Consider the following 72,089-nt stretch of genomic DNA (forward strand, 5'->3'; position numbering starts at 1 on the left):
TGTACTCCTTATTCACACACGACTCCAACACCATCATTAAGTTTGCTGATGACACAACGCTGGTAGGCCTGATCACCTACAACGATGAGACAGCTTATAGGGAGGAGGTTAGTGACCTGGCAGTGTGGTGCGAGGACAACAACCTCTCCATCAACGTTAGAAAGACTAAGGAGATGCTCTTGGACTACAGGAAAAGGAGGGCCGAACACGCCATTCAAATCGACGAGGCTGTAGTTGAGCGAGTCGAGAGTTTCTAGTTCCTTGGTGACCACATCACCAACAAACTATCATGGTCCAAACACACCATGAAAGTCGTGAAGAGGACACCACAATACCTTTTCCCCAGATCCTCAAAAAGTTGGGGGGGTAGCGCCTTACTGAGGCCAAGCTTCCTGCCATCCAGGACCTACAGTTGAAGTCGGAAGTCTGCATACACCTTACCAAATACATTTAAACTCAGTTTTTCACAATTCCTGACATTTAATCCTGGTAAAACAAATCCCTGTCTTAGGTCAGTTAGGATCACCACCTAATTTTAAGAATGTGAAATGTCAGAATAATAGTAGAGAGAATGATTTATTTCAGCTTTTATTCCTTTCATCACATTCCCAGTGGGTCAGAAGTTTACATACACTCAATTAGTATTTGGTAGCATTGCCTTTAAATTGTTTAACTTGGGTCAAACATTTCGGGTAGTCTTCCATTCCTCCTGACAGAGCTGGTGTAACAGAGTCAGGTTTGTAGGCCTCCTTGCTCGCACACACTTTTTCAGTTCTGTCCACGAATGTTCTATAGGGTTGAGGTCAGGGCTTTGTGATGGCTACTCCAATACCTTGACTTTGTTGTCCTTAAGCCATTTGCCACAATTTTGGAAGTATGCTTGGGGTCATTGTCCATTTTGAAGACCCATTTGGGACCAAGATTTAACTTCCTGACTTAAAATCTTAAGATTTTGCTTCAATATAGCACAACATTTTCCTTTCTCAAGATGCCATCTATTTTGAGAAGTGCATCAGTCCCTCCTGCAGCAAAGCACCCCCACAACATGATGCTGTCACCCCTGTGCTTCAAGGTTGGGATGGTATTCTTCAGCTTGCAAGCCTCCCCATTTTTCCTCCAAACATAACGATGGTCATTATGGCCAAACAGTTCTATTTTTGTTTCATCAGACCAGAGGCCATTTCTCGAAAAAGGACGATCTTTGTCCCCATGTGCAGTTGCAAACCGTAGTCTGGCTTTTTCATGGTGGTTGTGGAGCAGTGGCTTCTTCCTTGCCTAACGGCCTTTCCGGTTATGTCGATATAGAACTCGTTTTACTGTGGAAATCGATACTTTTGTTCTGGTTTCCTCCAGCATCTTCACAAGGTCCTTTGCTGTTGTTCTGGGATTGATTTGAACTTTTTGCACCAAAGTACGTTAATCTCTAGGAGAGAGAACGCATCTCCTTCCTGAGCGGTATGATGGCTGAATGGTCCCATGGTGTTTATACTTGTGTACTATTGTTTGTACAGATGAACGTGGTACCTTCAGGCATTTGGAAATTTCTCCCAAGGATGAACCAGACTTGTGGAGGTCTACTGCTTTTGATTTCTCTCATGATTTCAAGCAAAGAGGCACTGAGTTTGAAGTTAGGCCTTGAAAGACATCCACAGGTACACCTCCAATTGACTCAAATGGAATTGAATTGTGATACAGTGAAATATAAGTGAAATAATCTGTCTGTAAACAATTGTTGGAAAATTACTTGTGTCATGCACATAGTAGATGTCCTAACTCACTTGCCAAAACTATAATTTGTTAATAAGAAATTGGTGGAGTGGTTGAAAAACTAGTTTTAATGACTCCAACCTACATGTATGCAAACCTCCGACTTCTTCTCCCCCCAAAATTGTCAAAGACTCCAGTCACCCAAGTCATAGACTGTTTTCTCTGCTACCGCACGGCAAGCGGTACCGGTCTTGGTCCAAAAGGCTCCTTATTAGCTTTTATCCCCAAGCCTGAACAATTAACCAAATGGCCACCGGGTTGGCAACCCTCCACCCCCTTGTTTTTACAATGCTGCTACTTGCTGTTTATTATCTATGCATAGTCACTTCACCCCCACCTACATGTACAAATTACCTCGACTAACCTGTACCTGCACACATTGACTCGGTACCTCCTGTATATAGCCTCAGTATTGTTATTTTATTATGTTACTTTTTAATTTTTTTAAAACTTTTTTTATTTTGTAAATATTTTCTTATCTCTATTTTCTTAAAACTACATTGTTGGTTAAGGGCTTGTAAGTAAGCATTTCACAGTGAGTTCTACACCTGTTGTATTCGGCACATTTGACAAATCTATTTTATTTTATTTTGAATGGTAAGTATGTGAAGTGATATGATTCAAATATATGTAAAGCTGTGTTGATGATGACAAGTCAAATAACAACCCATTGCGGTATGATTTATATACAGTGCTTCATATATTATTAATTACACACACACCACACGTTCATGTATTAAGAGGGGGATAACATTCATTATTTAACATTATGTCCACATAAAGCAGTGGTGGTTGTGGGCCTGAATTAATAATGTATAAAATCAAGAATGAAGACTCCTCAAAGACTATTTGAAGTATCATGGATTCCCCAGTATCACAGAAGATGCATACGGTGCATTCGGAAAGTATTCAGACCCCTTCCCTTTTTCCACATTTTGTTACATTACAGCCTTAGTCTAAAATGGATTATTTATTTGTTTTCCCCTCATCAATCTACACACATATCTCATAATGACAAACCAAAAACAGGTTTTTAGAAATGTTTGCAAATGTATTACAAATAAAAATGGAAATATCACATTTAGATAAGTATTCAGACCCTTTGCTCGAAATTGAGTTCAGGTGTATCGTTTCCATTGATCATCCTTGAGATGTTTCTACAACTTTATTGGAGTCCACCTGTGGTAAATACAATTGACTGGACATGATTTGGAAAGGCACACACCAGTCCATATAAAGTCCCACAGTTGGCAGTGCATGTCAGAGCAAAAACCAAGCCATGTGGTCGAAGCAATTGTCCGTAGAGCTCCGAGACATGATTGTGTCGAGGCACAGATCTGGGGAGCTCTGACAGAACTCCAGAGTTCCTCTGTGGAGATGGGAGAACATTCCAGAAGGACAACCATCTCTGCAGAACTCCACCAATAAGGCCTTTATGGTAGAGTGGCCAGACGGGAGCCACTCCTCAGTAAAAGGCACATGACATCCCGCTTGGAATTTGCCAAAAGGCACCTAAAGGACTCTCAGACCATGAGATACAAGATTCTCTGGTCTAATGAAACGAATATTGAACTCTTTGGCCTGAATGCCAAGCGTCACGTGACACGTCTGGATGAAACCTGGCACCACCCCTACGGTGAAGCGTGGTGGCAGCATCATGCTGTGGGGATGTTTTTCAGCAGCAGGGATCGGGAGACTGGACAGGATCGAGGGAAAGATGACCAGAATGTAGTACAGAGAGATCCGTGACGAAAACCTGCTCCAGAGCGCTCAGGACCTCAGAATTTGGCCAAGGTTTACATTCCAAAAGGACAATGACCCTAAGCACACAGCCAAGACAATGTAGGAGTGGCTTCGACACAAGTCTCTGAATGTCCTTGAGTGGCCCAGCCAGAGCCCGGACTTGAACCAGATCGAACATCTCTGGACAGACCTGAAAATAGCTGTGCAGCGACGCTCCCCATCCAACCTGACAGAGCTTGAGAGGATCTGCAGATAAGAATGGGTGAAACTCCCCAAATACAGGTGTGCCAAGCTTGTAGCGTCATACCCAAGAAGACTCAAGGCTGTAATCGCTGCCAAAGGTGCTTCAACAAAATACTGAGTAAAGGTTATTTCAGGTTTTTATTTTTAATAGATTTGTAAAAATGTCTAAAAAAATGTTTTTGCTTTGTCCTTCTGGGTTATATTGTGGAGATTAATGAGGGAAAAAATCTAATTAATCAATTTTAGAATAAGGCTGTAACATAACAAAGTGCGGAAAAGGTCAAGGGGTCTGAATACTTCCCGAATGCACTGTACATGTAGATACACTAAGAGCCCTTAGTGGTGGTCAAGAAATATCTAACTGAATATTCCTAGATAACCTCTACTTAGATGGTGATGGTTATTATCCCTCGCTTTGCCTTTTTTTCTAGAATGGCTATAAAATTCCAACTACAAATGTGCAATAGAATGCGATTCTATGAGGCTTCCCGAGTGGCGCAGCGGTCTAAAGCCCTTCATTGAAGTGCTTGAAACGTCACTGCAGACCTGGGTGTGATCCCAGGTTCTGTCACAATCGGCTGTGACTGGGAGTCCCATCGGGCGGAGCACAATTGGCCCAGCGTCGTCCGGTTTAGGGGAGGGTTTGGCTGGGGGGACTTGGTTCACCGCTCTCTAGTGACTCCTTGTGGCGGGTCAGGCGCCTGCAGGCTGACTCTGGTTGTCAGTTGAACAGTGTTAATTAAGGAGCGTGGTTTGGCAGATCATGTTTCGGAGGATGCATGACTCAACCTTCACCTCTCCCAAGCTCATTGGGGAGATGCAGCAAAATAATTCATTCTCATTCCTTATACCATGGCATTGTTGAATACTCATTTCTGATTGGATTGAAGGGCATTCTAGAGTGTGCATTATTTCCCTATAAAGCATTGGTATATTTGCACGGTATAATTCAATGGCTATAGTTCATTTTTACAGGTTTTGTTTGAGCTGCTTTAAAAAGCAAAATATGAATTGAAACCTGGACTGGAGTATGGACCTCAGTTCATCTTTCAATCACCCATGTGGGTATATGCTCCTAAAAAACACTGAGGAAATGGCATGTGGGTATTTGCTCCTAAAAACCAATGAGGAGATGGGAGAGGCGGGACTTGCAGCGTCAGGCACCACATAGAACCAAGTTGTAACATGCTGACCACATCACTCGCTTCGAGTTGCGGAATAAATGAACACATATATTATTCAATCATTGCACCCACACTGAGCGTGCGCGTCAATGCGGTTCTATTAGTGTTACTCGTGAATCTTGATGTGCTGCAAGTCCCACCGTTCCCATCTCATTCGTTTTTAGGTGCATATGCCAATGTGTGTGATGAACTGAGGTTCACACTCCAGTACAGTTGGTGGTGGTAATGCACCTTAAAGTTGGTTGCCAACCACCATATAAAGTCCAAAGAAGAAGAAGAAGCCTGAAGGAGGAGAGATTACTAGAAATTAACTCGGTTTACCCTTTTATCTGTGGATTAATTGTCTGAGTAGAGGACCTTGTGCATTTCAGGTAAAATAAAAACCCAATGTTTATATCCCAGGACAAATGAGCTAGTAACAGCAAGCTAGCTAGCTAAATTGCCATTACATGTTTAATGCTTTTTGACGTATCCCCAAATTAATTTAGTTGGTTTAGAGTTAATTTTGATATTTCAACCTTCGTGTCTTGATCGCGTCTGTTGTAGGTGGACAAAATCAACATGTGTGCGATGGCGCACGTGGATGAGCTGTCTGGTCAGCATGTAAGGAAGAATTTAACATCCTTCTCCAACTGTTTTATAGAAATTGGGAAGGGTGAGCAGTACAGCATAAGTAGCTACCTGGCACTCCGGAGTGGGCTGAACCAGTTTCTAACTGACCCACCCATCAGTCACAGCTGGTGCCTTATGAAGGACACTGAATTTACCACCTCAAATCATGTATTTCTGGGCAAAATCAAACAGCTAAGAAGGCAAGGAAAATATGTCACAAACAGCCACCCTCCCATCACCGATAAGGACATGGCCCAGCTCCAAAACTCCCAGGCTCTGAATCCCGCAACACCAAGGGGTCTGGCCCAGAAAGTGTGGTTAGACCTCCAGTTACATCTGGGTCAAAGAGGGTAACAGACAACTAAAGCCCAACTCATTCCTCGTAAAAACAGATGAGAACGGTCTAAGGTATGTTGTTTATAGCCTGTTTGTGTAAGTTACACTCATAATTAGGCTACTAGTAAACTATATTATAACAACGCATGCGCTCTCAGATACACCACTTTTCCATATAACAAGGCCACAACGAATCATCTGGACCCAAGGGGAGAGGGCGCAGGGAGTCCAAGAGGGGATTCATGTTTGAGCAGCCAGGGAACCCATTATGCCCGGTTGCATCACTGGGGAAATATCTATCGAAATGACCGGGAGAACGCCCTTGCATTTTATCTCCACCCAAGGAGAGGAGATCGGGGCTCAATCTGGTACACGTCAGATGTGCGTGAACTATCAGGCAGCACTTTTACCCAAGATCTGCAGGGCAGCGGGAACAACTACATACACAAATCACAGCATCAGGACCATGACAGTCCAGAAACTGGCCAATGTTGGTTTAGAAGGGAGGGAGATTATGTCAGTGAGTGAGCATCGGTCCATAGCCACTGGCGTCCCTCAGTAATAGACAGAAAATGCTGGAGCAACATCCTGGCCGAAAACAGAGAATACTGCAGCACCATCAACACCCAAAAGGCTGAAATCAAATGAAATTGTATTTGTCACATACATGTGGTAAGCAGATGTTAATGTGAATGTAGCAAAATGCTTGTGCTTCTAGTTCCGACCATGCAGTAATATCTAACAAGTAATCTAACAATTTCACAACAACTGCCTTATACACACAAGTGTAAAGGAATGAATAAGAATATGTACATATAAATATATGGATGAGCAATGGCCGAATGGCATAGCAAGATGGTATAGAGTACAGTATATACTGTATGAGATGAGGAATGTAGGGTATGTAAACATTATATAAAGTGGCATTGTTTCAAGTGGCTAGTGATACATTTATTACATCCACTTTTTAATTATTAAAGTGGCTAGAGAGTTGGCAGCAGCCACTCAATGTTAGTGATGGCTGTTTAACAGTCTGATGGCTTTGAGATAGAAGCTGTTTTTCAGTCTCTCGGTCCCCGCGTTGATGCATCTGTACTGACCTCGCCTTCTGGATGATAGCGTGGTGAACAGGCAGTGGCTCGGGTGGTTGTTGTCCTTGAGGATCTTTTGGCCTTCCTGTGACTTTGGGTGGTGTAGGTGTCCTGGAGGACAGGTAGTTTCCCCCTGGATTGTCTTTATTTTGTCTGAACAGTGTCTGGACAAGAGAGCACATTTTCTCTGCATGGCAAAATCACTCATCATAAGCTCATTGATATAAATGTATCCACATAAATGTAACTAGGAAATAGCTACTTTGCTGTTATTCTGTCTGCACTGTTTGACGTGACTGTAAGTTAGCCATAGTTGCATAGATAGCAAGCAAGGAATAAGGATGTTGTCAGCCAGTATGGCAATGGAATATTTAGAACGAACAACTCGGTCACGTCCATGGATGCAGTATATATGTCATCTATAGAGGAAGAATGATTTATTCAACAATGATGCTTATGTAGCGCCCTGTGGTGTAGTTGATGGATTGGGCCTTGGCACACCTCAGTTATCCTGGACCAAAGTCTAAACAACATTTTCTATCTTTTTTTAATGCATTGGGAGTCCTAACTTAGTCACACGAGTATACATCCTATTTCTTTTTAATGCACCGGGCCGTGATCTCACTCGCAAAAGAACACAGACAATCTTTTTTTTTCATGTAAATGGTTTCACTACACTGAACAAAAATATAAATGCAACATGTAAAGTGCTGGTTGCATGTTTCTTGAGCTGAAATAAAAGATCCCAGAAATGTTCCATATGCACAAAAAGCTTATTTCGCAAAGATGTTATGCACAAATTTGTTACATCCCTGTAAGTGACAATTTTTTCCTTTGTCACGATAATCCATCCACCTGACAGGTGTGGCATATCAAGATGCTGAATAAACAGCATGATCATTACACAAGTGCACCTTGTGCTGGGACAATAAAAGGCCACCCTAAAATGTGCAGTTTTGACACACACCACAATGCCACAGATGTCTCAAGTTTTGAGGGAGCGTGCAATTGACATGCTGACTGCAGGAATGTCCACCAGAGCTGTTGTCAGAGAATTAAATGTTCAATTCTCTACTATTAGCCGCCTCCAACGTCAGAGGATTAGGAGTATTTCTGTCTGTAGTAAAGCACTTTTGTGGGGAAAACAAATTCTGATTGGCTGGACCTGACTCCCCAATGGGTTAGCCTGTCTCCCAAGTGGGTGGGTCTGTGCCCTCCCAGGCCCACCCATGGCTGCCTAATGAATTCATTTAAATCGACTGATTTCCTTACAGGCTGACTACACCGCTCGCATTGCAGAATAAATGCAGAAATCTATATTATTCAATTATTGCACCCACACTGCTCGCGCGCTTCAACGAGCGTCTGGGTTGCCAAGGGCTAAAATAGAAGTCCGTTTTATTTCTGACGCAGATCGCGCTGCAAAAGTCCTGCCTCTCCCATCTCCCCATTGGTTATACCCATGTGGTTGACTGAAAGACGAAATAGGTCGGTGGCGGTAATGCACGTAATTTATGAAAGTTGCAAATCGCATTATAAAGTCAAGAGAAGAAAAATCCTGGAAGGAGGATAGATGACTAGAAATGATTCGGTTGACCGTGTTATGTGTGGATTAATTGGTGGAGTAGAGGACCTTGTGCATTTCAGGTAAAAAACAACTCAATGTTTATATCCCAGGACAAATTAGCTAGCAACAGCAAGTTAGCTAAATGGGACAAATTAGCTAGCAAGTGCAAGCTAGCTAGCTAAATATCCATAAATGTTTAATGCTATTTGACCTGTCCCCAAATTAATATAATTGCTTCAGAGATTGTTTTGATATTTTAACCTGCGTGTCGTGATTGCGTTTGGGGTGGGGGAACAAAATACAATTATGCACGATGGCTCACGCGCGCAGCCGGTTTGGGTTCCGTGTTATATAAACTGTAACCAAGTTGTTGCATGTTGTGTTTATATTTTTGTTCAGTATAAACAATAATTTACTGGTATTTATGTAACTTTTTATCATGTATTATGTCATTCAGAATGATTTGTAAAAGTCCGAAATGGATCATGTATAGTTTATCGATGTACACTACCTGACCAAAAGTATGTGGACACCTTCTCATCCTACAACTCATTCCAAAATCATGTACATTGATATGGATTTGGGCCCCCCTTTGCTGCTGTGACAGCCTCCACTCTTCTGGGAAGGCTTTGGAACTATGCTCCGGGGACTAGCTTACATTCAGCCATGAGCATTAGTGAGGTCGGGCACTGATTTTGGGCAATTACGCCTGGCTCTGAGTCTGCGTTCCCATTCATCCCAAAGGTTTTCAATTGAGTTGAAGTCAGGGCTCTGTGCAGGCCAGTCAAGTTCTTACACATCGATCTCGACAAACCATTTCTGTATGGACCTCGCTTTGTGCATGGGGGCATTGTCATGCTGAAACAGGAAAGGGCATTCCCCAAAATATTGCTACAAAGTTGGAAGCACAGAATCTTCTAGAATGTCATTGTACAGTGCCTTGCAAAAGTATTCATCCCCCTTGGCGTTTTTCCTATTTTGTTGCATTACAACCTGTAATTGAAATGTATTTTTATTTGGATTTCATGTAATGGACATACATAAAATAGTCCAAATTGGCGATGTGAAATTAAAAAACGAACTTGTTTAAAAAAAAAAACTTTAAAAAATGGAAAAGCGGTGCATGCATATGTATTCACTCCTTTTCTAGACAGCGCCTTAATAAGATCTGGTGCAATCAATTACCTTCAGAAGTCACATAATTAGTTAAAGAAAGTCCACCTGTGTGCAATCTAAGTGTCATATGAGCTGTCACAGGAAATCAGTACATACAGCTGAAGTCGGAAGTTTACGTACACTTAGGTTGGAGTCATTAAAACTTGTTTTTCAACCACTCCACATATTTCTTGTTAACAAATTATAGTTTTGGCAAGTTGGTTAGGACATCTACTTTGTGCATGACACAAGTAATTTTTCCAACAATTGTTTACAGACAGATTATTTCACTTATAATTCACTGTATCACAATTCCAGTGGGTCAGAACTTAACGTACACTAAGTTGACTGTGCCTTTAAACAGCTTGGAAAATTCCAGAATATGATGTCATGGCTTTAGAAGCTTCTGATCGGCTAATTGACATCATTTGAGTCAATTGGAGGTGTAGTTGTGGATGTATTTCAAGGCCTTCCTTCAAACTCAGTGCCTCTTTGCTTGACATCATGGGAAAAATCAAAAGAAATCAGCCAAGACCTCAGAAAAAAAATCCTCCACCTCCACAAGTCTGGTTCATCCTTGGAAGCAATTTTCAAATGCCTGAAGGTACTACATTAATCTGTACAAACAATAGTACACAAGTATAAACACTATGGGACCACGCGGCCGTCATTCCGCTCAGGAAGGAGACGCGTTCTGTCTCCTAGAGATGAATGTACTTTGGTGCAAAAGGTTCAAATCAATCCCAGAACAACAGCAAAGGACCTTGTGAAGATGCTGGAGGAAACAGGTACAAAAGTATCTATATGCACAGTAAAATAAATCCTATATCGACATAACCTGAAAGGCCACTCAGCAAGGAAGAAGCCACTGCTCCAAAACCACCATAAAAAAGCCAGACTACGGTTTGCAACGGCACATGCGGACAAAGATCGTCCTTTTTCGAGAAATGTACTCTGGTCTGATGAAACAAAAATAGAACAGTTTGGCCATAATGACCATCGTTATGTTTGAAAGAAAAAGGGGGAGGCTTGCAAGTCGAAGAACACCATCCCAACCGTGAAGCATGGGGGTGGCAGCATCATGTTGTGGGGGTGCTTTGCTGCAGGAGGAACTGGTGCACTTCACAAAATAGATGGCATCATGATGGAGGAAAATTATGTGGATATATTGAAGCAACATTTCAAGACATCAGTCAGGAAGTTAAAGCTTGGTCGCAAATGGGTCTTCCAAATGGACAATGACCCCAAGCATACTTCCAAATTTGAGACAACAGCTTAAGGACAACAAAGTCAAGGTATTGGAGTGGCCATCGCAAAGCCCTGACCTCAATCCTGCAGAACTAAAAAAGTGTGTGCGAGCAAGGAGGCCTACAAACCTAACTCAGTTGCACCAGCTCTGTCAGGACGAATGGGCCAAATTTCACCCAACTTATTGTCGGAGGCTTTTGGGAGGCTACCCGAAACGTTTGACCCAAGTTAAAAAATTTAAAGGCGATGCTACCAAATACTAATTGAGTGTATGTAAACTTCTGACCCACTGGGAATGTGATGAATGAAATAAAAGCTGAAATAAATCACTCTCTGCTATTATTCTGACATTTTTCTTTCTTAAAATAAAGTGGTGATCCTTACGGACCTAAGATAGGGAATTTTCACTGGGATTAAATGTCAGGAATTGTGATAAACTGAGTTTAAATGTATTTGGCTAAGATGTATGTAAACTTCCAACTTCAACTGTATACACTTGTTCTGAAAGGCCCCAGAGTCTGCAACACCACTAAGCAAGTGACACCATAAATACCAAGGAGCTCTCCAAACAGATTGGGGTTGGGCTATAAAAAAATATAGGAAACTTTTAACATTCCACGGAGCACCATTAAATATATTATTTAAAAATGGAAAGAATATGGCACCACAACAAACCCGCCAAGAGAGGGCCGCCCACCAAATCACACAAACTAGGCAAGGAGGGCATTAATCATAGAGTCAACAAAGAGACCAAAGATAACCCTGAAGGTGCTGCAAAGCTCCACGGAGGAGATTGGAGTATCTGATTCTGTATCTGACTCTGGTCAGATGAGACTAATATTGAGCTTTTTGGCCATCAAGGAAAACACTATGTCTGGCGTAAACCCAACACCTTTCATCACCCAGAAAACACCATCTCACCATCCCCACAACATCGTGCTGTGGGGATGTTTTTCATCGGCAGGGACTGGGAGGGATACTTCTTGAGGAAAACCTGTTTCAGTCTTCCAGAGATTTGAAACTGTGACGGAGGTTCACGTTCCAGCAGAACAATGACCCTAAGCATACTGCTAAAGCAACACTCAAGTGGTTTAATGGGAAACATCTAAATGTCTTTGAATGGCCGAGTCACAGCCCAGACCCCAATCCAAATGAGAATCTGTGGTCTGACTTAAAGAATGCTCTACACCGGCGGAACCCATCCAACTTGAAGGAGATGGAGCAGTTTGGTCTTGAAGAATGGGCAAAAATCCCAGCGGCTAGATGTGCCAAGCTTTGACATGGGGGGGGGGGGGGGGTGCAGAGATATGCACGCTTATGTTTTCTGTTTCTTTGTCGTATTTTGTGTTTGTTTCACCCCAAAAACTATTTTGTATCTTCAAAGTGGTAGGCATGTACAACCCCCCCCCAAAATCAATTTTCATTCCAGGTTGTAAGGCAACAGAAAATGAAAAAGGGGGTGAATACTTTCACAAGCCATTGTATGTTATAGTGTTAAGATTTCCCATCACTGTAACTAAGGGGCCTAGCCCGAACCATGAAAAACAGCCCAAGATCTCCTCCACCAAACTTTACAGTTGACACTATGCATTCGGGCAGGGAAACTTTTTCTGGCATCTGCCAAACCCAGATTCGTCCTTCGGACCTGCCAGATGGTGAAGCGTGATTCATCACTTCAGAGAACACATTTCCACTGCTCCATTGTACAATGGCGGTGAGCTTTACATCACTACAGCTGACATTTGCCATTACACATGGTGATTTTAGGCTTGTGTGTGGCTGCTCGGCCATTTCATGAAGCTCCCCGATGAACAGTTCTTGTTGCTTCCAGAGGCAGTTTGGAATTCGGTAGTGAGTGTTGCATCCGAGGACAGACAATTTTTACACGCTACTCACTTCATCACTCGGCGGCTTACCACTTTGCGGCTGAGCTGTTGTTGCTCCTAGATGTTTCCACTTCACGATAACGACACTTACAGTTAACCAGGGCAGCTCTAGCAGGGCAGAAATTTGACTAACTGACTTGTTGGAAAGGTGGCATCCGATGACGATGCCACATTGAATGTCACTGAGATCTTCAGTAAGGCCATTCTACTGCCAATGTTTGTCTCTGGCGATTGCATGGAGGTGTGCTCGATTTTATACACCTGTCAGCAACGTGCGTGGCTGAAATAGCCAAATCCACTCACTTAAAGGCGTGGCCACATTCTTTGTATATATAGTGATATTTTAGTTATAGTGTCATGACAGAAGTCTACATGATATGTATAGTGACATTGAGAGAGTGAGAGGCTAATTACTTAACATAGTGTTTTTAATGTTCCTAGGAGGTTTCTAGGCTTTCTCGGTTTAACATCTCCAGATGTTCTTCACAAATTCCAGAGCTCTGAAATATTCTATTGTATTCTATTCATTTGTACTTTTTCTATTATTTTCTATTCAGATGACATGTGACAGGTACATGTGAGATGTACCCTCCCTACTGTAAGTGACTTGGCTGTATGTGTACTCGTAAATGATCAAATTAAATCAATCAATAAATACAATCAATCGACCACCTCTGTGCTGAGCCAATCCAACCTGGCACAGCTGGCTGTGAAGGACGCTGGGAAATCTCATCAGCAGTCTACGGGAAACAGTGAAGTCACTCAGCTAGTCACATGTAGTATAGATAATGCTATACTCATAGGGGGATGCCTTCCACTCTCTCTCTCTTTCTCTCTATATCTCTATCTCACTCCCTATATATATCTCTCACTCCCTTTCTCTCAATCTGTTTCTCTATCCTTCGCTCTCTCAATCCATTTCTCTATCCTTCCCTCTCTCTCTCTCTCTCTCTCTCTCTCGCTCTCGCTCTCTGTCTCTGTCTCTCTCTCTGTTGTTGTTGTTTTCTATGGTTCCTGTGTCAAGGTAACCTTCAGGGGCTTGTTCCTTGTCTTTGATATTTTAGTGCCTTGGTGTGCATCACAGTGTGTGTGTGTGTGTGTGTGTGTGTGTGTGTGTGTGTGTGTGTGTGTGTGTGTGTGTGTGTGTGTGTGTGTGTGTGTGTGTGTGTGTGTGTGTGTTTTGTCCTGTTGTGAGAGAGCCACTGCCCAAACAGAGACACAGCTCGGCGGACACTATTAACTGCTGTGTAGAATAATATAATAATATCACAATAATATGATAATCAAGTCTTATAGCTGATTGCTAATTTGTTTACATTGCTGTTTCCTCTTTAGTGAGCACAGTGTGTTGTCATACAATACAGCTGCTCTCCTTTCCCTCTCTCTCTCTCTCTCTCTCTCTCTTTTCTCGGCCTCTCTCGTTATTCTCTATCTGTTTGTCTGTCTCTCTCTCTTTTCCCTCTGTCTCTCTGTCTGTCTTTCCACACTATATTTCTCTCTCTCTCTTTCCCCTCTGTCTCTCTATATATAATTGGGTGATAATAGAGAGACAGAAACAAGTGTGCCCATGGATCAATTAAAGGTTTGTGTGTGTGTCCTTCTGCTGCTAATGAAGGTGACTAGGTCACTGTTCACTCTCCTGACACTATCAGTTAGACCGTGTTGTGCTGAACTTGTGTAGCCCACAAATGAGTCACACACACACACACACACACACACACACTCACACACACTCACACACACACACACACACACACACACACACACTTGAAGGCACTCTAACACCAGCAGTCCTTGAGATATAGTCATCCATTCCACATAGTCATCCATAAATGATGTGTTAGTGCAGTATGAAGCTATTACTCATCCACTACGTGCAAAACTATCTCCCTGTGTCCTCCTGTCCCTCCTGTTTTCAACCTCCCTTACTGAGCACCCTATCAGTCCACTGGGCCAGCCATAAACCTGAGCTGCTTCACTGTTTGTGTATGTGTACTGCCTTTTTGGAATGACACCATCACCTAAAAAGGCATACACAAGACCCTTAGATAGAGAACCATTGAGCAACTGCAATATTTCCTTGTATGCCTTGGAACGTTTTATTTTATTTTTATCCCTAATTACTTGTTCCTTCTTGACTTTTCTGGGTCATGGTTATTGACAGTACTTCTTTGTGTCGTGTTGGTGTGTAGACGGTTGTGAGTTGCTGCCCAGATTGGGATGGAAACTCCACTCTCTGACATGTATTTGAGAGGATGAAGTAGTATGACAGGAAGCCTAGTGGTTCGAGCGTTGGCCAGTAACCAGAAGGCTGCTGGATCGAATCCCTGAGCTGACAAGGTCAAAATATGTCCTTCTGCCCCTGAGCAAGGCAGTTACCCCACTGTTCCCTGGGCGCTGTGGATGTCGATGAAGGCAGCCCCCTGCACCTCTCTGATTCAGAGGGGTTGGGTTAAATGTAGAGGACACATTTCAGTTGAATACATTCAGTTGGACAACTGACTATTAATAGCTGAGTGACTGTAGAAACATAGCGTGCTAGCCTAGTGGGTTAATACACACACACAGAGGATGAAAGCTCATAGAAGACATTGTGTTCTGATACCACTTGAACCAGACCTGGTGACTCTTCAGATAGCAGAGACAAAATATGAATTTAGCTAAGCTCTGAGACAATGGAGAAAGATCCTATGTTTCAATATAAAACTGGAGCACAACGGAGACCAAAGTGGGTCTAAAGTGGGTCAAGAAAATGTGTGCAGCAGTATGTGAGATTACCTCTTCAGGAAAAACTTTTCCCTCTGAAAAACAGGTGAAAACTTGGTAAGTCAATGCTTAGTACATTTTTGGTAGAGATCCTAACATTGGACGCTGTTGTCTGTGCCTCCACTATTCAATATACCATAACTACTCCGGAATAGCTCGAAGGAAAAAAAAGATCTTGGACAGTGAAGAGATAATGATTCACATGGTCATGATGACATGAAAAACATCAACAAAGATCTTGAATAGAGAAGAGATCACTAGATAAATGTTTGTGTATCATGTGAGTGAATACAAACAAACCCAGGTCCATTCATCAGTTTCAATAAGCTGTAACTTTTATTGCACATTCCTGTTTGGTCTTGCAACGACCTTTCACCTTTTGAACTTTTGACCTCGGCCTGGACTAGACACTTCAATCGGGAGTAGGGTGAAGTTGCCCCAAGAAACTGATCTAGGGGCAGATGTGCGTATTCCATTGTAATCGTGAAGGTTAGGATTTAGGCAGGGTAAGCTGATCCTAGATCTGTGCCTAAGGGCAACTTCTACCCGAGCAGTACCGAGGTCTGGAACCAGAAAAAGAAGGATGGACATCAGTGATATCACAGAAGAGAGTAGGAAATACACGTGAGAGCAGAGAATTCTGATTGATCCTTCAGTTCCAGTGGGTTCCATAGAGTTCTGCTCCCAGTGAGATTAGTTCCTGGAGAAGGTTGACATCATTGTCTAGTCCTTCTTAATCTGGTTCTTTGAAAGTCCCCTACAAAATATACAACTGAACACCCTCCTTCTGACACAGATAAGCATCATCATTCTTAGTTCGGATTTATTTCTCTTTTTCTGTGACAATACCTGCGACATGCTTCAACATCTTCATTTTGGCAAATCACAAATAAATTAAAACACAAACATTCAAAGAACATAACGTGAAAGTATTTTTTAGGAAGTCGGAACGAAAAATATAAATACTGAAAACGGAAATCAAGAGAACAAGAGAAGAGAAGCATTTTGCTGTTCGTTTTCTTACCCCGTCGTCGTTTTCCCCGTTGTTTTTCTTGAAAAAAAGATAGCTAGCTACCAATCACTTACCACATGCAGATATAATACAACAGAACTGATTCACCCAGTTGTGTCTGCAAACTAACGATCTAAACTATATCACAAAATGATTCTCTTTAAACCAGCAAACACCCAATTTGGAGATATTTTGTCTAATTAATTCTTAATTTTACAGTAGTTTTCTCCTCTCATCGTAAGCACAGAGAAATGCCCACAGCCAACCCTGACTTGACTGTCCCCAACAGAAAAGAGGAAGAAGACCGTCAGCACTGACTTAGGCCTCATCCAATTGGCACCCTATTTCCTACATAGGGCTCTGGTCACAAGTAGTGCACTAGATGGGTAATACAGTAGGGTACCATTTTAAAACGTACCCTTTCTCATGATTAGATACCAGATGGGGATGTCTTTAACTGTGTCCAAGAGACCATCACACACGAGACAACCACTCTCACACACATATCATCCCCCTGATGATGAACATTGTCTATAATGATGTACTGTATAAACATTGCTTTACACACAATGTAAAACAAAAAGTGAGTTTGTCTAGAACCCCCGACCCAGCAGTGCAGGAGGTGTGTGTGTGTGTGTGTGTGTGTGTGTGTGTGTGTGTGTGTGTGTGTGTGTGTGTGTGTGTGTGTGTGTGTGTGTGTGTGTGTGTGTGTGTGTGTGAGCGGAGCAGGAGGTGTGACGTCATCACTCTCACTAGTTATTCATCTGACAACTCTCTGGTCAAATGTCACAGCAATTAGCAACTAGCTCCTTGTGTTGTTCATTCCCAGCCACACATATACTGTACAGCATAACAAGAGGGATGTGGAAGCTACAGTGTGTGTGTGTGTGTGTGTGTGTGTGTGTGTGTGTGTGTGTGTGTGTGTGTGTGTGTGTGTGTGTGTGTGTGTGTGTGTGTGTGTGTGTGTGTGTGTGTGTGTGTGTGTGTGTGTGTGTGTGTGTGTGTGTGTGTGTGTGTGTGTGTGTGTGTGTGTGTTTGTACACACACACACATGCTTTTTCTCAGCCATTCTGGATTCCAGCTGACATTTCGAGGAGCTGGCGGTGAACATCAAAGTTTGCATCCCTCTCTCCTTCCCTCTATTCCTCCCTCTCTATTCCTTCTCTCTTCTTCCCTCTCCCTTCCCCTCTCCCTCCCTCTCTCCTTCCCTATCTCCCTCCCTCCAGACATTAATCAGGAGCTCACTGAGACACAGTCATCTTTCAGAGGACACTTGTTTATTATTCCACCACTCCATCCTCGCCAGAGTTCTGCTCTGTCCATCCTAATTTAGGGGTGTTATCATCACACACAGCCACGCTGGCAGGTGTGTGTGTGTGCACGCGAGCCAACGCTAAATGCTGAGTGTGCATGTGATGTGCCAATGCACACACCTTTCAGGGGCCTGATTATTAGCTTGACCATCTGGTACCTAAATCATGGATTATATGAATTATAGCTGCTGGTCTTCATCTATACATGATAATGTGACCAGAGAGAGAGAGAGAAGAGGGAGGGAGGGAGGGAGGGAGGGAGGGAGAGAGAGAGAGAGAGAGAGAGGAGAAATACAGGGAGAGTTAGAGACAGAGAGAGACAGTGAGAGAGAGAGAGAGATACAGAGAGAGATACAGAGAGAGATACAGAGAGATATACAGAGAGATATACAGAGAAAGAGGAGAAAGACAGCGAGAGAGAGAGAGAGGAGAGAAAGCAAGGGAGAGGGGATAGAGATTGCTGTGGTTGACTGCCATTCTATTAATCGTACAGTCTCTGCATATAAAGCAAGTGATTTTTTTTCTCGTTAGAAATCAATAACCGTCTACGCAACACACTGAGGTCTAAATTTAGCCACAAAGAGAGAGAGAGGAGAATTAACGATAGAAAGCGAGATGGAGAGAGAGCACAGCTCTACATACATTACAATCTTCATGTTGCATTGAACTGTGAAAAACAGCACAGTCAAAAGAGAAGAACAGAGGAGAGAAAAATCTAACGAAAAAGAAGGGGTGAATGCATGAGCTGCCTTCCTGCACTGCCTGTCTATTAAACATCAACAGCCTGGTCAGGATTTAAATGATCAGGCAGACTGGATGGACTTCAGTTCAGTGCAATGTAGTGTCAGCTTAGAGAGAGCGGTGAGGGATAAGAGGAAGGAAGGTGAGATGGGAGGGTGGGACAAAAGAGGAGAGGAAGGAAGGTGAGATGGGAGGGTGGGACAAAAGAGGAGAGGAAGGAAGGTGAGATGGGAGGGTGGGACAAAAGAGGAGAGGAAGGAAGGTGAGATGGGAGGGTGGGACAAAAGAGGAGAGGAAGGAAGGTGAGATGGGAGGGTGGGACAAAAGAGGAGAGGAAGGAAGGTGAGATGGGTGGGTGGGACAAAAGAGGAGAGGAAGGAAGGTGAGATGGGAGGGTGGGACAAAAGAGGAGAGGAAGGAAGGTGAGATGGGAGGGTGGGACAAAAGAGGAGAGGAAGGAAGGTGAGATGGGAGGGTGGGACAAAAGAGGAGAGGAAGGAAGGTGAGATGGGTGGGTGGGACAAAAGAGGAGAGGAAGGAAGGTGAGATGGGAGGGTGGGACAGAAGAGGAGAGGAAGGAAGGTGAGATGGGAGGGTGGGACAAAAAAGGAAAGGGGATACATCTCCCTCTTCTCAGTAGTCTTTCACAGTCTTTCCACAGATCCCCACACAGTCAGTGTGGGTGTGTGGTTGGTGTGTGGTTGGTGTGTGTGTGCGTGTGTCGGAAACCCAATCCATCAACCACTGTGACAAACACTCCGCTGACACACACACACACACTTTCCTGAATAAGTCAGTTCACGCACATCCCGCAGAACCTTCTACTCAGCCGAAGGAGGGATGAACGCAGAGAGAGAGGAGGGAGGAGTGCAGCGCAGGAGGAAGGCTTGATGATGACGAGATTATGACGATTATCGGCAAAGTGAAGACGAAGTAGGCGAGTGTTCCTTTATTTGTTCCTTCTGAAGTCTCAGTGAGCTGATGAAGACAACAACAAGAAAAAACCCAAAGCAACCGAAAACAACTTGAGCGGTGGAGTGGTATGGTCAAGGAGGAGAAGTCGAGTTAGCGCGGTGTGTCATGGTTAGCATGGCTAGCTAGCGTCATGGCCGGCCCGTCACCTCAGCCGTCAGACACTGGGGGGGAGACCCAGCCGTACTTCTCGTGGGTCTTCACCAGACTCTTAAAGGTGGCCTCCGCCTCTTTGCGGCTAAATGCCTTCTTGGACTTCCCTGCTTTTCTGCAGATACGCCCCTACGGAAAGAGAGAGAGAAAGAGAGGGAGGGAGAGAAGGAGAGAGAGATGATTAGTAGGGAATTGACGTCATTGATACATTGAAAACACACCCACACAGAAAGAGAGCGAGAGGGAGTGAGAACAGTATCATCTGCATTCTACACCCCACTGAGTCAATTATTCCTGAGAAAAGAGAGACCCACAACCATCAACCATCCTTCCACAAGCTCTCTTGGTCCAACTCCCCAAGGTGACTACTAAGTCAGCTCTTTACATAAAAAAAACTTCCTTGTCACAGATATTCAACACCCTTATGTCACCAGTACTGCATCAAAAGGATAAATATCCTCATAAGGATGAATGGTCAAATTATTTTACAGGTGAATAATAACATACACTACATGACCAAAAATATGTGGACAGCTGCTCATCGAACATCTCATTCCAAAATCATGGTCATTAATATGGAGTTGGTCCCCCCTTTGCTGCTATAACAGCCTCCACTCTTCTGGGGAGGCTTTCCACTCGATGTTGGAACATTGCTGCGGGGACTTACTTCCATTCAGCCACAAGAGGTCAGGCACTGATGTTGGGTGATTAGGCCTGGCTCACAGTCGGTGTTCCAATTCATCCCAAAGGTGTTCGATGGGGTCGAGGTCATGGCTCTGTGCAGGCCAGTCAAGTTCTTCCACACTGATCTCGACGCTGATCCCCACACTGATCTCAAAGGAATCCCAACTCGGATCTTTTGCCAATTATTTGTCATATTTGATATGTATAAACAGCAACAACAACAAAAAACATCTGATCTTTTGAGTTCTGATTTGTACCACATCTGTATGTGCTTCCCAATGATACATTACGCAACCTCAGTCTGGACACAGATTTTTTCCACATGACTTGCTGTTACCAAAACAACCACCCAAAATATAATGGAACAGTGACAGAAAATGGACTGAAAAAAAGATCAGACATGAAGAACAAAAACTAAATTGGGTTCTTACGGCCCTGCTATATATCAGCCATCAGGGGAATGCGTTTATTTTTTTTAATGGAAGCTACTATGCTGCTCGCATTGCGATGCGACCAAGCTCAAGATTCAGCCAGCTTTAATTCTCAATGCCTGACACGCACTCTCATTCTATCTTGTGAATTGAAATAATGAAAAATAAAGTTGATTTTGGTTGTTTTCTGTGTAGCAGGTAGAATGTCACATTGAGTGACATGTGTAGTGTAGTGTTAGGGTGGATGCGTAAACAACGTCTTTCACTCTCTTGAATGGGGAAAGATATGCTATTATCTAATCAAATGTGATAAAATAAACAAGCCATCCAAGGTTTTTATTAATAAAAAAATATTATTATTTACAAATTATGTATGGATCTTGCTTTGTGAACAGGGGCATTGTCATGCTGAAACAGGAAAGGGTCTTCCCAGACCATTATTCCTCCACCAAACTTTACAGTTGGCACTATGCATTGGGGAAGGTTGCGCTCTCCTGGCATCCGTCAAACACAGATTTGTCCATCGGACCGCCAGATGGTGAAGCGTAATTCATCACTCCAGAAAACGCGTTTCCACTGCTCTAGAGTCCAATGGCGGTGAGCTTTACACCACTTCAGCTGACACTTGGCATTGCGCATGGTGATCTTAGGCTTGTGTGCGGCTGCTCGGCCATGAAAACCCATTTCATGAAGCTCATGAACAGTTCTTGTACTGATGTTGCTTCCAGCAGTTTGGAACTCGGTAGTGAGTGTTGCAACCGAGGACAGATGATTATTATGACCTATGTGCTTCAGCACTCAGTGGTCCCGTTCCGTGAGACTGTGTGGCCTACCACTTTGCGGCTGAGCCGTTGTTGCTCTTAGACATTTCCACTTCACAATAACATTTCTCTAGCAGGGCAGAAATGTGACAAACTGACTAGTTGGAAAGGTGGCATCCGATGGCAGTGCCACGTTGAAATTAACTGAGTGCTTCACTAAGACCATTCTACTGACAATGTTTGTCTATGGAGATTGCAACCTGTCAGCAATGGGTGTGGTTAAAATAGCAGAATAAACTCATTTGAAGGGGAGTCCATACACTTTTGTACATATAGTGTATACATGACCACGGTTTTGGTGGTGAAAGCTCAGGTGCTTTGGATGCTGTTGCAACATTAGATTAATGTTGAAGGAAAGAGAAAGGAGAGAAAAACCCAAGATGTCACTCTCGATTGCCAGAGAGAAGGAGCTACTCTGGAGACTAGATCCTTTTCTCAGATCCAACAATGAAACATTTCAACATCACAAATATGAAAATAAAAAATATGGGAGATAATTTTCTTGCGATGGCTGCAAAAAGCGTCCCACAAACAATTGAGTTAGTCAAAGAAGCAATTCCATCCAAACACAATCTCCCATCTTGGTAAAAAAAAAACAATAACAACTGTATTTCCTACACACACAAAGGCTAATAATATACAGTATGTGGGAGAGGAGGAAAGAAGCGAGTGTAGGCGTTGCATGTGACGCTAAAGCTGGGATGATCTCTTAGCAACAGTGGCTCAGTCTTCTCTAAAGAGGATTGTGTGGGTGGGAGAACAAAATGACAAAACAAAAAAGCCCTGACTTTATCTTCAAAATATTAATATTTAGCCTCAGAGCCACAATAAGAGGCATACTAAAGCTAATATAAGATGCATGGCTGATTCTGCTTTTGGAGGCGTTGTGTGTTGTCTTAAATGACATCATCTAATTTATGATTCACCTCTGGAGCATAACGCTTTGAAGAGTCAACTCACACACACACACACACACACACACACACACACACAGATAAAGTGAGAGAGGGAGGGGGAGGAAGAGAGAGACAGAGCAAGAGAGAGAGAAAGAGAGGGAGAGAGAGTGAAAGAGATAGAGAATGCGAGAGAGAAAAAGCAGGAGAGAGACAGAGAGAGATAAAGAGAGAGAGAGAGAGATAACACAGGCCAGAATGCCTCCTTGCCACCACCGCAGTAAATCAGTTTCCATTGGTCACACTCAAACCACATTAAAGGGTAATGTATGAAACGAGTGGTTAGTGTGTCTGTACGGTCATTTTGTGTCAAAGGGATCAACCAAATCTCAGTAAGGCTCTGGTCAAATGTTGTGCACGATGCTGACGCTATCTGCAAATCGAATCAAATCCAAGTTTATTTGTCAAGTCCAGTGAAATGCTTACTTACGGGCTCTAACAAATAGTGCAAAAAAGGTATTAGGTGAACAATAGGTAGGTAAAGAAATTAAACAGTAAAAACACAGGCTATATACAGTAGCGAGGCTAGATACAGTAGAAAGGCTACATACAGACACTGGTTATTCAGGCTGATTGAGGTACTATGTACATGTAGATATGGTTAAAGTGACTTTGCATATATGATGAACAGAGAGTAGCAAGTAGCGTAAAAGCATCTGAAATAGCACCTTATTCCTTATATTGTGCATTGTCATAGGATGCAATTTCAGAACCATTCTTTGTCTGGTCAAAAGTAGTTCACTACGTGTGGAACAGGGTGTCAATTGTCAGGACCCGGTTACGAACCTGGGTCTCCGGATTGAGAAACAGTCACTTAACCAACTGAGCCACGAATAGTCAGCAGAACCCAGAAGATGAGGCAGACACAGCAGTACTTAAGATGGTGTATTTAATAAAGTAAAAAGGAGAAGTCCTTCAATACAAAATGGCAAATCCAAAAGGTGGTAGGTATAGCACAAAAAAAAGCCTCAAGAGATACTCGAAAACAAAAACAGAATTCCACAAGAGCGTCCACCGGAATCGACAAGAGTACACAGAACACTAGGGCTGTGTGCTAACATACAAACACAGAGCACAGAACTGAGGGAAACAAAGGGTTTAAATACAATCAGGGAAAACGAGGCACAGGTGCAAATAATAATGGGGATCAAGGGAAAAAACATAAGGTCAAAAAGCACAATGGGGGCATCTAGTGACCAAAACCCGGAACAACCCTGGCCAAATCCTGACAGTCAATTGAGACTCTGTTTCAGATTCAGCCATTTTGTGTCAAATGGCAGGCTTGTGTGTCTGGTCGGACATTTTGTGTCTTAAAGATTCTGGGGATGAGTAGGATGGGGTCATAATGCTGAGTGGCCAGGTGATTAGGAACACAGTTTCCATGTCTAAATGTGCTGGTTAATGAGACTCAGTGACTAAGACAGACTAGAACAGGAACATAATAAGAGCAGGAGGATCATCAGCTCAGAAGGTGGGACCTTTCTCCTGTCTCACAGAGGAGACACACAGACATTAAGGCTGTATCTCAATAGTCAGAGTAGTAGTAGGCCTACTCTCTCCTCACCTTCTTCTCAAAACCCATTGGAGGTGAAGGTTAGAGAGAAGGGACCTTTGGCTTTCTCATCCAATGGGTTTGAGAAAGAGGCAAGGAGAGAGGGGACGTGAGGAGTATGCAATTGAGATTCTCCCATAGACTATTGAGATTAGTGATGCACGGATATGACATTTTTGGCCGATACCGATATCCAATATTTTCCTTGACAAAAAACAACAACACCAATAAGCGATATTGACAATTTTTGCAGCCTTTTGAACATTCTAGAACAGTTAAATAGTTAACACACACACACATGAACGCAGCGGTCTAAAACACTGCATCTCAGTGCAAGAGGCGTCACTATAGTCCCTGGTCGAATCCAGGCTGCATCACATCCAGCCGTAATTGGGAGTTCCATTGGGCGGCGCACAGTTGGCCCAGCGTCGTCTGGATTTGGCTGGGTTAGGCCGTCATTGTAAATAAAAATTTGTTATTAACTGATTTGCCTAGTTAAATAAAGGTTACACACACATACAGACTGACCAAAAAGTTATTTTGTTGGCATTTACGTATGTCCCCATTACCAGTAAAACATAATCCAAACCAATTTTTGTTCACTTACTATTTAACACTATTTGATGTGTCAAATAAGTTTGTTTACCAATCAGAACCTGGATATGACTACACGTCACTTAATTATTTAACGCATTCATACATTTTATATGTAGTTATTACACATTGATTACACTATCAATCGTAGTTCATATGTCACAATGACTCATCGATACGTAAGGATTAGCCACAACAGTGGACTTTTCGGTTAGCCTTCAAAATAAAAGTATGGCATAATTCTACTATTTGTGTTCATTTGCATCACTGTCAATGACATACATTTATTTTGAAGGCAAACCTGCAAATTCAAATATTGTGCCTAGTCCTTATTGTGGCTAATTTCACAACACATAACCTTGTCCGGTCAAGTCTCACTCGCCAGATGAAGTTAGTTGGCTGCTTATAACGTTAGCTTTGAGCAACAGGGTCAAGTAGCTGGCTAGCTATTTATTGTCATGAACTGAAGTTCAATTTCAATAGGCGAACAACAAGTGGCAACCTAGCTAATACTTACTTACAAGGATTCCTAAATCATTGCTAATAATAAAGAAAATGACTGCAGTTTCAACTGGTCATTGTTTTCAGGCTGGTAGTATTGGTGCTAGCTAGGTATCAAGCTAAAGTTAGCTACCCCAGTTGTTGCGGTCGAACAAATTATGCTTTATTACCAACGCGGTATTGTAAACATATCGTTCGTGGCTGGTGTTTGCTTGTTTGCAGACTTTTTTGTACATCTTTGACAGTTTCTCCTGTCTCTCCTCTGTGAGACAGGAGAAAGGTCCCACCTTCTGAGCGGATGATCCTGCTGTTCTTATTATGTTCCTGTTCTAGTCTGTTCTAGTTTGACACGCAAAGACCCATACGGCGTTCCATTGTTTGAATGTTGTGACGCTATTACTGTGTAACTCCGGTAGGGCAACATCGGAAAAATAGCGCACTTGGTAGTGTGTACCGGTGCTCGACCAGTCGGCGAAAGCCAACATCCCCCACGTCAGAGAACGGTTGACTGTCAAGGACAATGAATTCCATTATCTTGGCTGTAATGGATTTCGCCTTTGAGTTGTCTCGCTGAAATTTTGTTACTTTTTCAAATGACTTCTTGACTGCTCGACCCACACAGCAGATATATTGTGGGCTAAATTGGGAATGCTGTGTTGCACGTATAGCGCAAAATTTTACGTGGCGTCATTACGTCATGTACCTACGTTATATAGGTATGCACGTCACCTTTGACATCGGTTTTGCACATCAGTGTTAAACTAGACTTCCGATATGTTCACCTATATATCGTGCATCCCTAATTGAGATGCTCAATAAAGACACTGTGTCAGCAGTAATGGCCACCCTTTCTCAAAACCACTAAAATTAGTTAGACACCTTAATGCAGACTTTTAAATGATATATGAGCCAAACATTTTTTTTTTCATTATATAAAATCATTACCCTTAAAGTATAGTTTTTGGAGATTACTATTGTTACTGCCCACACTACAACAAAAAATACTTGAAACATTAAATTGAAATACTATAGAATTCCATTAATTCCTATGGAGGACTGCTCCTACTAGGGAGTGCATATATGGCCGACCAGTGGCTTCAAAGCCTCTCAATAGCTAATGCATAGCATCGAAACGCCAGGGTTTATATACATCATTGGTTACAGCCGACAAGGTTTGTGGCCATCTTTGCCATGGAGAGAGGTTGCCAGGGCGATCGAGAAGAGTCATTACCTTGGTGATTAATACCAGAGGATGACTGGCCAGTGGCCACTGGTTTAACACACAACCATTATTAGAACAATTTCAATACACACACGCATGCACAGCTAAATTCATCAACCTCGTCAATTATGACCAATTAAACAATTAACAAATGACATTCAAAACAATTTCCTGAATTGTCTTGCACTGATTTAATTAAACGGGATATCACAGCCATTTGAGAGCTAAGCCTTATTTCCCCTAATCAACATTGCCTGGAAGAGAGCAATGTAGAGGCTGACTACCTCATTGTTTACATTACATCAATCAACAATATCACTCCACCGGCCAGCACACTCCATTAACGTGTGACGATTACGTCTGTCCCCCTAGCCACTGCACAGCGATTATTTCCTTCCCCTTGGCTGTGTGACGATTATTTCCGTCCCGTCTGCCCTGTGCAATTGGTATTTCCTTCCTTCCTTCCTGTGTGTGTGTGTGTGTGTGTGTGTGTGTGTGTGTGTGTGTGTGTGTGTGTGTGTGTGTGCGTGCGTGTGGATAAAATAGGGACTGAAATAACTCGTTCCAGCCCCAGGCATGTCCGGGCTGACTGACGCTTAACAAGACTGAAATAACAGAGAGCGAGAGAGAGAGACAGAGAGAGAGACAGAGAAAGAGAGGGAGAGAGGGAGAGAGGAAGAGAAAGGAGCAAGAGAGAGATGGGGAAGAGAGGGAGGGAGAGAGAGAGACAGAGAGAGAGAAAGGAGTGTTTGTGTTTGTGTGTGTGTGTGTGTTACATCCAGAGTGTGCTTGAGGCTGTACAATACAGTTGTCTATCATTGTTAATCTAGTTGACTTAAGCCTTCCCTTCCTTGCTTGCTCACATCCACAGGGACACACACTAGTCCGTTGTGTGAAGTGAAGTGGTTGATGGGTAATCTTGTGAATGGAGATCAATGGGCTGGGCGGCGGGCACTCCGATCAGGGCCCCAGTGTATCTTGGTAAGAGGCTTTGGGCTTGGGATTATTGCGTAACGCCTAGCTGCATGTGCCAGAGAATCGGATCAAGCTAGAGAAACATGCTATGGTACTGGAGAGCTGGGGATATTGTCAACACATCACTGAAGACTTGTTGACTGTGGAAATTCATGTGTAATATGCAAATAGTTGTGGGTTTAGTGATGTTGTAGATACAGCACCAGTCAAAAGTTTGGACACACCTACTCATTCAATGGTTTTTCTTTATTTTGACTTATCTACATTGTATAATAATAGTGAAGACATCAAAACTATGAAATAACGCATATGGAATCATGTAGTAACCAAAACAGCATTATCTCAACAAGCTTCACCTGGAATGCTTCTCCAACCGTCTTGGGTTGTGCCATGGCGGAGATCTTTGTGGGCTATACTCAGCTTTGTCTCAGGATGGTAAGTTGGTGGTTGAAGATATCCCTCTTGTGGTGTGGGGGCTGTGCTTTGGCAAAGTGGGTGGGGTTATATCCTTCCTGTTTGGCCCTGTCCGGGGGTGTCCTCGGATGGGGCCACAGTGTCTCCTGACCCCTCCTGTCTCAGCCTCCAGTATTTATGCTGCAGTAGTTTATGTGTCGGGGGGCTGGGGTCAGTTTGTTATATCTGGAGTACTTCTCCTGTCCAATTCGGTGTCCTGTGTGAATCCAAGTGTGCGTTCTCTAATTCTCTCCTTCTCTCTCTCTTTCTCACTCTCGGAGGACCTGAGCCCTAGGACCGTGCCCCAGGACTACCTGACATGATGACTCCTTGCTGTCCCCAGTCCACCTGGCCGTGCTGCTGCTCCAGTTTCAACTGTTCTGCCTTATTATTATTCGACCATGCTGGTCATTTATGAACATTTGAACATCTTGGCCATGTTCTGTTATAATCTCCACCCGGCACAGCCGGAAGAGGACTGGCCACCCCACATATGCTCTCTCTAATTCTCTTTCTTTCTCTCTCTCGGAGGACCTGAGCCCTAGGACCATGCCCCAGGACTACCTGACATGATGACTCCTTGCTGTCCCCAGTCCACCTGGCCGTGCTGCTGCTCCAGTTTCAACTGTTCTGCCTTATTATTATTCGACCATGCTGTTCATTTATGAACATTTGAACATCTTGGCCATGTTCTGTTATAATCTCTACCCGGCACAGCCAGAAGAGGACTGGCCACCCCACGTAGCCTGGTTCCTCTCTAGGTTTCTTCCTAGGTTTTGGCCTTTCTAGGGAGTTTTTCCTAACCACCGTGCTTCTACACCTGCATTGCTTGCTGTTTGGGGTTTTAGGCTGGGTTTCTGTACAGCAATTTGAGATATCAGCTGATGTACGAAGGGCTATATAAATAAATTTGATTTGATTAGATTTTTTGAAGGAGTTCCCACATATGCTGAGCACTTGTTGTCTGCTTTTCCTTCAGTCTGCGGTCCAACTCATCCCAAACCATCTCAATTGGGTTGACGTCGGGGGATTGTGGAGGCCAGGTCATCTGATACAGCACACCATCACTCTCCTTCTTGGTCAAATAGCCCTTACACAGTCTGGAGGTGTGTTTGGTCATTTTCCTGTTGAAAAACAAATGATAGTCCCACTAAGCACAAACCAGATGGGATGGCGTATCGCAGCCAAATGCTGTGGTAGCCATGCTGGTTAAGTGTGCCTTGAATTCTAAATAAATCACAGACAGTGTCAACAACAAAGCACGCCCACACCATCACATCCACCTCCTCCATGCTCCATGCTTCATTGTTTCTTGGCCCAAGAAAGTTTCTTCTTATTATTGGTAACCTTTAGTAGTGGTTTCTTTGCAACAATTCGACCATGAAGGCCTGATCAGCGCGGTCTCCTCTGAACACTTGATGTTGAGATGTGTCTGTTACTTGAACTCTGTGAAACATTTATTTGCGCTGCAATCTGAAGTGCAGTTAAATCTAATTAATGTATCCTCTGCAGCAGAGGTAAGTATGGGTCTTCCTTTCCTGTGGCGGTCCTCATGAGAGACAGTTTCATCATAGCGCTTGATGGTTGTTGCGACTGCACTTGAAATTGACTGACCTTCATGTCTTAAAGTAATGATGGACTGTTGTTTCTCTTTGCTTATTTGAGCCGTTCTTGCCATAATATGGACTTGGTCTTTTACCAAATAGCGCTATATTCTGTATACTACCCTACCTTGTCACAACACAACTGATTGGCTCAAATGCATTAAGAAGGAAAGAAATTCCACAAATTAACTTTTAACAAGGCACACCTGTGAATTTAAAGGTGACTACCTCATGAAGCTTGGTGAGATAATGCCAAGAGTGTGCAAAGCTCTCTTCAGGCAAGGTGGCAACTTTGAATCTAAAATATATTTTGATTTGATTATGTAGAACATGTATATTTAGTCAAAGTTTATGATGTGTATTGCGTTATCTGGCGGAGCTATCTATAATTTCTTCGGACATTTATGAGCATTTTCTGAACATGGCGTCAATGTAAACGGAGATTTATGGATATAAATAGCATATTATTGAAAAAAACATAAATGTACTGTGTAACATGTCCTATTACTGTCATCTGATGAAGATTTTCAAAAGGTTAGTGAATTATTTTTCTTTTAATCCTGCGTTTGTGATTGCATCTTTTGTTTGACAAAATGGCTACATATCATCTGTGTCTTTGTGGTGGTTTGACATACATATGTGCTATGTTTTCGCCGTAAAACATTTTAGAAATCTGAATCGCTGGGTAGATGAACAAGGTGTTTATCTTTCATTTGAGCTATTGGACTTGTTCATGTGTGGAGGTTAAATATTTCTAAGAATATTTTTGCATTCTGTGCGCCACCTTTTGGGTTGAGCGGGGGGGGGTGTGCCCTTGGGGAACGTGTAGCGTGAACACGTTAACACTTTTTTTGGTTACTACGTGATTCCGTATGTGTAATTTAATAGTTTTGATGTCTTGACTACTATTCTACAATGTAGAAAATAGTAAAAAAAAAAAAAAACTTGGAATGAGTGGGTGTCTTCACTGACATTTTCAACCTCTCCCTGTCTGAATCTGTAATAACAACTTGTTTCAAGCAGACCACCATAGTCCCTATGCCCAAGAACACTGAGGTAAACTGCCTAAATGACTACCGACCCGTAGCACTCACGTCTGTAGCCATGAAATGCTTTGAAAGGCTGGTCATGGCTCACATCAACATCATTATCCCAGAAACCCTAGACTCACTCCAATTTGCATACCGCACCAACAGATCTGTATATAACAATGATGTCGCTCTTGCTGCTGCTGATTCTCTGATCCACCTCTATGCACACAACACCATTCTGCATACATCTGGCCCTTCTTTGGACACTGTGCTAACAAACCTCCAAAAGAGCTTCAATGCCATACAACACTCCTTCCAACTGATTTTAAATGCAAGTACAACTAAGTGCATGCTCTTCAACCGATTGCTGCCCACACCTACCCGTCCGTCTAGCATCATTACTCTGGACAGTTCTGACGTAGAATATGTGGACAACTACAAATACCTAGGTGTCTGGTTAGACTGTAAACTCTCCTTCTAGACTCACATTAAGCATCTCCAATCCAAAATTAAATCTAGAATCAGCTTCATATTTCGCAACAAAGCCTTCATCACTCATGCTGCCAAACATACCCTCATAAAACTGACCATCCTAACGATCCTTGACTTCGGTGATGTCATTTACAAAATAGCCTCCAACACTCTACTCAGCAAACTGGATGTAGTCTATCACAGTGTCATCCATTTTGTCACCAAAGCCTCATACACTACCCACCACTGCGACCTGCATGCTCTCGTTGGCTGGCCCTCACTACATATTCCTCGCCAAACCCACTGGCTCCAGGTCATCTATAAGTCTATGCTAAGTAAATCCCCGCCTTATCTCAGCTTACTGGTCACCATAGCAACACCCACCCATACCACAAGCTCCAGCAGGTATATTTCACTGGTCACCCCCAAAGCCAAACACTTCCTTTGGCCGCCTTTCCTTCCAGTTCTCTGCTACCAATGACTGGAATGAATTGCAAAAATCACTGAAGCTGGAGTCATATCTCCCTCTCTAACTTTAAGCTTCAGCTGTCAGAGCAGCTCACAGATCACTGTACCTGTACACAGCCCATCTGTAAATAGCACACCCAACTACCTCATCTTCATATTATTACTAATCCTTTTGCTCTTTTGCACCCCATTATCTCTATTCTCTACTTGCACATCATAATCTGCACATCTATCACTCCAGTGTTAATGCTAAATTGTAATTATTTCGCATTCATGGCCTATTTATTGCCTTACCTCCCTACTTTTCTACATTTGCACACACTGTACATTTTTTTATTGTGTTGACTGTACATTTGTTTATGTGTAACTCTGTGTTGTTGTTTCTGTCGCACTGCTTTAACTTGGCCAGGTCACAGTTGTAAATGACAACTTGTTCTCAACTGGCCTACCTGGTTAAATAAAGATGAAATAAAAAAATACCAAATAAAAGATCCACAGCGGAAGAAATCTCTATTGCACTCCACACTGCCCTTTCACACCTGGACAAAAGGAACACCTATTTGAGAATGCTATTCATTGACTGCATCTCAGCGTTCAACACCATAGTGCCCTTAAAGCTCATCACTAAGCTAAGGACCCTGGGACTAAACACATCCCTCTGCACCTAGATCCTGGACTTCCTGACAGGCCGCTCCCATGTAATAAGGGGAGGTAACAACACATCTGCCATGCTGATCCTTAACACGGGGGCCCCTCAGGGGTGCGTGCTCAGTCCCCTCCTGTACTCCCTGTTCACTCATGACTGCACTGGCAGGCACGACTCCAACACCATCATTAAGTTTGCGGATGACACAACAGTGGTAGGCCTGATCACCGACAATGATAAGACAGCCTATAGGAAGGAGGTCACAGACCTGACCGTGTGGTGCAAGGACAACAACCTCTCCCTCAATGTGATCAAGACAAAGAAGATGATTGTGGACTACAGGAAAAGAAGGACCGAGCACGCCCCCATTCTCATCGACAGGGCTGTAGTGGAGCAGGTTAAGAGCTTCAAGTCCCTTGGCGTCCACATCCCCAACAAACTAACATGGTCCAAGCACACCATGCCAGTTGTGAAGAGGAAAGATTTGGCATGGGTCCTCAGATCCTCAAAAGGTTTTACAGCTGCACCATCAAGAGCATCCTGACTGGTTGCATCACTGCCTGGTATGGCAACAGCTCGGCCTCCTACCGCAAGGGCCAATTTCAAGTTTTCATAACAATCGGTAATCTGCATTTTTGTATGCCGATTATGGCCGATTACATTGCAATCCACGAAAACAATGCGTGGCAGGCTGACCACCTGTTATGCGAGTGCAGCAAGGAGCCAAGTTAAGTTGTTAGTTAGCATTAAACTTATCTTATAAAAACAATCAATCTTAACATTATCACTAGTTAACTTCACATGGTTGAGGATATTACTAGTTTAACTAGCTTGTCCTGCTTTGCATATAATCAATGCTGTGCCTGAAATTGTGTCACTTCTCTTGCGTTCAGTGCATGCAGAGTCAGGGTATATGCAGCAGTTTGGGCCGCCTGGCTCGTTGCGAACTGTGAGAAGACCATTTCTTCCTAACAAAGACCAGAATTAATTTGCCAGAATTTTACATAATTATGACATAACATTGAAGGTTGTGCAATGTAACAGCAATATATAGACTTAGGGTTGCCACCCGTTCGATAAAATATGGAATGGTTCCATATTTCACTGAAAGAATAAACGTTTTGTTTTCGAAATGATTGTTTCCAGATTTGACCATATTAATGACCTAAGGCTCATATTTCTGTGTGTTTACTATATTATAATTAAGTCTATGATTTGATATTTGATAGAGCAGTCTGACTGAGCGGTGGTAGGCAGCAGCAGGCTCGTAAGCATTCATTCAAACACCACTTTCCTGCGTCTGCCAGCAACTCTTAGCAATGCTTGAAGCACCGCGCTGTTTATGACTTCAAGCCTATCAACTCCCGAGATTAGGCTGGCAATACTATAGTACCTATAAGAACATCCAATAGTCAAAGGTATATGAAATACAAATGGTATAGAGAGAAATAGTCCTATAATTCCTATAATAAAAACAACCTAAAACTTCTTAACTGGGAATATTGAAGACTCAAGTTAAAAGGAACCACCAGCTTTCATATGTTCTCATGTTCTGAGCAAGGAACTTAAACGTTAGCTTTTTTACATGGCACATATTGCACTTTTACTTTCTTCTCCAACACTGTGTTTTTGCATTATTTAAACCAAATTGAACGTGTTTCTTTATTTACCTGAGACTAAATTGATTTTTATTTATGTATTATATTAAGTTAAAATAAAAGTGTTCATTCAGTATTGTTTTAATTGTCATTATTTCAAATATTTCTATATTTATAAAAATCGGCCTGATTAACCGGTATCGGCTTTTTTTGGTCCTCCAATAATCGGTATAGGTGTTGAAAGATCATGATCGATCGATCGACCTCTACTACAGAGGGTAGTGCGTACTGTCCAGTACATCACCGGGGCCAAGCTTCCTGCCATCCAGGACCTCTATACCAGGCGGTGTCAGAGGAAGGCCATAAAAATTGTCAAAGACTCCAGCCACCCTAATCATAGACTGTCCTCTCTTCTACTGCACGGCAAGAGGTACTGGAGCACCAAGTCTAGGTCCAAGAGGCTTATAAACAGTTTCTACCCCCAAGCCATAAGGCTCCTGAACACCTAGTCAAATGGCCACCCAGACTATTTGATTTGATAATGCTGATAATCACCCATGGTCAAACCACTTCTGAAAACCATTCAGTGCTTGAATTGGAGAGGTGCAGCTCGCATGTTCTACAGCTTGAGTACCACTTATAGAATATTCACTCTAAGATATGAACTCTGGTACTGTCAAATTAAAGAACCAGCACCCTTTTAATTGGTCTTCAATCTGAAAACCTAAGGTCTTCTTCTGCTACCCTGGGGTCTAGTACACATCCATGGGGAAACCATAGCAATCTATTGTCTTTCAACTCAGTAATTACATCATCGTCCCATTCAGGAGATGGTTGTTATTGGAGGTGATCATTTCTATCTCAAGCAGAACCACCACAGGGAACCACAGAGTAGCAGTACTAGTGGCACTCGAGGAGGAATTACTTTGTGTTAGTTTCACATTCAGGATGTGGCAAACCAATCACATGGGAAATCAGGAAACACACATACAGAGATGCACAAGCAAAGACACATGCGCATGCACATGCACACACTTGCATAATTAATCAATATTGTTTTCATTAGCAAACTGGAGGAGGAAGGCACTGGGAAGATAATTAGTGTATACTGACTGCAGAGCTTCTCTCTCTCTCTCTCTCTCTCTCTCATTCTCTCTCTCTCTCTCATTCTCTCTCTCCCTCTCTTTCTTTCTCCCTCTCTCTCTCTCTCTCTCTCTCTCTCTCACTCTCTCTCTCTCTCTCTCTCTCTCTCTCTCTCTCTTACTATCTCCCCATCAGAGTGTAATCAGAGAGATAAGATGGAAAAACCAACCACCTAATCCAGATAATGACAAAAGGTCTTCACTCTCATGAGTCATTTCTAGAACCTTGTGATGTTCTGTCTTGACTGATACTGAAAAAAATGAAAAAATAAAATGGTGTACTCTGAATACTGAATGTGTGTGTGTGTGTGTGTGTGTGCGTGCGTGCCTGCGTGCGTGTGTGTGCGCGTGTGTGCAATTTTAAGGCCTCAACCAGTGGGATGGAAATGAGAACCACTACGTGCACAGCTGCTTCTGCTCACAATGCATCATTAGGATCTAATTGGCTCGTAATACATTATAAATGTATTAAGTGTAAATGAAATACTTGAGATGACGTGTACATCACCAATCTATATTATTGATGTCTTTGCTATGGATCCTTTTGGGTGTTTTTCCTTACATTGCCCATGCATTTACGATTGTGACCACATCTTATGTGTCAATGTACCTGAATTATTTGAAGTGATATGCACGATATCAATGCATAATATTGAAAACAGAACCACCACACATACCTTTGCTTTACATTGTCCATTAGACTAAGCATATTTTTCTTCCTCTCTAATAATTCATACATTTAATAGACCTATAATAACATCTGCATGACCCAATGTCAACTGAATTCAACTGAAATTCCATTACATCATCAAAGGGAAAAACTATCACTCTTAGGTCACTGGAGGGAAATCTGGTGACACGCTTACATAAATCCCTCCTGTCATAACGCTGTCATAACAATGACGTCACATGTGACGGGCAAACGCGAACCGTCAGTCAAAGCAGCTAGATTCAAGGAATGACGAGCAATAATGTTCAAATGCATGAAATGCACCACTTGTTCATGTGGTGTATTCCATGCATCAGCGTACTGATTGAATAGGATCAGGTCAACAAACATGATAAATTATAGGGAAATGATCATATTTGATGACAGAGGGGGTGAGAATGTAGCAGTGTCTGATTTACATAAGTTCTGCTCGGTCTGTCTCTGTCAAATAGGACAGGACAGGCGAGAGCACAGAGGAGAGACAAGCTACTGACTGACTGGATGATGCTTGGTCAATGTGGTCCCAATGACTTCATAGGCTACCTGCAGTAGTTTAATTACATTTTTTATTACATTTCTTTACATATATGATTTCAAATCATTCCTGTAGGCTTGAGGAAATGAAACACACACGCACATGTATTCTATATCTGGCCAATAGTTAGATGATCTGGAGTGACCTTGTCATTTCTATGGGAGACATTTTTTCCCCCCTTAATGGTGAGGATTTCTGGAGGTGATAAAAGATGATGCATTCCAATGAGGAGATAGGAGGAGGAATATACATCTCACACAGAGTAGAGAACATTCAGAGCACAGCAGCGAAATGGCGGCTGTAATGTCACGGCTAAAGATTAATCACGTCTAAGATGGGGAGATGGATTCCTGCCTCTCTCCTTCTCCCTCTCAGACAGAGCTGGGGGAGAGATTTAGGTCTCACTAAATGAGATCTGTATCACAGTAAAACACCATTCTGATTCTGCTCAGTTTGGCAGATATGAGCAATGGCAAGCTGCAACTAACTCTCACAGTCTCATGACAGAATTAGACGTTCAGTCAAGTTTCTCAAGCATCAAATTTCGAAATTGTTGCAAATATCGAATTTCAAAGTTTTAAGGTTAAGTTAAGGCATTAACTCCGAAATCCTAAAGTACAGGCTGACGTTTGGGATAGGGTTCAAACAAAAATCTCAAAAACAACTTTCTATTACTGGATTCCAACTTGCAACCTTTGGAATCAGAGGCAGGTTTTTTTGCCCATCCGTGTCCACAATGCAGTAGAAAAAGAGAAACCTACTTGAAAGTAACAGTGCTCAGACATGGATGGACGTCGAATACTGGCTTGTACATGGATGGACGTCGAATACTGACTTGTATCATGGGTGACCTAGCTGCAACTACTTCGTATTGACAGGTTTTATGCAGTATGGGTTCACTAAATTAACATTATGCATGTTGCATGAGTGTCAGGTATGAACATTCAACACTAAATATTCAGCGTCTGCAGCGTCTAATGTTTCAAAACACACACGGGAAGAATGTATTAATAAAACAAATATCCTCACCTGTCCTTTTACCAGACTTGCAGCAAATTGTCTCATCACGGCTTCCACTGTGTAGGCGCTGGACCATCCGCGGGGGGTTAACAACTCCATACATATCGCTCCACCGTCCAGAACGTACCCGTTTTCCAACCGGGGGGTGAGCACCCGCATGAATGGCGGAGAGAAGGGGAAATTGTCGGGGAAAGAGACATTCAGCAGAATGAACTCGGTGTTTGTTTCTTTCATGTCCTGCCACAGCGCCGAGTCTTTGTCCACCTGGTGGAGCTTGACGTTCCAGTCAAATAGATTGTCGTCGACCAGTTCGACCGTTATAAAGTTGTCTCCCAACCGCCGGATCTCCTGGAGTTCCTTCATAAGTCTCCTCGTCCGGACTTGGGTGCAGTGCTGCCGGTGAGGGGCTAGTGGTGGTATTGAGGCACTGGTCGCTGATTTTCCAACCCCGATCCCACCTCCTCCGCCTCCCATCTGCTGTTTCTCATTGGCGTCCTTGCCCTGTTGCTTATCCTTTACGGACGGTTTGTCATTGCTGTTGTGCTGGTCCAGCTTCTTCGCTTTGATCTCGGGGGTGCTGAGGATGTTGTTCGTCTCGTTGGTGGTCTGACAGTGCTGCTTCGTGTTCTTCGTGTTCCCCTTGGTCCCCTTTAGTGAGCCCTGGTGATGCTTGGGGTCCTCTGTGTCCCGGTCGTGAAGACGAATCAGACCGATTTTCCGCAGTAGAGTGGCCATTATGTTTTCGCCGAGCGCAGGGCGATCTAAATTCACGATTCTCCCTTTACAGACAACCACTGATGTTAGACTGTGGAACCGTAAAAAAACGTCAACAGTGTGCCGCAATCGCTCAGCTATACTGCAGCCTCTGGACAGACGCTTGCATGAAGCCAAGTCTTTCTTCAGTGCATCATTCCGATGAGGTCCGACTGAAAAAACACACAAGCCATGAATACACTGATGAACTGCTGTCTAATCGATTTGCAGTCTAATAAATCTGCCACTGAATATAAAAAATAATCATATTCAATAGTAGCCTAGTGGACTGACTGTGTTGTGGCTATTGACTGCATTCCTAGTTGCAATGGCTGCTTAATATCTCTGCTATTATCCAAAAGGCTACAAAGCGCACGGAATAGATAGCTGATTTGAAATAAGCCTATACACTATTATGTATGTTAAAAACGAATATAGTTAACACATAGAACACCAGCTTCTCTATTTTAATATAGCCTACACGTCGACTTACCATTTATAAGTCCGTTCGGAAAATGTAGCCTTTGCGACGAAAAGGCGAATCTGCAGCAGCTCTGGCAGCAGCTATTACAGTAGAGTGGGATATCAAACGGTTACTATCCAGCAACGTTCGCGTTGATGTGACCTGGAAGAGCGAGCTAAAGCCTTTGATGTAACTGCAGCTGCCGCGACACTATCTACTGAGGACAAACCAACTCCACTAATCCTTGGCGAGGACTCACACAATCCTCGTTAGCTCGCTGCGCTCACACACATATAGCAGTAGCGGAACGGAACGACCGGCCAGACGTGGGCTGGCTTTGGCCGCTCTACCTTGTTGGAATGGATAATGCTGTGGACTGGAGTGAGAGCGATAGATGTGGACGGAAGAGGAGAGCGTGAAAGTGGGCTGGGCCTTTTAGCCAATGTCATCCTATCAGCGGATACATAAGGTCGTTTTTCCACTCCTCTATAGATCTCCCCTTTGCAGGCCTGTATGTCTCAGGGTGGGGTTCAATTCCCTTCAATTCCAGTCAAGTCAGAAAGTAGGGTGATGTCAGCATTAGTGTTATCAGGTGTTGTGGTACATTTGTGTTTGAGGGTACTGTTCTTTGTTGATTTTGCAACCCAATCACAATAAATGTTATTGGGCTGTTGGTGAATCAATTAAAATGTTATTTGGCATTGCTTCGTAAACAACAGGTATACTAACAGTAGGGTTGGGTAGGTTACTTTCTAAATGTAATCCTTTACAGTTACTAGTTACCTGTCCAAAATTGTAATCAGTCACGTAACTTTTGGATTACCCAAACTCAGCAACATAATCAGATTACATTCAATTACTTTTAGATTACTTTCCCCTTATGAGGCATTAGAAGAAGACAAACAGGTATGTTACCACTTGAACGACATCTACTGCAGGATAAATCAATGTTAAAGTTTACAAAGCTGGCCATATATGGATATTACATTTGACTTTATGGGTTGATTATGTTGGCTTCTTCTAACCCATCACTTTCTACTACATATAATAATACGATTAAATTATATTTTTATATTAAAAACCAAGGTCTATCAGATTCCAGTCATTCCAGTAAATGTTATACCCCTTGATCTTCAAGAGTAGGACCTGGAAATATGGAAGTATAGATTAGACAAATTGTTCTACCTGAGCATAACCCCAAAACTAAGGATATATTAGCCAGCCCTACTCTGTTGTTTATGATTTTGTTGTCATTGAGGACTGATTGTGCTCATTAATAAATGCTGTCCTCATAGAATGGCATGCTTTGAGCACCACTGAAAAGTACTATTTACATGTGAAAAATAAATGCTGTATGCTGAATTTGCTGTAGGCCTATTGTTTACCTTTTCGTTGGTGAAACTTTGATATCGTGACAATATGCAGCTGTTTAAATCCACAGAAGAAACAATAACAAAACGGTGGCCCCGCCTCTGTTTTGGTAAAAAGCTGAGGGATCAAATCAAATCAAATTTATTTATATAGCCCTTCGTACATCAGCTGATATCTCAAAGTGCTGTACAGAAACCCAGCCTAAAACCCCAAACAGCAAGCAATGCAGGTGTAGAAGCACGGTGGTTAGGAAAAACTCCCTAGAAAGGCCAAAACCTAGGAAGAAACCTAGAGAGGAACCAGGCTATGTGGGGTGGCCAGTCCTCTTCTGGCTGTGCCGGGTAGAGATTATAACAGAACATGGCCAAGATGTTCAAATGTTCATAAATGACCAGCATGGTTGAATAATAATAAGGCAGAACAGTTGAAACTGGAGCAGCAGCATGGCCAGGTGGACTGGGGACAGCAAGGAGTCATCATGTCAGGTAGTCCTGGGGCATGGTCCTAGGGCTCAGGTCCTCCGAGAGAGAGAAAGAGAGAGAGAAGGAGAGAATTAGAGAACGCACACTTAGATTCACACAGGACACCGAATTGAACAGGAGAAGTACTCCAGATATAACAAACTGTCCCCAGCCCCCTGACACATAATCTACTGCAGCATAAATACTGGAGGCTGAGACAGGAGGGGTCAGGAGACACTGTGGCCCCATCCGAGGACACCCCCGGACAGGGCCAAACAGGAAGGATATAACCCCACCCACTTTGCCAAGGCACAGCCCCCACACCACTAGAGGGATATCTTCAACCACCAACTTACCATCCTGAGACAAAGCTAAGTATAGCCCGCAAAGGTCTCCGCCATGGCACAACCCAAGGGGGGGCGCCAACCCAGACAGGATGACCACATCAGTGAATCAACCCACTCAGGTGACGCACCCCTTCCAGGGACGGCATGAGAGAGCCCCAGTAAGCCAGTGACTCAGCCCCTGTAATAGGGTTAGAGGCAGAGAATCCCAGTGGAAAGAGGGGAACCGGCCAGGCAGACACAGCAAGGGTGGTTCGATGCTCCAGAGCCTTTCCGTTCACCTTCCCACTCCTGGGCCAGACGACACTCATGGGATGGGTCTGGAAAAATGAAACCACTCTCAGATTAATAGACAGAGCTATGGATGCAAGGACTGACCATCCATGATATATAAAGTATTGTTTAAACCATGTTATGAGGTAATACAGTGTTTGTTTACAGTTATGATGTTTACAAACATTGGAGATATACAAGCTTATATTTTGGGTTCTCATGGAGTGTGACTAAATTCATGAGGCATTTATTTACAAGTTATATTCTTAAGTTATATACACTACTGACGATGCGCACCCCAAATTTCACCACGCTCACTGTTCATTAACTCTTGGAAGTGCTTGCACAAAGGATAGTAACATCTCATCCTGTGTTCTTGGAATCTTCAAGAATCAAGGGATATATATAGTACCAGTCGAAAGTTTTTAATCATCTGCTCATTTAATGGTTTTTCTTTATTTTTACTATTTTCTACATTGTAATAATAGTGAAAACATCAAAACTATGAAATAACACATTTGGAATCATGTAGTAACCCAAAAAGTGTTTAAAAAAAGAGATTATTCAAATAGCCACCCTTTGCCTTGATGACAGCTTTGCACACTCTTGGCATTCTCTCAACCAACTTCATGAGGTTGTCACCTGGAATGCATTTAAAAGAACAGGTGTGCCTTCTTAAAAGTGAATCTGTGGAATTTATTTCCTTCGTAATGCGTTTGAGCCAATCAGGTGTTGTGACAAGGTAGGAGGGTATACAGAATATAGCCCTATTTGGTAAAAGACCAAGTCCATATTATGGCTAGAACAGCTCAATTAAGCAATGAGAAAAAACAGTCTGTTACTTTAAGACATCAAGGTCATTCAATACGGAACATTTCAAAAACTTTGACAGTTTCTTCAAGTGCTGTCCAAAAACCATCAAGCGCTATGATGAAACTGGCTCTCATGAAGACCGCCACAGGAATGAAAGACCCAGAGTTACTTCTGCTGCAGAGGATAAGTTCATTAGAGTTACCAGCCTCAGAAATTGCAGCCCAAATAAATGCTTCACAGAGTTCAAGTAACAGACACATCTCAACATAAACTGTTCAGAGAAGATTGTGAATCAGGTCTTCATGGTCCAATTACTGCAAAGAAACCACAACTAAATGACGCCAATAATAAGAAGAGACTTGCTTCGGCCAAGAAACACGAGCAATGGACATTAGACCAGTGGACATTTGAGATGGTTTGGGATTAGTTGGACCGCAGAGTGAAGGAAAAGCAGCCAACAAGTGCCCAGCATATGAGGGAACTCCTTCAAGGCTGTTGGAAAAGAATTCCAGGTGAATCTGGTTGAGAGAATGCCAAGAGTGTGCAAAGCAGTCATCATGGTTACGACATGATTCCATACGTGTTTTTTCATAGTTTTGATGTATTCACTATTATTCTACAATGTAGAAAATAGTAAAAATAAAGAAAAACGCTTGAATGAGTAGGTGTTCTAAAACTTTGGACCGGTAGTGTATGTTGGGTGAATTCGGAAAAACGGGGACACTTTTTGCATTTCCTTTTTCTGTAACCTCTTTTGACATATATCCAACATACAGTATTAGCCCAACACATGATACATTGACATGTCTGAAATCCTCAACTGAGTCTAAACCATTTGTTCAGTTTACATTTGGTAGACTGGGACAGCAGGTCAGATAAATTGGGACAACATTGTTAAAGTCCTAATTGTACCCCAATGACAATTCAATTAAATGTTGTATGATTAGGAAACTTCTGAGGATTTCAGAAATGTATCATGTGTTGGGCTAATATGTTGGGCATACACTATGTGTACAAAACATTAAGAACACCTTCCTAGCATTGAGTTGCCCTCCCTCAGAACAGCCTCAATTCGTCGGGGCATGGACTCTATAAGGTGTTGAAAATATTCCACAGGGATGCTGGCCCATATTGACTCCAATGCTTCCCACAGTTGTATCAAGTCGGCTGGTGGTTCCTTTGGGTGGTGGACCATTCTTGATACACAAGGGAAATGGTTGAGTGTGAAAAATCCAGCAGTGTTGCTGTTCTTGACACAAACCTAGGCAACAGGATAGATAATAAACAGTAGCATCAGCATATGTGATCTGTCAAAAGTGTTAGTGCATAAAGTGTCAATGCAGATAGTCAGGGTAGCTATTGCTTAACTATTTAACTAACTATTTAGCAGTCTAATGGCTTGGGCGTAGAAGCTGTTCAGGGTCCTGTTGGTTTCAGACTTAGTGCATTGGTATGGCTTGCATGTGCGTTAGCAGAGAGAACAGTCTATGACTTGGGTGGCTGGAGTCTGACAATTTTTAGGACCTTCCTCTGACACAACCTGGGATAGAGGTCCTGGATGGCTGGGAACTCGGTCCCGGGGATGTACGCACTACCCTCTGTAGTGCCTTGTGTCAGATGCCAAGCATTTGCCGTACCAAGTGAGGATGCAGCCTGTCAAAATGCTGTCAATGGTGCAGCTGTAGACCTTTTTGAGGATCAGAGGGCCCATGACAAATCTTTTCAGCCTCCTGAGGGGCTAAATATGTCCTGTGCATTAACACATTTTTTTAAGTTAGTGTGTTCTGGCTTCCTCGATGGGGTGACATGTTGAAACTCATGAAAAACCTCCATGTGAACCCTTAAAAATACGGCTTTCATTCTATCAATTATAATTCAACAATATCACTTTTGGTGTTAAAATGAGTAGTTATTGGTAGTGTTAAAAAAAATAATAACTAGTCATGTAAACAGTTGTTATATTTTATGAAATCAGATTTATAGCACTGTTCCACTTCCCCTGAATGGTGTTTGAATAGTGGGAGAGGGACCTTTTCAGCTATAAAATGCACAAAATGAACCTTTAATAAATGTAAATGTATTTTCCTTCATTAGATGTTGTATAATACATTGAAATATGTTGTTTTAGTTGTTCATAACACCTCTGAATCGATTTATTTGTTATATAGCAAATACAGCATAGGATGACGGTGGAAGGAATTAGAGGGAAATAATAAGATAGGAAAGAAAGGAAGCACATGATGTGCAATAAAGGGGGATAGAAAAGAGGCTACATTCATGAAAGGGGGCAGAATTTTGGGAAAGTAGAGGTGTTTCAGGATCAAGTAATAGATGTGCAGACTCCTTTATGTAGATTTTCACCAAGAGCCTGGAAGGTCCCCAAATTGATTTTCCAAAGGCATGGAGAGGGTTTTGTAAAAAGGTTATTGTCACATATTTGTAAAAAAAACAAGTTTGTTATCAGATCGCTTCTACAAAGTCTTATTGATGAAGTAAGGTTATTAAATTACAAAGTGGCATTCAACCAGCCTAAGTAGCCTACAAAGTATTTTACTATATTGTGTATGTTTTATTGCACTGCTTTTTTTTTATTTTTCCAGGCAAGTCAGTTAAGAACAAATTCTTATTTTCAATGATGGGAACAGTGGGTTAACTGCCTGTTCAGGCTGAACGACAGATTTGTAAGGTACAAATGAGTAGTTATCAGCTCGGTGGATTCGAACTTGCAACCTTTCGGTTACTAGTCCAATGCTCTAACCACTAGGCTACCCTGCCACCCCATGAATTGAAATCACTTATAAAACACTTTCCATCAATATATAAACACATGCTTTCAAATTACCTATATTAAAAATGCATGGTGATGATGATACATTGTAACAATCAATTTTACGAGTTATAAGACTTGTACAAATAGCAAGTTGGAACAATGTGTCTCTGACTATTTCAGAGCACGACGCTTTGCAGCAATCTGGAGCTGCAGACGGCAGGCTGTCGCTACGGCAACTACACATTCGACAATGATTGGTTCTTACCCTTCGGAAAAGCAGTATAGCGCGATGGAAGTCTGGATAGTGACTGAAATTGTGATGAATTGACAAAAGGCTTTGTTTGTCTTTTTACATTTCATGTTTATGAGAACTGAAGACATAGATAACATTTTGTTGTAGACATGGCTGAGAAATTTGATAACCTCGAGGAGCATCTCGAAAAGTTTGTTGAAAATATTCGACAAATGGGAATCATCGTTAGCGACTTCCAACCGAGCAGTCAAACAGGACTCAACCAAAAACTGTACGTTTTGCCAGTTGGCTAGGTAGCTAGGTGTTTCTAGTATTACTAGCCATCATAGCTAGCCACTTAAATATGTGACTGCCAACTCCCCGTTATCAATACACCACAATTGTGTAAAAAAGGCAAACTGGTTAGCAATGCTAACTAGCTTCCACATAGCGAGCTAGCTAGCTAGTACAGTCAAATGTTATAGACACACAGCATGGTATAAAATACTGAACATATATTAATGAGCTGATTTACTTGCTGACTAACTATCAGTAATGTTGAGGTAGTTAGTTGTATGGTAGTTGTAGATTTTGCCTGCTAACGTTAGTTGTTGAAGTGAATTCACCAATTTGTAAGTCGCTCTGGATAAGAGCGTCTGCCAAATGACTTAAATGTAAATGTAATGTAAATGTCTATCCTCTATTCTGTGCCTTTCAGAAACTACATGATCACGGGACTGCAGGACATTGAGAAGTGTCGCCAGCAGCTACATGAGATCAACGTTCCTCTCGAGGCATTTGAGTGAGTAGATGTACATACACCTGCCATTTCTATCTCTATTTTGTGAGCCTCTGAAGCCCGGGCTTCTCATGTAACTTTTGAAAGCCTGGGAAAGTTCACCTCATGAATAAGATACAAATGGGTGGAGTCGAGATGGAAACTAGTTATGCGCCATTTCAAACCAATCACATAGTTTGTATGGGTGACACTGGAGCAGGAAACAGATTGTTTCTGAAATATAAATAAATGTGGCTTGCATCAGGCGAGCATGCATTCATACGATACACAACAAATTCTGCATAAGCTATAAGACTTTGTCTGACAGGGTAGGAAAAGGGACACAGACCAAACAAGGAAATGCCTCTCTTCAGGGGAAACTGAGTACCGGTAGTAATTTATTTGCAGAGTCAGTCAAATGCGAGTGTTGGATGCCAGCGCTCCCATTCAAATAGTCGAGTCAACGAGATGAGATTTGTAACAATGGCTACTCAAGACTGTGGTGAGCTTAATAGAAGGAAAGTCACCCTTATACCAGCCCTTTCTCACCCTCAGACCTCCACTTGGCCACAAACCCTCAGCCTAACTAAACCAATGTAATGTTTTGCCTTATGTTGTCAGATACATAGACCAGGGTCGTAACCCCCAGCTGTATACTAAGGAGTGTCTGGAAAGGGCCCTGGCCAAGAACGAGCAGGTTAAAGGCAAGATTGACACCATGACGGTAAGTGGGGGTAGATTCAAGCCTAATAAAGACATGGAAATAGATTCAAGAAGTTACTTAATGACAAGTTGTCATGGTTACACTTCACTCAAAGTCTGCTTGTATAATGTTTTAGGATTATAATGGATTGTAAGACGTGTCATAAGAATATATAATCCTCTTATATTGTGTTATTACCATTAAGGCCATAATGGTTCTTACTAAATAACAGTAAATAAACTTTAGCTTCAAACTCTGACCCCTCTGTTCTGTCTCTGGTTGCAGAAGTTTAAGAGCCTGCTGATCTCTGAGCTGGGCAAGGTTTTTCCAGAGGAGATGACCAAGTACAAGGCTATCCATGGAGATGACCCTCCATCATAGTGACCCCAGAACTGTAACCCTGACCCCTAACCTCCCTACTCAAAGCCACAATGAGCTTTCACAGGGCAGGATCGATGAGTCAGCCAGATGACGTGTATTCATATTCAGCGTTTATTGATGGAAAAGTGGGTTGTTGACATTGAGAAATCACCTAGTCTGAGATAATGAGACAGCTGTAGAGGTAGTTGGAGGAGAAATTCTTTGTTTCTGTTGTGGGGAGAGTAATGTGGCAGGAATTTTCCATGGAAGGGTACAAAATATTGTGGACAAAAAAAAATACAATCATCACAAATGAGCTAGAGCTGAGGATTGGATAGTAAGAACTGGCAGCCAAGAACCTATTGCCTTTTTCAACTATCTTTTTGTTGTACTGGAAATATGTCATTTACTCAGAATGTGATATCTGGCTAACTGTTTCCTCCTGCTGTGTGAGATCCCACCTAGAACATGTGTATATAATGTTTCTACTTATACAGAACCTTTTTGTAAAGACTAAAGATCATTGTACAACACTGAAGATCTGGACTGAGACTCTGTTTTGTATCAAGCTCAAGTATCTAAATGTATCTTGTACATGATCAACAAATTAGATCAGAGGTTTACAACACACATTTTGTGTTTTGATTGAATCTTGTTTGTTTTGCTTTTTGTTTTATATTGCAAATAAATGGTCTTGTGATTGGAAGATTAGTGTGGTATTTACTCCCATGTTAGCGCCTTGTAGACTACAATTCATAAACAGGAACTTGATTTATAACAGGTATAAGTGGTAAAGTCCTCAATGTCCCATTCTTTCACCCAAAGGTCAATCACTATGGACATTACATTATAAGAGGTTGTGTTCAGTGGGTATTAAAGAAGGAAATGGAAGAAAATATTTTTAACCAACAGATATTCAATGTTTTTTAGTTTTTTTACCCACCTACCAATAGGTGCCCTTCTTTGCGAGGCATTGGAAAACCTCTTTGGTCTTTGTGGTTGAATCTGTTAAAAATGCACTGCTTGACTGCGGGATCTTACAGATAATAGTATGTGTGAGGTACAGAGATGAGGTAGTCATTCAAAAATCATGTTAAACTATTATTGCATACACGGTGAGTCCATGCAACTAATTATGTGACTTGTTAAGCACATTTTTTACCCCTGAGCTTATTTATGCTTGCCATAACAAAGGGGTTGAATACTTATTGACTCAAAACATTTTAGCTTTAAATTTTGAATTAATAAAAAAAAAAACACATTAATCCACTTTGACGTTATGGGGTATTGTGTGTAAACCAGTGATACAATCTCAATTGAATCAATTTTCAATTCAGGCTGTAACAACAAAATGTGGATAATGTCAAGTGGTGTGAATACTTTCTGAAGGCACTGCAGGTATCGACTACTCAGCCGATGAGGCTGCCATCAACCTTCACAATGCCCTGAGGTCGCAGTTGATTCATTCCACTTAGGTTCTCCACAATGCAGGTGTGTGTGCTCCCTGGATGACTGGTTGCTTAGTAATTGGCGTGTTAATGACAGAGCCCTCAGTGCTCTTTAGTGACGCACAGACGTGACAATGCAACCTGTCCTCAGGGGAAACGGGTGACGTCATATGTATGTGTGCAGGGTGTCATCAAACGGACACTATTCTCAGTGCCTTTTCTTCTTATCTTCCTTCTCTTTTTCCTCATCTCTTCCTCCCCTACTTGTCTTTGTCCTTTACTTGTACTGTGCTGTCAACATCTTATCTCCTCTTCCGGTGTATTGTCATCACCTGCTAACCTCTCCCATTTCTCAATGAGTTTTGAAGGAATTGTCAGTGACAATGCATCATAGGTCAGGGGTAGAACTTTCAGTCGACAGCAACACAGCGAAAGGCTTTTGATGTAAATGTACTTTGGATGTTTTTGTTCAGTTTATTGTTATTCACTTTTTATTCAGTTTGCGTACGTAGATGAGAATGGCTGTGGCATTTCTCTAGCTGAATGGGTGTGTGTGTGTGTGAGAATTACTTCTTGTGAGGTACGTTTGACTTCCTCCCTCTGTTTCCCTCGTCCTCCTCATGTGCTCTCAGGCTAGTCGCCTCCAACGTGAACATCCTCGGCCGTTACCTAGGTTACCTACCTTCTCTATTTTATGATGGCCACATTCTTTTTATTTGATTTATTTTTTTGTCTTCAGAATTGTTTATGACACTGAATGCTATCTAGTTCAATGAGGGTACTGGAATTATTCTTTTTTTAGTTCCTAACAGTTACTTTTATTAGTTAAAGTGATGTCGTATTCCTATTGTAAACTATAGATGGTAAATGTATGAAGTTGTGTACATTAATGCAACATAATTAACATAGTTAAGGCTCGGTCCTGTGTAGCCCAGTTGGTAGAGCATGGCACTTGCAGTGCAGGGTTATGTGTTCAATTCCCACAGGGGTCCAATATGAAGAAAATGTAATTTCACAAGTGTAAGTCACTTACGCAACAGCATTCTCTTCCTTGATAAGGGTCAGAAGACAGTCCTTCTGTCGCTCCTGTTACTATGGTAACACCCCTCCCCGGTCCCTGGCTAGATGCAGAGACAATTGCCCATGACATGTGTGTGTTTAATTGCATATTAAGTGAGAAGGCAGTAGGTGTGTGTTTGTTATTCATATAAGAGCCCTAGAGGACAATAAAGGCAGCCAATAGAATTCGCTTTGATGAGACTGACACACACACACCAGCCTTAGAACAGAAGGTTGTCAGGTCACCAGAGAGGCATTGGCGATCTCTAGGATCACTTTACTTATTCAGTTACCTGTAGTAGAGACGGATAGAATGACAGTTACCTAGTACGTCTATGGTTCCTCTAGGTCCATTTACACACTAGCTGTTAACATGAATCACCAAGGAAAAAGACACCTCTACCCTGGCACCATTCTGAAATATCCCTGCTGAGAGGAAAGGGAGATAGAGAGAGAGAAATACTCAGAGAGAGAGGAGATGAGAGGGAGATGAGAGAGAGAGAAATACTCAGAGAGAGAGGAGATGAGAGGGAGATGAGAGAGAGAGAGAAATACTCAGAGAGAGAGGGGGAGAAACATTCAGAGAGAGAGAGGAGAGGGGGAGAAACATTCAGAGAGAGAGAAGAGGAGAGGGGGGAGAAACATTCAGAGAGAGAGAAGAGGAGTGGGGGAGAAACATTCAGAGAGAGAGAAGAGGAGTGGGGGAGAAACATTGAGAGAGAAGAGGAGAGGGAGGAGAAACATTCAGAGAGATAGAAGACTAGAGGGGGGAGAAACATTGAGAGAGAGAAGAGGAGAGGGGGGAGAAACATTCAGAGAGAGAGAAGAGGAGAGGGGGGAGAAACATTCAGAGAGAGAGAAGAGGAGAGGGGGAGAAACATTCAGAGAGAAGAGGAGAGATGAGAAATAGAGGGTGATTGAGAGAGGAGATAGATGGTTGAGAGAGAAATGAGAGGAGACAGATGAGAAAAAATATGGAAATAGAGGGGGATTGAGAGAGGAGATAGATGTTGAGAGAGAAATGAGAGGAGACAGATGAGAAAAAGAGGGAAATAGAGGGGGATTGAGAGAGAGAGAAGAGAGATGGGAAAGAGGGAAATAGATGGGGATTGAGAGAGACAGAGTCGAGAGAAAGGGGGAGAGAGATACTACGCCCAGGGGTGTAGTATTGTCCAGTGAGGAGGATGGGACACTAAACGTTAAATGAAACCTATAAATGACCAGTTAGTTGTCGTCTGCACACCCAGACTCCACTGATAAATCACATTACTGAGTAGGAGAAAGTGAGTGATTGCACCTTTATAGTTACAAATGGTACTAATACATGGAAGGATATCTTTATTTCAGGATTATGCTGCTCTATCAGTATTTCTAACTATTTTTTCTCTCCTCCACTCCTCTCCTCTCTCTCCTTGACATCCCTCTCTCCCTCCCCCATCCCTCTCTCCACCCTACCCAAGAGTCCCCATTTAATCTACAATCAGAGAGATTTGCTAAGGAGCAGTGTGTTCAGGGTGAACCAAAGGGAGCAGGAGGAGGGGAGAGATAGACAGACAAACAGACAGACACAGAGGGAGAGATACATAGACAGACAGAGGGAGAGATAGACAGACAGACAGAGGGAGAGATAGTAAAATGAGAGAGAAAGAGAATGTATAAAAGGATTCTATAATTTCCCCCTGGTTTAATTATCTACCTTTGTAGACAGCTCTGCTCTCTCCCTATCAGTGTTAAGTGTGTGTGTGTGTGTCTGTGTTTGTGTGTGTGTGTGTGTGTGTGTGTGCAAGCGTGTGTGTGCGTGTGTGTGTGTGTGTGTGCGTGCGTGTGTGTGTGTGTGTGTGTGTGTGTGTGTGTAGGTGTGTGTGTGTGTGTGTGTGTGTGTGTGTGTGTGTAGGTGTGTGTGTGTGTGTGTGTGTGTAGGTGTTAGGACACTGCTCCCCATCTCAGCATTAAGTGTGTCTTAATAACACTGAATTATAATCCCACCATAACACACACAACCCCCCACACACACACACACACACACACACACACACACACACACACACACACACACACACACACACACACACACACTCACACACACACTACTGGATGAATGGAGGGAATAGATCACTTTCATGTTTCTCCAGCACTTTGTGTTGTTGTGATCAGATATGTCATTACAATCATTTTGATGATGTATATGTAATCATGTTTCTTTATTTTGTTATTATGCATAAATTGAAGTCTAGGTTAATTCCACACGCTTAAATAAAGGCTGTGAATGATACCAACAATGATTCTCACATTCTATTCATTATTTTGTCTTCAGACATTGAGCCTCAGGCTGTTTTGACCTGACGCTGAGGGAATTTGGGATATCATTAACTGGGAATTTGGGAATGTGGTTGTACACTGAGTTAGTAGACCAAACATTAGGAACACCCTCCTACCTTTTGCCCTCAATTTATTGGGGCATCGACTCTCATGGACCCGTGATACACATCAGTATTTGACGTCCATCCATGTCTGTGGTTGGGAGATGATGTCGAAAACGCCCACTAGGGGCAACAGTGAGCGATGTTACCTTCAAGTAGGTTTCGGTTTTGTTCGTGCGTTGAGGACGGGGATGGCGGATGGACGTAAGCATCTGATTCCAAAGGTTGCAAGTTCAAATCCAACAATAGAGAGTTGCTTTCTATACTTTTGTTTTAAGCCTATCCCAAACCTTAACGCTTTCCTTAACCATTCAGAGTTAATGCCTAACCTTCAAAATTCAGTTAATGCCTAAACTTAACCTTAAACACTTTGAAATATGACGTTTGGAACAACTTTGAAATATGACGTTTGGAACAACTTTGAAATATGACGTTTGAGAAACATGGCTGAACATCTCATTTTGACGTGAGACTGTGAAAGATGGCAGGGACTCCACAAGGTGTTGAAAGCGTTCCACAGGGATGCTGGCCCATGTTGACTCCAATGCTTCCCGCAGTTGTGTCAAATTGGCCGGATGTCCTTTGGATGGTTGAGCGTGAAAAACTCAGCAGTGTTGAATTTCTTGACACAATCCAATGCGGGATCATAGGTTTCACCTGGACTCACCTGGTCAGTCTATGTCATGGAAATAGCAAGTGCTCTTAATGATTTGTATACTCACTGTATATGGTTCCTGTTGGGGAAAAACGCCTCTGCTTTGCTCCATAGGCGACCTCCCCAGGAACAGAAGGGGTGAGTAGAGATGTGTCCCAAATGGATGAATAAAATGTACATTTGTCTCCTCTATAGTCAGCTATTAACCCCGCTCACTATAGTCCTCCAAGACAACACACACACACACACACACACACACACACACACACACACACACACACACACACACACACACACACACACACACACACACACACACACACACACACACACACACACACAGAGTCAGGCCTCATGAAACTGCCCACCACGCCTAGGCTTTGTCGAGCCATGTCGCCCATACTGCTGTGCTCATGTGTGGTCCTTGGTAGGGACTTCGCACACACGCTCAAGCTCACACACACACCCCACAGACTGCAACACACAAGCACATGCATGCACATTTCACCATGAGGCAACCCTCTCCCAAAGAGCCAGGAGAAGGAAAGACAGGACAGAGAGAGAGGGAGATGGGAGAGACCACTGTTGTCTGGGGTGTGTGCTAGCAGTAAGGTTGGGGTTGGATGTAGGCCACTAAGAGTGGGAGGTGGGGTGAGGGTCAGGCAAGTGTTCAGGGACGTCACACACCTCGCCATCGGCTGTTAGAGACCAAGGACGGCGGGGGTGGGGGCATGTAGAGTGTGTATAGGTCATGTCAGGGTTTTGTGTGTGTGTGAGGGGGGGGGGGTTGACCCCCTGGTATAATGGGGTTGTAATGGCCATATTGTTTCCGGCTAGTGCTGAGGTCTGGCCCGGTCAGCAGATGTGGTGTTACACACTACATAATGAATCACTGTCTGCTGTGTGTGTGTATGGCTAGATGGGTGTCTGTTGATGTCCATTTGTGATGTCAGTTATATGTGTGTAAGCAGTTTTTGATGATGAAGTGTGTGTGTGTGACTCACTAAGATCAGTTAATATCCCCCTAGGGGCTGATGGGGTATAACAGGGACCAACAGTCTAATTTAAATCATAGCTATGGGGCTATTGTGACCCCATCTTTATAACATACATACATACATACACACACGCACGCACGCACGCACGCACGCACGCACGCACACACACACACACACACACACACACACACACACACACACACACACACACACACACACACACACACACACACACACACACACACACACACACACACACACACACACAATGCTCATAAAAGGCACAGGAGGGTCATTACTAGTCTGCAACACTATTTTCTCACCCTCCTTCCCTCCTCCCCCCCTCCCTCCTCCCCCTCCTCCTCTTTCTCTCCTCTTCTCTCTCCTCCTCTCTCCCTCCTCCCCTCCTCCTCTTTCTCTCCTCCTCTCTCCCCCTCCCCCTCCTCCTCTTCTCTCTCCTCTCTCCCTCTCCCCATCTCCTCCCCCAGTCATTATCTCTTTATCAACCATTTACCATGTAGGTGCCACCACCACACCTTCAGTCACTAATAACACACACACTGTATCTGTACTAGTTTCCACCACCACACCTTCAGTCACTAATAACACACACACTGTATCTGTACTAGTTTCCACCACCACACCTTCAGTCACTAATAACACACACACTGTATCTGTGTTAGTTTCCACCACCACACCTTCAGTCACTAATAACACACACACTGTATCTGTACTAGTTTCCACCACCACAACTTCAGTCACTAATAACACACACACTGTATCTGTGCTAGTTTCCACCACCACACATTCAGTCACTAATAACACACACACTGTATCTGTACTAGTTTCCACCACCACACCTTCAGTCACTAATAACACACACACTGTATCTGTGCTAGTTTCCACCACCACACCTTCAGTCACTAATAACACACACACTGTATCTGTGCTAGTTTCCACCACCACACCTTAGGTCACTAATAACACACACACTGTATCTGTGCTAGTTTCCACCACCACACCTTCAGTCACTAATAACACACACACTGTATCTGTGCTAGTTTCCACCACCACACCTTCAGTCACTAATAACACACACACTGTATCTGTGCTAGTTTCCACCACCACACCTTCAGTCACTAATAACACACATTACTGTATCTGTGCTAGTTTCCACCACCACACCTTCAGTCACTAATAACACACATTACTGTATCTGTGCTAGTTTCCACCACCACACCTTCAGTCACTAATAACACACATTACTGTATCTGTGCTAGTTTCCACCACCACACCTTCAGTCACTAATAACACACATTACTGTATCTGTGCTAGTTTCCACCACCACACCTTCAGTCACTAATAACACACATTACTGTATCTGTGCTAGTTTCCACCACCACACCTTCAGTCACTAATAACACACATTACTGTATCTGTGCTAGTTTCCACCACCACACCTTCAGTCACTAATAACACACATTACTGTATCTGTGCTAGTTTCCACCACCACACCTTCAGTCACTAATAACACACATTACTGTATCTGTGCTAGTTTCCACCACCACACCTTCAGTCACTAATAACACACACACTGTATCTGTGCTAGTTTCCACCACCACACCTTCAGTCACTAATAACACACATTACTGTATCTGTGCTAGTTTCCACCACCACACCTTCAGTCACTAATAACACACATTACTGTATCTGTGCTAGTTTCCACCACCACACCTTCAGTCACTAATAACACACATTACTGTATCTGTGCTAGTTTCCACCACCACACCTTCAGTCACTAATAACACACATTACAGTATCTGTGCTAGTTTCCACCACCACACCTTCAGTCACTAATAACACACACACTGTATCTGTGCTAGTTTCCACCACCACACCTTCAGTCACTAATAACACACATTACTGTATCTGTGCTAGTTTCCACCACCACACCTTCAGTCACTAATAACACACATTACTGTATCTGTGCTAGTTTCCACCACCACACCTTCAGTCACTAATAACACACATTACTGTATCTGTGCTAGTTTCCACCACCACACCTTCAGTCACTAATAACACACATTACTGTATCTGTGCTAGTTTCCACCACCACACCTTCAGTCACTAATAACACACATTACTGTATCTGTGCTAGTTTCCACCACCACACCTTCAGTCACTAATAACACACATTACTGTATCTGTGCTAGTTTCCACCACCACACCTTCATAAAGGTTTATATGTGTGACATATGTAGGGATACTTGGTAAAACGCACATCACTCCTGTGCACTGGTGATGGAACATTGAAAAGGGCATGAAAACAAACAGCTAGGTGACAAAGGATTGACCTTTTAGGAGCAGGATAATTTTTTGTCTTCTCATGGTGGACATACTGTAGAGATAGAAATCAACTCTTAGTGAAACAGATGCTGTCCCCATAGGAGAACCGCTTGAAGTACCCTTTTTGGTTCCAGGTAGAACCATTTTAGTTACAGGTTATTTTGGGTTACATGTAGAATCCTTTCCACAGAGGGTTCTACCTGGAACCAAAAAAGGTTCTCCTATGGTAACAGTCGAAGGAAAGCTTCTGAAACCTTTTTTCTAAGAAGTTACATTTGAACCTTTTTATGTAACTTCTGGTCTATTTTGGGAGATTGGTGAGATACAATAGACTACCATCTAGTCACTGCAATGCCCACTCACGATTCCAACCCACACAGGGCTGTATACTGGAGTTGTGATACAATATATACTACTCAAACCTATTTTTACAGAAGATGTTGAAAAAGGTGTCCACATGCTTGATGTCAAACCCACATACCTTATCGGCCTACATGTTCTTCTTATGTCTCATTCTCCTACATACACATATCTCCCTTCCTCTCTTTACCTCGCTCCCATCTCTCTCTCTCTCTTCCTCCCTCTCTCCCTTCCTTCTCTCTCTACCTAGCTCCCATCTCTCTCTCTCCCTTCCTCTCTCTCTCCCTTCCTCTCTCTCTCTACCTTGCTCCCTTCACTCTCTCTACCTAGCTCCCATCTCTCTCCCTCTTCCTCTCTCTCCCCCTTCCTCTTTCTCTACCTAGCTCCCATCTCCCTCTCTCTCTCCCTTCCCTCTCTCTCTACCTAGCTCTCATCTCTCTCTCTCTCTCTCTCTCTCTCTCTCTCTCTCTCCCTTCCCTCTCGCTCTAACTAGCTCCCATCTCTCTCTCTCCCTTCCCTCTCGCTCTACCTAGCTCCCATCTCTCTCTCTCTCTCTTCCCTCTCTCTCCCTTCCCTCTCTCTCTACCTAGCTCCCATCTCTCTCTCACTCTCTTCCCTCTCTCTCTCTCTCTTCCTCTCTCTCTCCCTTCCTCTCTCTCTCTACCTAGCTCCCATCTCTCTCTCTCTCCCTTCCCTCTCGCTCTACCTAGCTCCCATCTCTCTCTCTCTCTCTCTTCCCTCTCTCTCCCTTCCCTCTCTCTCTACCTAGCTCCCATCTCTCTCTCCCACTCTCTTCCCCTCTCTTCCTCTCTCTCTCCCTTCCTCTCTCTCTCTCTACCTAGCTCCCATCTCTCTCTCTCTCTCTCTCCTCCTCTCTCTCTCTCTCTCTCTCTCTCTCTCTCTCTCTCTCTCTCTTCCTCTCTCTCTCCCTTCCCTCTCTCTCTACCTCACTCCCATCCCTCTCTCTCTCTCCCTTCCCTCTCTCTCTACCGCGCTCCCATCTCTCTCTCTCTCCCTTCCCTCTCTCTCTACCCCGCTCCCATCTCTCTCTCTCTCCCTTCCTCTCTCTCTCCCTTCCCTCTCTCTACCTAGCTCCCATCTCTCTCTCTCATCCTCTCTCTCTCTACCTAGCTCCCATCTCTCTCTCTCTCTTCATCTCTCTCTCCCTTCCCTCTCTCTCTACCTAGCTCCCATCTCTCTCTCTCTCGCTCTCTTTCTACCTCTCCCCTCTCTCCCCCCTTGCGCTCTCTCTCTCTCTTTCTACCTCTCCCTCCCCCCTCTCTCTCTCTTTCGACCTCTCCCCTCTCTCGCTCTCTCTCTTTTCCACCTCTCTCTCTCTCTTTCTCTCTCCTTTCATGTCTGCTTAAATCCTATGGGGATGATGGTGATGTTTTCCCAGGTCTATGTAATGAGTATTGATTCAGTTATTCTACCCGAACTAATTACAATACTGTTGATTCTTGGTTTCCTACAGATGACATATACTAAAGCGCCATACACTGTAGTGTCTGTCTGTCTGCACCATACACTGCAGTGCGCGTGTGTGTGTGTCCCGTCCGGCCGTCCGTCCCCATCTACCTTATTGTATTCTTACCAAGAGCAGCATCGCTACAATACATTCACACTGACCTCAGACTGAAGAGGTGTGTCTGGAAATAGCCTCCTGTTGACAGCTTTGTCCCTTGTTCTAGGTAGGACACACACGCGTCTAATGGAGGAGCTTAGGGGGAGGACGATGCTTGTGTCAGCATGTCACGTAATAGATTTTATCATTGTGTCCAAAAGAGCATCGAGCCAAACCATCTCTCACACACACCCCACTGTGAACATCTTCAAGGTCGTGCCGACCTGCTGCTAGACACACACACACACACACACACACACACACACACACACACACACACACACACACACACACACACACACACACACACACACACACACACACACACACACACACACACACACACACACACACACACACACACACACACACACACACACACAAACATACACACACACAATATAAACATAACAGATCAAGGCGTCTTTTGAGACAGTTGCTTCAGACGCTGACGGTGTGTGTGTATCAGATGGTATCTTTAGCCCTTATTAAGCTGTGTTGTAAGGGTGATGAGCTTAATTGCCAGTCCTGGCTAGCAGGATGCTCAGTCTGCAGAGGCAGGGGGAATTATATCAAACGATTTACAGTTTTTTCCAATTGCTAACACACTAAAATGACATGCACAGCACAATTATTTAAACTGACACACAGAGAGCAAAACCTCTTCTCAAGTCTCCAAAAGTCTAAACACATTTTCTGCTTTACACACATTTTGCAATTCAAAATGGCACTTTTTAAATGCACTGCACACGGTTCTCTGCATAAGACACAACAATCTGACATAAAGTCACATTTGCCATTTCAAAACACTGCCATTCAAAATTACGCTACATGAGCTAATTGGCCAATACATGTGCCACATGGCCAAACACCTCAATGGTTAAATGTTACCACTTCAATCAGGAAGTACTATGAAAAGACCACAGGTGAGCGAGCACCTTTTGTTTTACAGCAACAATGGAAGCCGTTGCAGAGAGAGGAAGAGGGAGGGTGAGAATGAGAGTGGGAGGAAGAGTGAGAGGTAGGTGTAGAGCTTGTAGAGGAGTTCATGGCCAAAGAAGACAACAACTTTCAAATGAAATCAGAGCAACCTTAGTTGATCATGTCAACCATGGGCTGACAATGTGAGAGGCTGGATCGAGAGTGCAGCCCAACTTGAGCCGCTTTACTGTCGCCTGTGTCATACTCCATTTAGACTGGAGTACAGGTTATGTAACCAAAATGTCTTTCACATTATGTAGTACACCCCATGTCACAGTGTATCAGTTGGGTGACACCTGTTTACTTCATGAATGGCTGATGTCATACACTAACTGCACACATTTCCTGTAGAATTTACTCTACTGTGGGGGAAATATTTTTAAGCTGCATTGTCCAAGCCCTATATTTCAGTTTTTTGGTTTTTCTAAAAGACTGAGAGACGCAACCACGGTGGAGGAAGGGGCCACAACCACGGTGGAGGAAGGGGCCACAACCATGGTGGAGGAAGGGGCCACAACCACGGTGGAGGAAGGGGCCACAACCATGGTGGAGGAAGGGGCCACAACCATGGTGGAGGAAGGGGCCACAACCACAGTGGAGGAAGGGGCCACAACCATGGTGGAGGAAGGGGCCACAACCACGGTGGAGGAAGGGGCCACAACCATGGTGGAGGAAGGGGCCACAACCATGGTGGAGGAAGGGGCCACAACCATGGTGGAGGAAGGGGCCACAACCACGGTGGAGGAAGGGGCCACAACCATGGTGGAGGAAGGGGCCACAACCATGGTGGAGGAAGGGGCCACAACCATGGTGGAGGAAGGGGCCACAACCACGGTGGAGGAAGGGGCCACAACCATGGTGGAGGAAGGTGCCACAACCACGGTGGAGGAAGGGGCCACAGCCACGGTGGAGGAATGGGCCACAGCCATGGTGGAGGAAGGGGCAACAACCACGGTGGAGGAAGGGGCCACAACCATGGTGGAGGAAGGGGCCACAACCATGGTGGAGGAAGGGGCCACAGCCATGGTGGAGGAAGGGGCCACAACCACGGTGGAGGAAGGGGCCACAACCATGGTGGAGGAAGGGGCCACAGCCATGGTGGAGGAAGGGGCCACAGCCATGGTGGAGGAAGGGGCCCCAGTGTTCACCGGGGTACAGGAAGCTGCCATTGTAAACTTGGTTTTGGAAAATAATGAAATCAAATGACGAGAAATTCAAAGCCACATCATCCAAGACAACACCATATTCAACAACATTCAACGAGTCAGTCTGTCCACATTGGCTCGCATTCTCACGCGAAACCAAATCAGAATGAAACAACTTTATAAGGTGCCATTTGAGAGAAACTCTCAAAGAAACAAAGAGGTCAGACGAGCATATGTGGATGTAAATACAATATTGACTGCAGTACACTACACGCAACATTGTTTCCCAGTGTACTGGATAACACCATATTGACTGCTTTTGTTCTATGTTTTCAGGGAGTACTGGAAATGGATGCTCATGCAATCCCACATGAGTTCATCTTTATAGATGAGGCTGTGTTCAACCTAGCAAAGACCAGAAGAAGTGGGAGAAACGTCATTGGCCACAGAGCCATTATAGATGTTCCTGGCCAACGTGGTGGGAACATCACAATGTGCGCTGCCATCTCCAATACGCATGGTGTCCTCCACCGCCACGCCAACCTTGGACCATACAACACAGCCCATATTCTCATATTTCTGGACAGACTCCACAACATTCTCATACCACCAGAGCGTATGAATGATGCAGACCATCAAAGAACCCGATACGTTGTAGTATGGGACAGCGTGAGCTTTCATCATGCATTTCTCGTGCAAAACCTCCCACCATACTCACCATTTCTGAAACCCATAGAAGAGTTGTTTTCGGCATGGCGGTGGAAGGAATACGACCGGCAGCCCTTTGTGCGCAGGCCTCTTGTGCAGGCTATGGAAGAGGCATGTGATGAGATTGATGTGGGCGCGATTCAGGGATGGATAAGGCACTCAAGGCACTTCTTCCCTCGATGTCTGGCAAGGGAAGATGATGCCTGTGATGTGGACGAGGCGGTGTGGCCAGACCCAGCTGTGCGGCAAGATGATGCCTGTGATGTGGACGAGGTGTTGTGGCCAGACCCAGCTGTGAGGCAAGATGATGCCTGTGATGTGGACGAGGCGGTGTGGCCAGACCCAGCTGTGAGGCAAGATGATGCCTGTGATGTGGACGAGGCGGTGTGGCCAGACCCAGCTGTGAGGCAAGATGATGCCTGTGATGTGGACGAGGCGGTGTGGCCAGACCCAGCTGTGAGGCAAGATGATGCCTGTGATGTGGACGAGGTGTTGTGGCCAGACCCAGCTGTGAGGCAAGATGATGCCTGTGATGTGGACGAGGCGGTGTGGCCAGACCCAGCTGTGAGGCAAGATGATGCCTGTGATGTGGACGAGGCGGTGTGGCCAGACCCAGCTGTGCGGCAAGATGATGCCTGTGATGTGGACGAGGTGTTGTGGCCAGACCCAGCTGTGAGGCAAGATGATGCCTGTGATGTGGACGAGGCGGTGTGGCCAGACCCAGCTGTGAGGCAAGATGATGCCTGTGATGTGGACGAGGCGGTGTGGCCAGACCCAGCTGTGAGGCAAGATGATGCCTGTGATGTGGACGAGGCGGTGTGGCCAGACCCAGCTGTGAGGCAAGATGATGCCTGTGATGTGGACGAGGCGGTGTGGCCAGACCCAGCTGTGAGGCAAGATGATGCCTGTGATGTGGACGAGGCGGTGTGGCCAGACCCAGCTGTGCGGCAAGATGATGCCTGTGATGTGGACGAGGTGTTGTGGCCAGACCCAGCTGTGAGGCAAGATGATGCCTGTGATGTGGACGAGGCGGTGTGGCCAGACCCAGCTGTGAGGCAAGATGATGCCTGTGATGTGGACGAGGCGGTGTGGCCAGACCCAGCTGTGAGGCAAGATGCTGCCTAATTATTTTTCTTGACTCTTTTTTTCTATATATTTTTTCTATATATTCTTTCTGCAATTTTCTTTTTCAAGTTTACTGTTTTTTTGTGAGCATATTTTTGTTCAGTCCAATGTAAATATATCTACTGTGCAAATGTTGCACTGACTTGTTTGGTGAAAAATAAAAAAAATTATGCTCAACAGCTGTGTAATTGGTTAGACAAAAATCTGGCAATATGAATGAAGTGTGTGCCATTTGATTTTGATAATGCTATATGTAGTTTTGGTTGCAGTGCTTCATTTTGCAGGATATATGAGGTATTTTGCAGTTTGGGTGTGTGGTTTTGTGAATTGTGTTAAGTATTTTGATAAAACCAGCCTAGTTTGCAAAATTTTGTTTTAGCAATTGGGAAAAACTGTAACTGAAGACCTGAGCAGAGAGAGTTTAACAGGAATACTGTCACTTCACGACACAGACCAAAACAAACCAAAATCTGCTGCTGCCTTCACCATTCTGGACCTTGATAAATGTTTTTATCTGTGATCTGCACTCTGAAGAACAATTTTTTTCAGTGACGTCAATGAATGTGTGTGTTTGTCCGCATATGTGCATGTCCGTGCATGAGTGTATGTGCTGGTGATGGCAGTATATTACTGAGTCAGTGGAAAGAGCAACAACACCTGTTCAAGGAAATGATGGATGCAGGACCCTATTCTCCTTGACAAGCCTAGGCCTCGGTCTCTCCATACCTGCCTGTACCACTTTCTAAAAGGCACAGACGAGGAAATACAGGAGTTGTTTCGAGAGAGAGTGTGTGTGTGTGTGTGTGTGTGTGTGTGTGTGTGTGTGTGTGTGTGTGTGTGTGTGTGTGTGTGTGTGTGTGTGTGTGTGTGTGTGTAATTTATATATAGATATACACTGATTGTAAAAACATGAAGAACTCTTTCCATGACGTAGATTATCCAGGTGAAAGCTAATATCTCTCATTGCTGCCACTTGTTAAATCTCCTTCCATCAGGGTCGATGAAGAGGGGGAGACAGGTTAAAGAACCACATTTAAGCGTTGAGACAAAGATTGTGTACGGGTGCCATTCAGAGGGTGAAAGGGCAAGACAAGAAATGTAAGTGCCTTTGAATGGGGTAAGATAGTAGGTGCCAGGAGCACCGGTTTGTGTCAAGAAATGCAACACTGCTGGGTTTCTCCACACCCGTGTGTATCAAGAATGGTCCACCACCCAAAGGACATCCAGCCAACTTGACACAACTGTGGGAAGCATTGGAGTCAACATGGGCCAGCATCCCTGTGTAATGCTTTTGACAGCTTGTAGAGTCCATTCCCTGACGGAAGGGTGCAACTCATTATTAGGACGCTGTTCTGTGTAGATCTGTGTGCATGTGTTTGTATTTGCTTGTCGATAATGTTACATCATAAACTACGCAAGAGGAAATAAATAATTATTGCTTAGGCCAGTTCTTAGTCCCAAGTGTACCTACTACTATTTAGGAGGGGGGTAGTTCTAAGTGCAGCGAAGCCGGACAAATTTAGATTGGCATAAAAGTGCTGACATTCCTACGCAGTCAGCACTTTGTGTGTTCTGTGGAGACCTGCTGAAATTAAGAGGTGAGTAAAACAAGTCCATGAAGAGAGAGAGGTACAAGGAGAAATGAGGGTGAGCAGGTACAGCAGGACTATCCCCTCTTAGTGCAGAACATGTCTCTAACTCCTCTAACTCAGCAGAACCTGAACCTAATGGAACTCTAGGTCTATTTATCTTTGACTTATGCAATGGTGCAGGTTAACATCATCAGTCTCTCTCTCTTCTCTCCATCCACCCATCCATTTATATCTTTCCCTCTACTTTCTTTCCTCTTCCTCCGTCACTCCCCTCTCCCCTCATTTACTCTATCGCTCCATTGTTCACCCTCTTATCCTCCCCTCATTTACTCTATCGCTCCACCTGTTCACCCCTCTTATCCTCCCCAAATTCTTATTTACAATGGCGGCCTACCCCGGCCAAACTTGAACGACGCTGGGACAATTTTTTGCTGCCCTATGGGACTCCCAAATAAAGGCCGGATGTGATCCCGCCTGGATGGAGGCTGATGACAGACAGATCTCAGTAGGAAGATGGAGGCTGATGACTGACAGATCTCAGTAGGAAGTTGGAGGCTGATAACTGACAGATCTCAGTAGGAAGATGGAGGCTGATGACAGACAGATCTCAGTAGGAAGATGGAGGCTGATGACAGACAGATCTCAGTAGGAAGATGGAGGCTGATGACTGACAGATCTCAGTAGGAAGATGGAGGCTGATGACTGACAGATCTCAGTAGGAAGATGGAGGCTGATAACTGACAGATCTCAGTAGGAAGATGGAGGCTGATGACAGACAGATCTCAATAGGAAGATGACAGACAGATCTCAGTAGGAAGATGGAGGCTGATGACAGACAGATCTCAGTAGGAAGATGGAGGCTGATGACAAGCATGTTCCAGTGCTCATCATCTCATCCCTGACATATTCAAGCATAAGCCTGTCCTTGTTTCTTGTCACACCCTGACCTTAGAGATCCTTTATTCTCTATTTTGGTTAGGTCGGGGTGTGACTAGGGTGGGCGTTCTAGTTTCTTTATTTCTAGGTTGGCTTGGTATGGTTCCCAATCAGAGGCAGCTGTTTATCGTTGTCTCTGATTTGGGATCATATTTAGGCAGCCTTTTCCCACCTGTTTGTTGTGGGATCTTGTTTTTGTGTAGTGCCTATGAGCACTGCATTTGCGTCACGTTTCGTTACTCTTTACTGTTTTTGTGAGTTTCATTGAATAAACATGTGGAACTCTTCGCACACTGCGCCTTGGTCCATTTATTCCAACGATCGTGACATTTCTAGGGGTTCAGTGTAAGGCTTGGGTCAGTTCCATTTCAACTAATTCAGTTCAATTGCTCAATCTTGGTTGGGGTCAATTCCAAGTCAATTCATTCAGTCCATTTTAGTTCATTCAACTCCACCATAGATTGAGAGTAACCAAAGAGCTTTACAATACACTGCTTCACAGAAATGTCACTCATGTCCCATTCATCCCTGTAGTCTGCGTTTCGCCTTCACCTTTCTGTTAGGACAGGCTGTATAATCCTCTTTGCTGTGAATGGGAACACACTCATACACATACAGTTGAAGTCAGAATTTTACATACACTTAGGTTGGAGTCATTAAAACTTGTTTTTCAACCAGTTCACAAATTTCCTGTTAAAAAACAGTCAGGACATCTACTTTGTGCATGACACAAGTAATTGTTCCACCAAATGTTCACAGACAGATTATTTCACTTATAATTCACTATATCACAATTCCAGTGGGTCAGAAGTTTATATACACTAAGTTGACTTTGCCTTTAAACAGCTTGGAAAATTCCAGAAAATGATGTCATGGCTTTAGAAGCTTCTGATAGGCTAATTGACATAATTTGAGACAATTGGAGGCGTACCAGTGGATGTATTTCAAGGCCTATCTTCAAACTCAGTGCCTCTTTCCTTGACATCATGGAAAAATCAAAGGAAATCAGCCAAGACCTCAGAAAAAAAATTGTGGACCTCCACAAGTCTGGTTCATCCTTCGGAGCAATTTCCAAATGCCTGAAGGTACCACGTTCATCTGTACTAACAATTGTACGCAAGTATAAACACCATGGGAGCACGCAGCCGTCATAATGCTCAGGAAGGAGATGCGTTCTGTCTCCTAGAGATGAACGTACTTTGGTGCGAAAAGTGCAAATCAATCCTAGTACAAAAGCAAAGGACCTTGTGAAGATGCTGGAGTAAACAGGTACAAAAGTATCTATATCCACAGGAAAACGAGTCCTATATCGACATAACCTGAAAGGCCGCTCAGCAAGAAAGAAGTCACTGCTCCAAAACCGTCATAAAAAAGCCAGACTACGGTTTGCAACTGCACATGGGGACAAAGATTGTACTTTTTGGAGAAATCTTCTTTGGTCTGATGAAACAAAAATAGCACTGTTTAGCCATAATGACCATCGTTATGTCTGGAGGATAAAGGGTAGGCTTGCAAGCCGAAGAACACCATCCCAACCGTGAAGCATGGGGGTGGCAGCATCATGTTGTGGGTGTGCTTGCTGCAGGAGGGACTGGAAAATTATATGGATATAATGGAGCAACATCTCAAGACATCAGTCAGGAAGTTAAAGCTAGGTCACAAATGGGTCTTCCAAATGGACAGTGACCCCAAGCATACTTCCAAAGTTGTGGCAAAATGGCTTAAGTACAACAAAGTCAAGGTATTGGAGTGGCCATCACAAAGCCCTGACCTCAATCCTTTTGAAAATTTGTGGGCAGAACGGAAAAAGTGTGTGCGAGCAAGGAGGTCTACAAACCTGACTCAGTTACACCAGCTCTGTCAGGAGGAACGGGCCAAAATTCAACTGTACACGGTTGAAGTGCACACACACACTTGCAGGCAGGCAGGCACACACATGCATGTTCAAAATGCTTGCACACGCACGCACGCATGTGCACGCACACACTCACACACACACACACACACACACACACACACACACACACACACACACACACACACACACACACACACACACACACACACACACACACACACACACACACACACACACACACACACAGAGAGAGAGAGAGAGAGAAAGAAGCCTATACAGGGATACCCTTTAGATTTCTTCATTCTTCATCCTGTGTAGTTGGTTCCTTGAGCCATTGATAGGAGAGGATTCGGGGGAAGAACAAAGTGATGCGTGTGTGTCACCATAATAAGTGTCCCTCTTCATCCCTTCATGTAATATGTAACAGGTTGAGGAGGAACATTTCTTCTTTGAAAAACCAATTGGGACGATGAGTCACTTGTTGTCTAAACCTCTGTGTCTGTTCTCTTCTGAGTCTCACAGAGACTGTCTGGTCAACAATCTACTATAGTTGTTACAATCAAATAGTTACAATTCTGCTTCTCCACATCCACCCTTTGTAAAAGGGAGTCAATTTCAAAATCACATAGACGTTAACAGTATTGTCATTTATCCCTCTGGCTTCGTTTCATATTTACGTCTCAGAGCCCTAAAACCTCACCAACATCAAACAATCTGTACAAGGTTAGCTATAACCCTCACAACAGCCTGTAAATAGATTCAGTGTGAGTCATGCATAGTAGTGCGTCCATAGATGTGTTGTCCGTAGATGTGTCTAAAGCTGTCACAAACATACACACACGGACACACACACGGACACACACACGCCATCCTGATGTTATAATGTTTTCTTTATGTTCTATTCTAACCTCAGAGGACTCTAACCTCAAAGGATTCTAACCTCAGAGGACTCTAACCTCAGAGGACTCTAACCTCAGAGGACTCTAACCTCAGAGGACTTCTATATTGAGAAAGTAAGAGATCATCCCTCATTAGCAGGTTTCATCGGATTAAGACTGTGTGTGTGTGTGTGTGTGTGTGTGTGTGTGTGTGTGTGTGTGTGTGTGTGTGTGTGTGTGTGTGTGTGTGTGTGTGTGTGTGTGTGTGTGTGTGTGTGTGCATGCGTGTGTGTTCAGGTCCATGTGCTAGTGTTGTAATAGGTTGGCAGAGCAGTGGGTCACAGACACAGCACCTTTGAGCCGTAAAGACGTAAACACACAAAGTAGGAATTAGGAGACAACAACAACAACAATCGTAGGCTCTGCATCTTTGTGAATCACTTAATTGACCCTCAGCCTTCCGACTGTATCTGGTTCTAAAAAAGATGGACCCAAGACACAAGAGATGAAACAGACAGGCGACTGACACAGAGAGAAAGAGAGAGAGAAAAGGAGAAAGGAAAGGGATCACTTCAGCGGAAATGAGATAATGTCGCAGTAATTTGCTGCTAGCACCATGACGACAACCATACTCACATCTTTAACTTTGCGTGTGTGTTTGTTTGCATGCGTGTGTGTGCGTGCGTGTGTACGTGTGTGCGTTCGTACTTGTGTGTGTAAAAACCTTGTGCGGTGGGGTGAGAAGTAATTAAATGTAAGTAAATGAATCATTGAATAGGATAAAACTAGAGCAGTAGATTGATGTGAACAACCAACTCCTCTTCCCTCCTCCTCTCTCCTTCTCCCTCCTCATCCCTTTTCCATCCTCCTCCTCCCTTCTTTCACATTCTACCACCTCCTCCCACCTTCTCCTACATCCTCCCTCATTCCCCCTCCTCCTCCTCTCTCCCTCCTCCCTCCTCCATTCTCCCTCCTCCTTCTCCTACCTCCTTCTCCTCCCCTCCTTCTCTGTCCTCCCTCCTTCTCCATCCTCCCTCCTTCTCCCATCTCCTCCCTCCTCCCACCTCCTCCCTTCTTCTCCCACCTTCTCCTACCTCCTCCCCCATTCACCCTCCTTCTCCCTGCTTCTCGGGACTTCCCTCCTTGTCGCATCTCCTCCCACCTCCTCCCTTCTTCTCCAACCTTCTCCTACCTCCTCCCTCATTCTCCCTCCTCCTTCTCCTCCTCATTCCTTTTCCCTCATCCTCCTTCTCCCTTCTCTCTCCTTCTCTCTCCTCATCCTTTTCCCATCCTCCTCTCTTCTCCCACCTCCTTCCTTCTTTTCCAACCTTCTCCTACCTCCTCCCTCATTCTCCTCCCTTCTCCCTCTTCCCTCCTCCTTCCCCCTTCTCCCTCCTCCATCCTCCCTTCTTCTCCCACCTTCTCCGTGCTCCTTCTCTGTCCTCCCCAGTCCTCCCAACTTCTCCCACCTCCTCGCACCTCCTCCCTCCTCCTCCTAACTCTCCTCCTCTGTACATTATTCAATTATCAAACATTGTCCTAACCTTTATACTGTATACATGCCTCCTCAAGGGACAGGTGTGTGCGTGTGTGTGTGTGGATCCATGCTAGAATTGTATTGTGTGTCTGTGTATCCTTGTGTGTTGCTCTTTACCTTGACGTTGAAAGGTCTATTCCCCTGGGGGTTGGCTCTCTAATTCAGGTTAACAGGGTTACAGGATGTTGAAGGAAAGGTTCCTCTCTCTCTCTCTCTCTCTCTCTAAGCCAGGAGTAGACATACAGAGCTCTGTGCTTACGTGTTCCTCTATAGGTCAGGAACACCCAGCTGCAAGAAGCTGTGTACATTATGGATAATGAAAACAGTTTACAGACACAATATATACAGTTATACATACTGAAAACATACAGTATCAGTTGTGTTTTTCCCTGATCCAGCTGCCCCTCTGATCCATTCACATACTATTTAAAGGTCAGCTGCCCCTCAGAACCAACTTCGCTGGTTTTAAACGGACTATGTGGCATTGATATGAGTCAAAACCATGAATTGTAGTATCAAAATTGACTACAAAGTGTAAATAGGATGATTTCTATCATGAAGTCAGTCTCGTCCAAAACAGTTTTGTAAGTGAGTTGGTTACGACTTCCTGGAGGGTTGGGTATGGATTACTTCCATTCCCATTTTTACCAACGATGCCCAATAATTGTCAAGAGACAATATGTTGTGGTCCATCCCCAGCTGCCATGTGGACATTTGTTGTCAAGTCTGTATATTGCTGCAACTCCCACACATTTTGCTGAGCAAATAGAAGTGGAAAGGGCTTCCATGAAGTTGGTTCAAACTTCCAATGCGTTTCAACAATATTGCCAGATGGCCAGGAATGGATTACATTCTGCTGCCTGCCAACCGTCAAACCACTGGTCAAACCGTCAAACCGTCAAACCACTAGAGGTTTTCACGGATTCAACTGTGCCCAAATTCCCGAGACCCGATTCTAGACCCGAGTGTGTCCCGGTCCAGAATTCTAAATAATGTCACGATTCTGGGTCAGATCTGATATGATTGTCATGGGTCTCGGGTATGTGTCATTTTAACTTCCTTGTCCAGAAGAACCCATATAGATACTGCTGGTAGAAGGAGAGAAAGAGAAATTGCGTAATTTATGCTGCTACTCTTTGCGTTTCACGAGAGTGATGCTTGTAGCTTGTTGTTGACTAATCATAAACCATCAAAGCGGCAATAGGCTACAGTCATAGAGTCTCTGTGTTAGGAGAAACAAAGTTAAGATGATATCTAATCAATTAAATTAAAATTGGATATTGGAATTAAAATGATGGAATAAAAGATCAAGGAGAAGGATAGGTTACAACGCCCAAGAGGCAACAGGCTGCTACTTAATATTCTGAATGGAGTTGTTGTTGTTTGTAACTGTGTAGGACGAGAAAGCACATGCAGCCTCAATTAGCCTAGCTATTTATCTAGCTTAACTAGCCTCTCCCGGTTTGATGCAGTCAAGACAGGTACTACGTAATCATATTGGATGATAAATAACCTAGCTATGTCAGCTTTTAGCCCACTATAGCGCGAGTCATCTTGGTTGGTTGCGGTCTCTCGTCTCTCCTTCTTTCCTTCCTATTCCTCTTGTCACTTGCTGACACTCACAGTAGCCGACACACACAGCACAGCCCCTGCTGCCACCTCCTCTCCCTCACACCTTATCACCTCCGGTTAATAAAGTAGCTTAAAAATATACATTTCTGCTGCTTCCCTCACTCAGATCAGACCGGGTCTGGATCAGACTAGATCTATACGGAACGGGTCTAGTTGTCCATGGGTCCGTTCGGAATGGGTCGCTATTTTGTAAAAATGTATTTATGCATATCGGGTCCAGATTGTTTATTTATTTAACCTTTATTTAACTAGGAAAGTCAATTAAGAACAAATTCTTATTCACAATGACGGCCTACCAAGAGGCAAAATTCCTCCTGCTAGGACGGGGGCTGGGGAAGGTTAATTTTGGAATGGGTCGAACCTTTTGGACTCGTAAAGGCCACTGGTGAATACATCAGCTAAGTAGATAGCTGGTACTAGCTAGCTAGTAGCTACTTTTAGATATACAACATTATTTGACAATGCTAGCGAGCCAGGCAGGCTATGATACCACATGAAAGGGGAATGATGCTGTAGTTATCTAATAACAGCTAACTGTATGTAACGCTCGTCTTCCTCCTCTTCTGAGGAGGAGTAGTAGGAAGGATCGGAGGATCAATGCGCAGCGTGATAAGTGTCCATATTCTATAATAAAGTAATTGAACACTGAAACAATAAATAAAATGACAAACAAACTGTCCTGTATATGGTGCTGAAAAAACACTGAACAGAAAATATATTAACGACACCTGCCTCTAATGGAGAACCATACCAGGCCAAACACAAAAACACCACATAGAAAAAGGAACATAGACAACCCACCCAACTCACGCCCTGACCATACTAAAACAAAGACATAACAACAGAACTAAGGTCAGAATGTGACACTGTAGCCCATTGGCATTTAGAATCAATACAGGGCAGGCACTGGGATACTAGATTGCTAGCTAATCATAGCCAGTTCCCTTTCAATAATTTTTCAACTTGAACAGGCAAGCTAACATTAGCTAGCTAGCCAACTGATTTCAACTCGGACAAAGATATGGATTTGCAAGTTAGCTAGCATTTGGGGGCTTCGTCTGCTAACATGCCTGTTCTCATAAAAGTTTATAGTGTATTTTCTAGGACAAAAGGATGGTATTTTTCTGCTACAAATGAGGCTATGGCTTTGGCAGCAAACAGCAAACAGCCTAGTAACGCCGTCACCGGCCTGGCAGCAAACAGCAAACAGCCTAGTAACGGCGTCACCGGCCTGGCAGCAAACAGCAAACAGCCTAGTAACGGCGTCAACGGCCTGGCAGCAAACAGCAAACAGTCTAGTAACGCCGTCACCGGCCTGGCAGCAAACAGCAAACAGCCTAGTAACGCCGTCAACGGCCTGGCAGCAAACAGCAAACAGCCTAGTAACGGCGTCACCGGCCTGGCAGCAAACAGCAAACAGCCTAGTAACGGCGTCACCGGCCTGGCAGCAAACAGCAAACAGCCTAGTAACGGCGTCACCGGCCTGGCAGCAAACAGCAAACAGCCTAGTAACGGCGTCACCGGCCTGGCAGCAAACAGCAAACAGCCTAGTAACGGCGTCACCGGCCTGGCAGCAAACAACAAACAGCCTAGTAACGGCTTGTAGTTACAGTCCCTCTATTAGCATATAAATGACTTCCAAACTGCAGAAAGTAATTTTTATCGCCATATGTATCTGAGTATTTCATTTCATTCACAGTCTACATAAAAAAGGAGTGGATGTGTTGTTCAGCAGCATCGTGGGAACCACCATATCAGGAGCTGTTACAGAAGGCCGAGGCAGTGGCCAGACACCAGGCCCACTTCAGAGTAATGGAAGACACTTTGGTCACATTTGATCTGCTCAATCTCTCCTGGAATTCACATAACCACCATTGATAATGTAATCAGTGCTGCGTGTATATGTGTCTTTTATGTTGTAAGGAGATGCCAATGGACTACTCCTGGGCCCGAGTGAGTAATGCCAACCAGTTAGTGCCATGCTGGTACGTGTCCCTGTGAATTAGCTGTGAAAAAGGACCTTTGATTGGATATGTTCAGCTGTGTATTTACTGTTGGCTTCCATGACTGTATGTTGACAGACTTTCTCTCACTCCCTCTGTGATATAGGAGCAGAAGTCGGGCTCCTTCATGACCAATATCTGTGACGAGAGGGGCCATTTCCATGGTAACATGTATTTGCATGACGCGTTTGCGATCTTGCCATAATTGATTTGACAGAGAAATGTCAGCGAGATAGGATAGCCAGCTGCTGTTAGCTTGACTCA

The 72,089-nt window shown here is 43.7% G+C and overlaps 2 protein-coding genes across 2 annotated transcripts; one reads left to right on the forward strand and one right to left on the reverse strand.

Annotated features, from left to right (window-relative positions):
- Positions 1–15,917: 15,917 nt before the first annotated feature.
- Positions 15,918–38,778, reverse strand: LOC135551999 (ubiquitin-conjugating enzyme E2Q-like protein 1). Its single transcript, XM_064983334.1, has 3 exons — positions 38,446–38,778; positions 37,209–38,125; positions 15,918–19,918 (listed from the first exon to the last, which is right to left on the reverse strand). The coding sequence occupies exons 2-3, from the start codon at positions 37,932–37,934 to the stop codon at positions 19,787–19,789; spliced, it is 858 nt and encodes a 285-aa protein (XP_064839406.1). The 5' UTR covers positions 37,935–38,125; positions 38,446–38,778; the 3' UTR covers positions 15,918–19,786.
- A 5,921-nt stretch (positions 38,779–44,699) lies between these two features.
- On the forward strand, positions 44,700–47,226 carry LOC135552000 (mediator of RNA polymerase II transcription subunit 10). The gene is made up of 4 exons (XM_064983335.1): positions 44,700–44,971; positions 45,398–45,481; positions 46,079–46,181; positions 46,446–47,226. The coding sequence occupies exons 1-4, from the start codon at positions 44,850–44,852 to the stop codon at positions 46,539–46,541; spliced, it is 405 nt and encodes a 134-aa protein (XP_064839407.1). The 5' UTR covers positions 44,700–44,849; the 3' UTR covers positions 46,542–47,226.
- The last annotated feature ends 24,863 nt before the right edge of the window (positions 47,227–72,089 follow it).

The sequence above is a fragment of the Oncorhynchus masou genome, chromosome 13 (assembly GCF_036934945.1).
Source record: "Oncorhynchus masou masou isolate Uvic2021 chromosome 13, UVic_Omas_1.1, whole genome shotgun sequence".
NCBI lineage: Eukaryota > Metazoa > Chordata > Actinopteri > Salmoniformes > Salmonidae > Oncorhynchus > Oncorhynchus masou.

Coding starts and splice junctions, on each gene's coding strand:
- LOC135551999 (XM_064983334.1), bottom strand. CDS start 37,934: ATGGCCACTCTACTGCGGAAAATCGGTCTGATTCGTCTTCACGACCGG. Junction 19,919..37,208: donor CAAGTCTGGTAAAAGGACAG/GTGAGGATATTT, acceptor CTCTTTCCGTAG/GGGCGTATCTGCAGAAAAGC.
- LOC135552000 (XM_064983335.1), top strand. CDS start 44,850: ATGGCTGAGAAATTTGATAACCTCGAGGAGCATCTCGAAAAGTTTGTT. Junction 44,972..45,397: donor ACAGGACTCAACCAAAAACT/GTACGTTTTGCC, acceptor TGTGCCTTTCAG/AAACTACATGATCACGGGAC. Junction 46,182..46,445: donor GCAAGATTGACACCATGACG/GTAAGTGGGGGT, acceptor CTCTGGTTGCAG/AAGTTTAAGAGCCTGCTGAT.